The sequence below is a fragment of the Pseudocercospora fijiensis genome, assembly GCF_000340215.1.
Source record: "Pseudocercospora fijiensis CIRAD86 unplaced genomic scaffold MYCFIscaffold_5, whole genome shotgun sequence".
Lineage (NCBI taxonomy): Eukaryota > Fungi > Ascomycota > Dothideomycetes > Mycosphaerellales > Mycosphaerellaceae > Pseudocercospora > Pseudocercospora fijiensis.
Window position 1 is genome coordinate 2626761 of NW_006921536.1, and position 70454 is coordinate 2697214.

The window sequence follows — 70454 nt, forward strand, 5'->3', positions numbered from 1 at the left end:
TTCTTAACGGTCCCTAGGAGGGGCATCTACGGCTTCAAGTCCGAGAAGGCCTAAAGAAGACCTTAGAGAAGTTAAGGGGATAGCCCTCCGGTTGCCTAGATAAGCTACTAGGGGACTTCTCGAGTACCGCCCTCCTAGGTAGTGCCTCCTTAAGCCGCTTCTCTATTTTCTATACTAGTATCCTTATCGCTTCCCGAGGCCGTAGTCCTCTCGGTATCCGAGTTAGTGTCGAGGTAGTTGCGAATAAAGTTTAGAGGTAGGTCTCGGTAGGTACCGGTATTAGAGGGGGCCTATAAAGGCGGCTCCGCTAAGGTAGGGTTGTTATTGTTTTCTTAGGAGCTTATCTCGTCGATAGAATAAACAATTTATAGAAGACGATAAACGATTAGAATAAATAGGAAGGATACAGTATCGATAAAATTAGATAGGTTACTAGGTATACTTAGGGTAAGGAGGGAGCGTAGACGGGCTATAGCGTACTTTGTAGTACGTGTCGCGTCTATGTCCTCGAAGCAAGGGGAGAGTAGGCGGTAGTCCGTATATATATAGAATAAAGGGGGCGGCGAATGTTACCTAGCTAGCTAGCTAGCATACCCGCTATACCCGTTCTAGGCCCCCTTTATTCCTCTCTATTAATTTCTATTAACTCGCAGTATACCGATTACGGCACCGCGGAAGGGTCGTAATAGCCCGGAAGGGAGTTTTAAGTTAGGCTCGCGCCGATTAGCGGAAGGGATAGGGGGCTATCGACTTTTCGGGGTTCTTCGTATCCCTATCTCTAGTTTCTTATAGCGGGCTCTTAGGTTTCTTTCTATATAGGTCGTTTCTTATAAGGTCCCGCCTGCTATAGATAGGTAGGGAGTCGTAACATTCGTAAACAGTATTTCCTTTTGCTTTAAGTCGGTAACGGTATTCCTTTTGCTTTAAGTCGGTAACGGTTTATTAGTAGTAGGACGTCTCGATACTACTAAGGTCTTTTTAGCGGTAGTATTATATTAGTAGTATAGTCCTCGCTCTAGGCGAAGGCTATAAACGTTTCTTCTTAACTATATATATACCTGTACCTTTAAATGAATAAAGATAGCCCTACCTTCGGCTCTAGAAAATATAGGCGGGACGAGTAGGTCGTAGGTAGAGGTATATATATAGGGAACTGTATACTATAGGCCTAGTACTTAGTAAACTGCGAGAGGTCGGCGTAGCATTATATACTTCGAAGAGAAGGCGTTGTGAATATTAAAGAGAAGAGAATAGCCGTAGGGAGGGCTACATTGTAGCTAGATTAGGTACATTTCCTATATCCTTCTTACTATATATTGTCGTAGCTGTGTCTCCTTATATAGTATATATGTGTGTTCCGATTATAAAGGTAGTTATATATTCCGGAATATAAAAACAAGGAGAGGGGGTACAAGTATATACACAAGTGCTAAGCCGGGTTTCCCTACTATAATAGCTAGTATCTAGTATCGCCTACTTAACTCTCGCACTATAGTAGATACTAGCATTATCTATAACAAATATTATCGGCGGACTATCCTCGAGGCAAGGCAGGACTTGCTTAGTCAGCTAGAGATAGAAACGATTAGAATTGATCGATCCTTAGTATACGTAAGTATACGGAAGATAGCTATATAGCGTAAACGTAGGCAATACTAACTATCTAACTTCTCGCCTTATATAGGCAACATTAACGCAAGTTAGACCTCTTACCGACTATCTATACTTCCGCTAACTAGTCTTCTAATTAGATATAGTCTTATCGATAAATACGAGTCGATCTACCGGCTATTTAGCGTACCTAATCGTCTATAAAGCCCTTAAGAACGGATTACGCTCCTTCGCTTTACGTTTAACCTGCTTACGAGTTATGCCTATCTCCTACTTTAGGACCTTCGATAGCATAGGCGCCTTTACCTAAACACCCTCTCCGCTATTACTTATCGGTCGTAGCCGTAGAAACTCGTCCTTAAGAGCTTAGATTATCTCTATAAAATAGGCGTTAGACCGGTCTTTAAGGAAGCCGCGTAAGAAGTTACGTTCTTACTAAAGAAGGATAGCCTTATTGCTACGCTTTAGTCCGCTAGTATGCTTAGTATATAACGCTCCGAAGATGCGGTATTTCTCTTAATATCTATATACCGATCTAATAGTTATTAGCAACTTTATAAAGGTATAAACCTGCTTAGTAGTCTAACCCTTTGCAAACAGGTTTATTAGCTAGCCTTGCTAGTCGAGGTTTATGCGAGCAGACTTAACTATTGCGGCGTAGCGGTAGTAATAATAATAATACCTCGGAAGGGTCTATACTACTAAAATACCGACGATACGATATCTACGATATACTAGAGGATTCTATACATTAGAAGGAGGAGAAATAATTGAAAAACTACTAAAATAGCGGTATAGTTCCTCTCTCGGAGGTATAGGGTTCTCCCCGCACCGGCACTAATAGGTTTTAGGCAAACGATAGTAACGGCAGTCGTGCCTAGAAAGAGACTCGGATAGCGCAATCACGACCGAGAACTTGATAAAGGATCACTGCACTAGTGAGTTCTGAGTAAAGAGAGACCTCACTCTACCAAGATTATTCTATACGGAGTGTTGTACGACAAAGTTATATAAGCTACTTCTAACTTAGGGTTAGAAGCGGCGTCGCTTTTACAACACGGATGCATCAACCTTGAGTCTCCTCTCCAAAGCTTTTTGAATAGTCTCCTAACCGAAGGTATTGTCTTCCTTCTTGCAGACTTTGCGTGGCCTTGGTAAGATGAGCTATTCAGCAAAGTCTTCGTCTCAGCTTTGATACTGCTCAGACTCTTCTCTTCGACTGCTCTCGGCTGCACCTTTGCGAGCGTGAGTTGTAGTCATAGTAGCGTGCTTTGTTTCTGGCTTGATTGCTGACTTTTAAAGGACTGTACTGGAAGTGGTGAGGGATGCTGGGTATGCTCACCAAGCACAAGCGGCACTTGTGTCTCTGGATTTGAATGCAATCACCCGGTTGCTCCCTATAGATGCGTTTTAGCAACTTCGTCTCGGGCGTAGGTCTTCCTATCTTTCGTCTTAAAGATATTTGTCTTATCTCATTCCAGCGAAGCGGAAGGCACCTAGAACGACTCGAGGAGCGACAGAAATTACGGCGGCGACAATCTACGACGGCGACAATTCACGGCGGCTCGAGAGCGGCATACTTAGTAACAACGTAATAGCTCAGAGCTATGCGACATTTCGCACTCTTCGCTAGACCCTATGAGCAAGCTTGCTGACTCTAAGAATATCCTCGTTCCCAGCTCTAGTCCCGCAACGAAGCTAAAGGGTATTGCTCCTGTTGAGCGGAAATGCGTGCAAATTCTCAGTGAATTCGTTGACTGCAGTTATGGAAAAGCTAGGCACTGCTGGAGTGGGCATAGGAATGTGTATTCAGGTCACTGCACCTCTCAAAGGCCAAGCATGAATTAGCATTGATTTCACAGAACACCGGAATTCCGATCGAGTGCTTACCAATGTCTTCAGTGTTGTCGAAGCCACAGTTCCACAGCATGTTCGCTTCGATGCTTGCCCCAACATGGGTCATGCGCAAGTCCTCTTGGTATTTTCGCCACCCTTGACTGCAGCCCTAGTGTCGTCTCCTGGTTTGGTACGATTAATCATCTTCTTGATTAGATTCCGCGATAATTCCACATCCAAATTCAGACGAATCGAGGCATGTATCTGGAACTTTAGGTGCAATACTCTCTCAGCAGCATGTAGTGTGCTTGTAGTCAGTGGCGATTGGAGCTGCATCGACCAGGCAGTACGCCATGTGAAGCAGACGTGACGTGCAATCGAGATGCAGACGAAGGGCCGGATGTACAATTGGCATATGTGACCGAGTATATAAGAGTATGACTGATCAAAGCAAAGCAATAGAGTTTTGCGAATGACACCAAAGAATGCCGACAATGGAGACTCAATATCTGTCCAGCATTAGTGGCAATATAGCACCAGATGTCCATAACAGACAGGTACAAACACCTCGCGAGCGTTACGAGACAGTCTGCCACCGAAATCAGCTAGTTCGCCAGGCTTACATCCAGTCGTCAATGACTGCCACAATGCTCGCCAATGCACAGCTGTCGAATCATGAAATCGACAATGTTTACCTAACAGTCCTGCAGGACTTTCAGCCACACAGCGGCGTGAGGATCTTCTGCGGAGATCGGGTACCTGGACCGGCATATAATGCAGATTATTCGACCGCTGCACTATGCATCCGCGGCCTACTTCCGCTAGCGCAACAAAGCGGGAGGGCATTCGATCTGGCTCTCTGCAGCGTTTTAACGCTGTACTTAGGAATGCTCCGTTCAGATGCTGGTCTTATTCAAGTAGCCAAATTTTCATACGCAGATGCGTTGGGATTGTTCCATGTAGCCCTAGGCAATGCTTGCATTGATCAGGTTGGGGCCCGTAGCGCTCCGAATCGCGTCAAAATACTCGCATGTGTAGCTTTTGCACTACAGCTGTACGAGGTAAATGACATTGTACTGCCGATGAAAGCTGGTCGCTAACGAGTTGTAGCTGATTGATCAGGTGGACATCTCGAGTGTCGCCTTCGAAACCCATATTGAAGGGGCAATAGAGCTCATCCGAGAATGCGGGCCTTCTGCTTTCACATCATCGGCGTTTCAGAATACTTTCAGCAGCTTTCGCAACATTCTAGTAAGTCCCGGGCTCAAATCCCATCGTCACTACGGCCGAGCTGAGCTTCAGGTCGGACACAGCATAACTCGCAGGCGTCCGTCTTTCCTGCATCAGCCAGATTGGCTACTCATGCCATTCATAGGACGAAGAAAGAGCGTGAGAGACCGTCTTGCGGACATTGCAGTCCTTATTCCTGAGCGTCTTCGTGAGACAGATGCACTGGTCCATGAGACAGGTTCTCGAGGCGAGAACTTTCAGAGTGAAGTCGAACAGCTGCTGCAAGACATTGATGAATTGTTGCGTCAACTGAAGACGTGGTTCGGACATGCCAGTCTCGAATACGGCGGCACTGCTGTACGTCCCGGCGGTACCGGCTCGAGCACGTTGCAAAGCACTCTGTCGAATACTCCGAGCTCTTTCATGTCTTTTGAACGTGGAGACCTGAAGGTCCAGTTCCCAAATGGGCCGGCGGCTGGGCTCTTCATGCACTACTGGGTAAGTCTGTTGGACCCTCAAGAAGTGCACCATGTCTGAGACACCTGCTAAGTTCGCACCATTCGGTTTCTGTAGTGTCATACCCTGGAGCTGCATATGTGCAATATATCTCTGCGACAGCTTCTAACCGACATAGATCTCGATCTTGCTGGAGAAGATTATAAGATAGCCTCAATGAAGTTGCTATCATCCAGAGCAGCTGCGCGGGAAGCGGCACTACTGGCTCTCGAAGCATCGACGTGGCCTTCGTCAACGCTTGAAGGTATCGTGGCGCTGCAGTTTCCACTCAAGACGCTGGAAAGGTACTTCAGCTAATGCGAGGTCGACATTTAAAGAAGAAAGTCTTCACGCAAACACAGTCTCTCCGACGTGGCAAAGGCCGACGCCTGGTTTCGATAGATCAATTGAAGACCCGTCACCCTCAATACCTCCACCATTCCAGATACCTTCTTTTTCTGCAGCTTCTCGCCATCTCCTCGGAGGATCGGTGACGGGCTCGTATGCAGCGCTCAATCCGCCGCGAACTGTTCCGTAATGCATACCCACGCTCAGGCGTGACTTGATGGCCTTGTGTATTTTTAGGGACTGCTCCGGGTGGACATGAACGGAAGCCGCGATGTAAGTGGGACTGTATAAGCCGATTGGAATCATGGCCAGGTCAAAAGGACCAATGTGTTCACCAATCTGAGCAAACACCGGACAAGGACTCGGAGTATCTTTGGCTTGATATGCAGTATCTCCAGCAAAATAAAGTTTTTTTCCGGTGCTTTCTAGAGCCCATGAGCACCAAAGTGTAGACCCTCCGTTGAAAGGCGTGCGGCCAGAGAAGTGCTGAGTCGGACAACATGTCAGACGAGCCTGCCCGACATCGAGCACGGCTAGCTCACAGTTTTGCCACCAATCCATTTCAGTCACGTCGTCATCAGTGCAGCCGACATGCTGTAAGAACCACTTCTTAATGTTCAATCCTACGAAGAAATGCAGCCGCCCTTTGAGCTTGTTGTACAGTTTCGAAACGACATCAAAATCTAGATGGTCGTAGTGATCATGGGATATGCAGATTACGTCCGGATCTGGAATCTCTTGCAAACTACATGGTGTTGGCGTATAGCGTTTAGGCCCAAGCCACGTAAATGGAGACGTTCTTTCACTGAATACCGGGTCAAACAAAACTCGAATCCCGCGATCCTGGCCGGGCGGCGCCGGCGTCTCGACGAGGAAAGAAGCGTGACCGATCCAAGTCGCTCGCAGCCTCTCCCGTTGCGTTTCTCCCCAATGTGGTTTCAAAACTTTGACGAGCTGCTCTGACCGGGCCCCATTTGGTCCTTCCGGCACGGGAACGAAGTTCTTCTCGGGGTGGCTACCGAAGCGGAGTTTGAAAAGTTCTGCCTTGCTAGCGTTTTCCTTGAAAGATGGCCAGGGATTACGAAAGGCGGTGGGCGGTTCTCCAACATGGTGAGCTTTGGCGTTGCCGGGCTCTGGATTGCGATCCGGTAAGCGTTTGACGGTGATAGTGTTTCGCGCCGACATTTTTCTGGTTCGTACGGAGGAAAGTAGAATGACCTTGCTCGCTGTAGCCCGTAGGTCTCGTCTTTAAGGCACAAAACAAAGCATATTTCGATGACTGCCCACACACACCTTGAAATGGATCTCTTCGCGAAGTAATAGCGAGGCCAAATTTTCTTAGTGGCCAGGTGATTGAGATGCAGCCCGAGCCAGGAGCTGAAGTGATGATGTCGGAGCGCCAAGAATTCGTACAAACTCTATTGGGTGGAAGTATGCTTAGTAAGCATATCCCGGGTTGTCAATCTGAGTTCGCAACATGAACGCAAGAGTATGTGCTATGTACAGCGACTTTCCCCTCAATCTATGCTCAGGGCTTTGATCAAGATGCGGTATCTTACCAGCCTCCAGCCGGTCCTCCATCTTCACCAGCACCAGCTGCAGCATTGCCCGAGCCTCCAGCCTGGCCTCCCTCTTCGCCAGCAACAGCAGCATTGTCCCAGCCTCCAGCCTGGCCTCCCGCTTCGCCAGCAACAGTAGCATTGTCCCAGCCTCCAGCCTGGCCTCCCGCTTCGCCAGCAACAGTAGCATCGTCCCAGCCTCCAGCCAGGCCTCCCTCTTCGCCGGCAACAGCAGCATTGTCCCAGCCTCCAGCCTGTCCTCCAGCCTGTCCCCGCTCCGCCAGCACCAGCAGCGTTCCCCCAGCCTTCAAAGCCGTCATCAGTCTTTGTAGTAGAGGATGAGTCGACTGGATCAGCGTCTTGACGAAGGTCAACATCGATCTCGTCTCGGGGAATACCAGGAGCGAGACGGGCAGGGACTCCATGGAAACAGTCTCCCTTGGCCAGCAACTCCTTGTAGCGCTTCAGGTCATCCTTTCTCTTGTTTGCAGAAGTGAAGTCGTCAACGTTCTTGAAGTCGGCATCCTTCTTCGCACCGACGTTGCTAGGAGGGTTGAAAGCCATGCTACCTGAGATGATCCAGAGCTTGCTCTTAGCACGAGAAAGTCCAACAGTCTGAAGGCCCGAGTCGAGGGGATGACCACTCTCGCCGAGCTCGCTAATGACAGTGTCAAAGATCTGGTGATTCATCTCCTTACCTTGGGATGCGTTGACTGTGAGATTGAATCGCGGCAATTCCTCATCAGTCCAGCCCTCGTTGGCTTTCATACGATTTGATCAGCCGATGTATAGCTGAAGTTGGCGCTTATACGGGGCGACTATACCAAATTTCTCGCTCATGGTCTTGCCGTAGAATCCACGGAGGGTGCGGATGAGATAGATGCCGTATAAAAAGAACTTGAGGTTGGCACGGCACGGCTACGGGTTGTCGTGTTCACCGTGTTCATGCAAGAGGCGGAGTCGGCAACGTACAGCCAAGCTAAGCGCATATGCTTCTCCTGGAGTTCGGCTTCGTCCGGGAGACCAAAAGTCTTCTTAACCATCGCTTTGAACCTATCTTCCAATAGCGGATGCGATGACTTGTCCTTGAGCAAACGACCGTAGCAGACGCGGTTAAGTGGAGCGAAAATACCTGGGTGTATACGATGCTGCTCGTCCAAGAGATGCTGGTTGAACCCACGAGCCACCATAGAGTCATAGAGCGGCTGACCCAACTGCCTCGAGAAAGGATTGAAAGTCCCACCAGTGACGAGCGGATAGAGCTGAGCCGGATCGCCAAACTGCAGGAACATTTCCACGCTATCTGACCAGTGAGGAACAAGTAGGGCGATGAGGGCCGATGCCTCTTGTAGAGTCAGAGCCTCATCGAGTATGTATGTCTACCCGGACAGCTTACGCCCAAACTCGCGGGAGTCGCGAGCAGCAGCAGCATATACAGCCCCGCAAATCATTCGCTGTCAGCCCATGACTTCATCTGCAAGGTGGCGGTATGCCTGACGAACCTGGTTCTTGCCCTCGTCTGACCAGAGGTAGTCGCCGGTAGCAGGATCTCGAGGCATCAGAGGGGTGTTCTTGAGCTTCGAAACGTACCCTGGGAAGACTGCTCTCATATCCTGTGCCTCGCCACCTGCACTGCCATCCTGATTAATGAACTCGGCCATGAGAGGTGCTTCGTCCGAATCATCGAGATATTCTTGAACAAACTTCTCCAAAGTCATATCAGAAAGCTTGCAGCCCCTCCCAGTGAGCTTGTTGTTGTGATTAACAAACGCCTGGTACATGACCACGACCATACCGTCTTGTGGCATCTCGTACTGAGGAATATCCTTGGGTTGGTCCTTGGGATCCTTGGCCAGCCTAGTCGCATCGATATCGGCTTTCTTCTTTCCCAAGTACTGCTCTTGATTCGTGAAGTTGGAGATGGCAGACAGTGAGACAGCAGAGATGCGCATCACCTTGAGATTAGGATGGCGCTGGAGCAGTGGTAAGGGCTGTCGTCGCAAGTTCGTCAAACTGTGCCTTTCATCAAACACGGCTTCTTTCGTCAAGGTTTGGTATCCACTTACATGTATACTAAGAGGGCGATCTTTTCGTATCTTATTAAATCAGCCCTCTTTTAGCAAACATACGTAGGTCAGGTATAGGTAGCTATACTTACAGCACTTGGCAGCAGGCTCTTGAAGGACAGGTCTTCTTCATATACTGCTGATTCGAAGCGATGTTCTGGACAGTATATCCTAGATTTATTAATAAAAGAGGCTGTATTTTGTAAAAGCTCAAATCTTGATAGAAGAGGCCTTATTTAGTCAAAGTTTGCTAACGAACTCGTGCTCTTTGACAAAACAAGGCCCTGTTTGGTGCAATATCAACGGACGGCGACAGGGCGATGTGGTCGAGCACGGCATTGTTTTGTGAACCGATGAAGACTCCGCGATCGGTGTTTTCGACAATGAAGTTGGTCACCTCCACCATAACATGCGTGTTGCCAGTACCTCCCGGACCACGAATCAACTGAGAGCCAGCCGTGAGCTTCCGCAAGCCCTTTAAGGAGTGCGTCTGACCAGTATTGAAGTTTTCGGAGCGATAAAGAGACTTCCAAGCTTTCTCGAAGTCAGCCTTGGCTTGTGGATCCATGTCCTTGATAAGAGGATCATTGACAGACAAGTTGTCAGACGGAAGACCACGAGACATCAAGAGAGGCAGCCAACGGCGGTCACCACCGCCCTCTTGCTCTGGGTCGCATGCTCGAGAAATAGCCTGGTCCATCTGCTTCAACGATGGGGAGAACATCTCAAATTCTCCTGACTCTGGGTACTGTCATGGCAATGTGCATTTTGTGCTGTCGTCCCTGCTCACGACCATGTATAATAGCAGAGGAGGGACCGATTGAAAGAAGATGTTCACTGATGAAGGTGGTGTTGCTGGCGGTGCTGCGCTTTTGGTTTGGCTTTGCGGTATTTCCTTGTTATGAGTGAAGGACGATGAGACTTGCTGTGAGCTCGGGCCGAGGAGTGTAGGCGAAGAAGAATGAAGCAAAACATTCTCCTGCGTCAACCTTGCAGCAACAAATCGATCCACTGCTGATCTGCCCACCACTGTAAATCGCAACCACGTTTCTCGCGCTCATCGATGGTGACTCCGTTTTGCCAAACAATTGATGATTGATGCCTTCTCTGTCTGTCGTGTTACACCTGCATCGTCTCCCAAGGTGCTGGAGACTCACGAAGGAAGCCACTTTCCGTTGATCGCATTTCATGCAAGCCAGAATACTCTTACGGCTGCCTTGCCTTGGTCTTGAGCTGGATGATCCTGCTACAAAGGTCAGCGCGACTGCTTTTGTGGGATATGTACCTGCCTCGGAACCCATAGGTCTTGCGTCTCAGCAATGTAAACAATGGCTGCGCCTCGTTGCCAGAGGACAGCTCATATGACACTCTTGATTCTTCCAAGTCTCTTTCATCTTCGTTTTGTATTTCAACTCAGCCTCCCCATCTTGCACAATCCTCTTCTATGCTTTGGCTCCTCAGCTTCTTGGACCCGGCCTCTGCTTCAATCGACTGCATCATGGCCACCCTGCTTCCTCTCAATTCAGCCTTGAGCTTCCGAACTTCTAAAGCTGCTCTGGTACGCAGGCTCATCGACATCGAGTTCCATCCCGCGAGGTCTCAGCACAATTGAGGCAGGGCGCCGGCACCAGTTTCCCGACACCGACAAACCCAATACCCCTGATCTCATCATTGACCTGCATGGATGCCCTCTCAGCTTAGCCTCTTCAGGCAGGGCAGGTTTCCCAGCGATCCATCGACGGCCTCGGAGCTTCAGTTGCAGCCGCGAGACGACCGACACCAGTCTCCCGATATCGATCGGCCTCCGACGCACGCTTCATCATCGACCGGCTTCAGCGACCATCTGCTTCCAGCTTTTGATCTTCCCTCGACAAGTCTAGCATTGATTGACCCAGGAGAATTTTCAGAAGGCAGGGTCCTGGCGAATGATGGATTCCGGCTGCGCGCCTGTCTGAGCTTCATGAAATGATGCTAATGCCGCCCCCTGAGCCTGTCGTGGACCTGTACCAGTCTTCATGGCTGATGTCCTGCTTCTTAGATTCTCCTGGCGACAATCTGCGGATCGACAATCTGTACGGCTTGAACGAGCACAACCAGAATCGGCTGTATCCCGCTCCAACGTCCTCAACAGGCACAACCAGGATCGGCTGTATCCCATCATTGCCTGGCCAGAAGGGAGGTGAAGTCGTGTTGATGACTGCCCAACTTATTGCTATCCTCTTGAGTTCCTCAATGATGTTCCCAACTATTTCTGAGCGACACCCCGCCTCCACAGCTTCGGCTGACGTGCGGGTTCATACAGATTCGCATCGAGCGACTCGGAACTGCGTATGCTCTGCGGCTTCAGTCCAGTCCCTCCGCACAACCAGGATCGGTTGTGTCCCATCATGACCAGGCCATAAGGGAGGTGAAGTCGTGTTGATGATTTCCCAATGCTATCCTCTTGAGTTTCTCAATGATATCAACCCCATTTATATCTCAGCGACACCCCGCCTCCACAGCTTCGGCTGACGTGCGGGTTCATACAGATTCGCATCGATCGACTCCGAATTTCACATGCTCTGCAGCTTCAGCCCATTCCCTCCGCAAACCCAGGATCGGCTATCCCATCATTACCAGGCCAGAAGGGAGGTGAAGTCGTGTTGATGATTGCACCAATGCTATCCTCTTGAGTTTCTCAATGATATCAACCCATTTATATCTGAGCGACACCCCGCCTCCACAGCTTCGGCTGACGTGCGGGTTCATACAGATTCGCTTCGATCGACCCCGAACTCCGAATTGCGCATGCTCTGCAGCTTCAGCCCAATCCCTCCGCAAAACCAGGATCGGCTATGTCGGTGGGATGGGATTTAGCGGTCGAGCTGGCGTCGGGGAGGTGTCTTGGGTTGCTGTGGCTTCGCTGTCGTAATTGTGGTAGACAGATGAGAATGAATGAGAATAATTTTGAGAGCAGGACCTGACTAGCTTCGTGCCAAGCCTTACCTTGCATGTGCAACGATTGGTTGTATGAAGGGTAGCTACTAGCTTTGCAGCGCAAGTACCTGACTTCGATGATCACAATTGAAAAAGTATTGGTACCAGTATACGTGGCCAAAATTCAAGCAGAGAGTGTATCCAGATGTCCAAGCGGTGCATTTTTCCATCGTCCCCTCGAGGGTTGACGACGATATCTGGAACGCTGCGACGCTGACTAAGAAGTCGTGCCACCTTGTCTCAAAACAAGGCAAGTCACCAGTTTCGTATATCGTATCACACATCTGCTGTTCATTTCTATCGCCTTTGGTTGGCTTTCTTTGGATCATCCGAGGAATGCTCACAGGCCAACGCAAGCGGCTCTTGGGTCAGCAAACCAGCCTAGATATTGTTAGAAAAGTGCAATAGTAGACTTGATTATCACTTGAAAGAAAGGTGATATGGTGGAAAAGAGGCTTGGCAATCATTCACCTGAGGTCGAAAAGCAGGAGACTGCCAAGGCGGCAATCTCCACTGGCCTGCCTGCAGGAGATCGCCAAGGCGGCGGGGGTCCGACAACCAGGATAGTGACGCTATCATACCGCCCCAAGAACTTGAATTGAGTTGGGGCCCGTTACGTTGCCCGATTTTCGTCGCGTTTATCGTGCCTAATAATAGTCTAACTCTTAAGCTAACTAAGTATATTATATCTACTGTTTATCGTCGCTTACAGGTACGACAATCGCTACGATAATCGCGTCTATTAAGTCGACTAGTTTTCGTAAACCTAGTATATACTAGTAGCTTACTAAGAGGCCTAATTTAGCATAGAATAGTTGTTAGACCTCGCGTCTTCTTAGCGCGTAGAATCGCTGTAGTAGATTAAAGCTATTACATATTACTATTTAGCTATAGATCTATCTAGTCTATTATCCGGCGAGGAGCTATTAACTAATACTTAGTAGTAGTAGGAAATAGCCGCTCTCGAGTAGTAGAATACTGCTACTACTAATAGTACGCCTCTTCTATAGAACTAGATACTAGGACTTTATTCTTTGTCGCCTTTTTTATAGTATAATAGCTTTTATAGTAATTTATATAGCAGCGTCGTTACGCTAGGCTCGCAGACGCTAGGCCCTTATAATTAGTCGTATTCGCCGTCGGTTGCGCCTTCGGAGGATACTTAAGCGTCTACGCCGCTATAGAGTATACTAGAGGTAGATTTAAACTAGAGTAGATATAGGAGCGGTAGATCGCTAAGTACTAAAGATAGTAGAAAGTAGCTTAATTAGACTCGCGAGATAGTCGTAGTACTAGATAAGTCGTTACTATAGTCCTATTTAAATAGTTAGCGAGATAGAATAAGTAGATTTAAGCCTATTAGCTAGAAGCGCGCTATAGAAGAGATAAGGAAGGCGATATCTAAAGACTATATTAAGAAGGTTAATCTCGAGACTATCTATCGCAAAGGCAACGCGCGCTATTAAGACACTAGGCGCTATCTCGCTATAATTAAGATATCCGGTTAGAAGGAAGATAAGACTACTAAATTGCCTATCGCGTAGTTAGGAGTAATAGACGCCTTCCCTAAGAAGTACGTAAAGACCTATAGCAAGTTTAGGTACGAGGGTTTAAAGGACAAGAAGATATTATACGAGATATAGTCCGAGACTTTAGCGACTAGTAAATACGCTACTAGTAGTCTCGTTGCTATAGAAGGAGATAACGATAATAGTAGTATTCCTATCGGTAATAATACTAACTCGATCGCTATAAGAAAGCGTACTACCTATAACGCGTATACTAAAGAGAAAAATAAGCGGCGCAAAATAGCTACTAAGAAGATAGTTAGTACGGTTAATAGATTACGAGGGTTATTATCCGAGTCTAATATTCTACTTAGCTAAGAGCTACCGGACAACTAAGAGCGCTTCGCTCGTCTTTTGGTAATACCTACGTACGCTTACTAGCCTTCGAAATAGCAGCGCGTAGCGATAAGGAAGGTAGTAAGAACTTAGAAGAGAAGAAGTTAGTTTATTTCTTAGTATAAAGGAGGAAGAATAGATTAAGTAGATCTAGGAGATAATAGAAGATATATTTAGCGTAAAGGATAAGGGTAGTCGTAGTAGAGTTCTAGATAGTACTAGTAGAGACGATTAGGGCGATAAAGGTCTGTTTTTTATAGTATACTATATAAATTTGTTAGTAGCGCGATATTGCCTCGATTCTACTTCTCTAGCGAAGCCGCTACTACCTTTATAGACCTCGTCGTCGTCCTTATTAGAATACTAAGAAGTAAATATCGATTACTTTTAGAAATCTCGATAGAACTTTATAACGACGACGATAGGGCTACCTAGTATATAGAAATGCTAGAATATAATAAAAACATACGATTCGCTAATAAATTTACTAAGGACGACTATTATAGAATATACCGATCTACTATATCGACCTAATAACGCGACCCTCTAAGTTCGAAACGATTAATCGCTCTTATACTCGGCATTACCGTAAACCTCGTAGCAGGCTTAATAATTCAACTATGTTACTATCGCTAATTCGTCTCTAAACGCGTCTGTTTATAACTTCTCGCGCTCGATATCAAGGATATCGATACTCGGTCTATAGCCTTCGAAATAGGTATCTTTATCGCGTACGATAGTACCTCGCTTTTAATATAGCGATCTACGGTCGGTAAGGAAGTTATAGAGCGCTATTGTTATATATGCAAGACGTGCCTACGTTAGTATATTAAACTTAGGCGCGGTTTTCTAGATCTTAAACTTGCGTTTAAAGATACTAAAGGTCCGCTCGACGATATTACGTAGCGACGAGTAGTAGAGATTAAACAACTTATCCTTATTCTTCGGCTTATCTCGAGACTCGTATTACTTACGTAGATAATAGCGTACGCCGTAGAAAGGCACTATCGTTATATTAGTAGACGCGTATCTAGCGTTAGCGAGATAATATTTGCTAGTAGGTACGTCGAATCTATAGTTCTTAATAGTATCCTCGATTATATAACTATCGTAAGCTAATCCTTCCTATCTAGGTAATATAAAGGTAAAGCGGCGATACTAATCGATAACCGCTAATATATTCTACGTAACTTTACTATCTCTTCTACGATAACGATATTACTCTAGTATAGGTATATAAGCCGGCAAATACGACCTATCGAGCGCGCCTATATAGTCCTTAAAGTAAGGCTAATACTTGCCGCTACGGCTTCTTAGTACTATCGAGTCGTCTGCTTTTGCTAGCCTTACGAGCTTCCTATATAGCGGTATTAACGCTATTAATACCTCGTAGAAGATACGAGATATCGCGCTAGGTCTATAGTAGAAGTCTTCCGCTAAATCGCGATATAGACGCGCCTTTATTACGGTATTAAGAAATAGTAATAACTTCTATATACTACTAATATAGGTACCTTTCTTAATATCGCTATAACTTATATTATAGAGCTTATTAAACTAACTTAGCGTAAACCGATAGTATCGATATATCCGTACCTCGTTACTACCTTATAGGTCGTATAGTAGCCGCTCGCTTAGAGTGCTCTTCTCGCTATCTAGATATATCGTCCTTATATCCTTCGGTATCGACTATTTATATTTTTCTAGTATAGATACTAGCATTACTAATATAATAGTAAAGTTGCGCCTTATAACCTTTATTCGTCGCTTCCGCGCCTACCGTACTACTAATTGCAACTCTATAGCGCGATATAGGGCTAAATAGCCTTAGTTTTTAAAGATAAGAGTAGATCCTATTTACGAGGTATTAAGAGTTCGAATTTTCGTAGTTTATACTATATATAGCTATATAAGCGAGGAACGCTAATAGCTAGAAAATTGGGATGAAAATTGGGTACGAAAACCACGGTCGAGTTAACACACCCGATTATCGTATACTTCTAGAAAACTGACCTACGAAAACAGGGCAACGTAACGGGCCCTTGATATCATACGCTTGCTTTGTTCCAGGCCGACATCAATGATGAGCACTGCCGCTGCGTTGTAGTGCATTTCTTCATGACTACGACGATGCTTCCGCGACGAAGGTAGGTATTGAGCCTACTACTACTATTGTCTTCTATTCCATCCATCTACAGCCTTCACTCATCGTCCATCGCGCAAGACCCGCCTCGCGACGATATGGCGATCGAGAACACCTCCGATCTGGAGCCGCACCAGAAGCCTTCGATACAGGTCACGAAACGCAGCGACCGGAGCGCCTTGATGCTCATACTACACACCATTCTCAAGCCCCTTGGTCCAAAGCTCATCAAGCCGCCTAAACACCCTTTCCCAGCTGGATCGCCTCAACTAGATCCGCATAAGAAGGCGAAGAAGCGATGCGATGTTTCGGAGCGCAAAGTCGAAGACATATACCTATATGACGTGCGGCCGAAGGGAAGCGTATCAGAGAAGAAACCAGTCAAGAGAATATACTACTTTTCAGGCGGAGGATGGCAGTCTCCTGCTGCATCGGAGCACTGGTCATTCGTTGCCGAAATGGCGCATAGGCTTCCAGATACTGCTGTGACGCTCGTTAGCTATCCGTTGGCACCCAAGAGCTCGGCACCAACTGCTTTCCCGATGCTCATGCGATTGTACCGTACGCTCATGCTTCAAGCAGAGGACTCAGGCGAGAAAGTCATCTTGGCTGGCGACTCCGCGGGCGGCAATATCGTCCTCAGCTTGGTTGTCAATGCTCTGCAAGAAGATCCAGATAGCCCTTGTCCTGCTGCGATCCTCGCGATATCTCCCTCTACCGATCTTCGACGAGCAAACCCCGACATGGAAACTATCGAGAAGAAAGACCCGATACTTCGAATGGCGTTTGTCAACCAGACTGCAAACGCTTGGAGAGGAGACTTTGAACCCTGCGATGTACGAGTCTCGCCCTTTTATGGAGATGTGACTCTATTGGCGAAGAGGGGTGTCAAGGTGCATGGCGTCACTGGACGTCATGACATTCTATCACCCGACGGAGTGCTTTTCAGAGAAAAGCTGAATAAGGCTCGGGTGCATGGTGAATGGCTCGATTGGGACAAGCAGATGCACGTCTTTCCTTTGGCTTTCTCGTACAAACTGGCAGAAAGTGTACAGGCTGTGAACTGGATGATGGATGTGCTAAAGAATGTCTAAAGAGCAATAGACATAGATCGGAAACGGGGAAAGCGCTGGCGCTCTGATTCGAGAGAAGAATACACTATACACTATGATATCTTGGAGCTTGTTATGAAGAGAAAGATACCCAGAATTGAATTGCAATAAAAGCAGGTTTAGGCGATGGAGAGTTCAAGCACATTGGAAAAGGACAGCACAAGAAAATGTCGCGAATCATGGCAGACACAGGCAGTCATGATTGAAGGGCAAATTCAGCTATAATACTGAGAGCACGCCAAAATAGAGACGCGAGACACCACCGCCATTTATGACCTCGCAAGCGCTTCCGCGTTCCGATAGGCAGAGTCTTGACTGTCGACGTGCGACTCCATATCACGAACGGCTTTCTCTTCTTCGCACCCGAGGCACTCTCTGCTCGAATTCTCGACTACCTCGACAGTGACCATCTTTTTTCGACATGGCTCGCACCTGCTGCAGTTGGGAGTCAAAGTCGTGTTCGTCCTGAAAATTGAGTCAAGCAGCAAAGAATACGAAAGACGCGATCGCAATGATGGTTTCCCAGTGATTCCGCTCCGACAAACGTCGCCAACGATGATCGCAAGCTCGGAACGGATCTGGATACGAAGTCAAGATGAAGAGAATGTTGCAATCGTGATTGACAAGGGATCTTACATCGACCACCTCTTCCTCTAGTCGAGCATACCCAACTCTTCCCAGCATCAGTCTGGGAGCCTTGGTGCGGGCCTGAACATGGAGATCAATAGCAGAGACCGCTCCAAGTGTGGTCGCGCAAAGTATCTCAGAACAATCCTCACTCTATCACCTGCTATCTTCAGCTCTTGCCGACGTCGATCTGAAGGCCTCAGGGCAGGCCTGAGAGCAAAGTCAAGATGGAGAGAAGGCTCCAATCGTGATCCCACAAGCCATCTCACATTGATACTCCTTCCAGGACTTTTATCTCCAGCTCCTGCCGGCATCGACCTGCGCAGTATAGACTATGCTTTCGTTCGGAGCCGAAGAGGGAAAGAACACTACAAACGCTCTATTGGTGATCGCACGAGCCATGTCACATTATCGCTCCTTCCGAGATCATCATCTTCAAGTCCTGCCGGCATCGACCCAAATAGTACAGACTCTGAAGACAGAAGATATGTCATAAACATCCCAATTATAATCGCACATAGTAACTTACATCGACTCTGCTTCCAAAAAGATTACTCCTAAGTCTGACTGGCTTCGACTTAGAGACCACAGGCTAACTATTCGCACGGAGTTGAGAAGGAGAACACCTCAGAAAGCCAATCAGGGGCATTCAACTCCAAAGACCCGAAGACACTGAAAGTACAGAACGTAGAAGCGGTAAGCAAAGTAGCAAATTTACCCTCGAGACAAGACTTCCATACACAGGGTACAAGCAACTTAATAGCTTACTTCCTTTCACGGCTTAGAAATTTCTCCTCTTAGAGGTATCTAACTCTAAAAACGAAGTAAAATAAGAACAACGAACGTAGAATAGTAAGTTCAGTTCTAACTTTATTCTCGAAACAAGACTACTAGACTAGTTTACGTAGAACGTAAGGCATCTAGTAGCTTTAAGTTACTCCCGCTTATAACTCTAAAAAACGAGGATATAAGAGTATAGGGCAACGAAATAGGAAGTAGTAGAGTAACTTCCCTAAAGTAAGACTTTTTTTCTAAGAAGTAAGATACCTCTCTAACTAATAGCTATATTATATACCTAGAACAATTCTTCGTCTACTAGGATTATATCGAGGCAACGCTCGAAATAAGCCTCTATTTCGTAGATAGGAAGCCGTTAGTATAATCGCGCTAGGTACGTAGGAAGCTTCCTAAGTAATCTTTCCCTCCTTTCGCCTAACGCTTATTATAATATAATAGTTCGAACTAAAAACATCTCGCCGGAGACTTAATTACTTCCTATCGCTCGACGAGGGCCGTAAAGTAGAGAAAGTCTTCGGCGGTGTCCTCCTCTATATCCTAGCGTATATATTCGTCTATGTTACTATTCTTAGCTATAGATTAAAGGCATACGAAAGCATTATTACTAGAAACAGTTTAAGCAAGATTTTAATATTACTAGAGGTAAGTATTCTAGCCGCTTATAATTCTATCCTCGTACGTAGTAGCCCTATACTAGATACCTAATAGGCTTCGTATATATATATATATATATATTCTATTCTTCTAAAAACGAAAAAAACTAAAGCTCGAAACGTTCTTCTATAGGAGGCAAGCTAACCGGCGGTTTACTGTCTAGTGTCTTAGGAATTATACTCTTATATAGTCTTACGCTAGATACCCGATAGGCTTCCTATATACGTATTTTCCCGATATAGAAAAAGCCCGAAACGAGACTATTCTTCTATAGGAGGTAAGCTATCCTATAGCTTACTATCTAGTCTCGTAGTAATTATTCTCTTTAAGTTATATAGTCTTATACTAGATACCTAGACTACTCCGTCTATATATACTCTCTAGAAGTATAGCTTAAAATAGGACTTTTGTTTTATAGGAAGTAAGCTATTCTACGGCTTACTATCTAGTATCGCTCCTTAATTATTGTTAGGGCTAAAGAGGCTATATGTAATTAGTATGTAACTAGGCCGAGTAAAGCTAGGGTCTCGATGCCTTAGGTAGGGCTTAGCGCTTAGCGTTAGGCTAACTTGCCTACCCTCCTCCCTCTTCTTCTAGATCCTTATCGAATACTACTTATATCTACTACTACCCTATCTACCTACTAATATACCCTTCTTATATAGTATTCGATCTATCCCTTAAGGGCAGTAGCTAGATAGTCCTTATTTTAAGCTTTTAGCGGTATAGCTACGAAAACTATCGATTTAACTATATTACGCCTAAAGAACGGGACCTATACGTACTATTCTACTAAAACAACCGTACTAATTATTAAGTAAGACCTTCTATACGGCCTATTATACTAAGTTTATCGTACTAGGCCGATACCTACTAATTCCGCTATATCCGCACTATAAGGGGCTATAATATATTATTAGTACTACCCCTTATTATAATAGCCGGCTTATTACGAAGTAATAACAACCGCGGCGCCGCTAGCAGCGCTAGCAATAATAACACTAGTAGTATAGAGCCTATTAATAAAGAGCCTATAGTTCTAGGTAATAATCTAGAATTGCCTATTAACGACATTCTTAATAATATTATTAATCGACGATATAGCTAACTAGCCTTTAGCCCCTAGCTAGTAGCGAGACTTTAAGAAGCTACTTAAAACAGGCTTACTACCGCAGTAGCTAAAGGATAACCTCCTCGAGCTTCGCCGCCTTTAGGAAGCCCCGATAACTACTACTAAACTAATAGTAGGACCTTCCTTACTATCTGTTTAGAAGAAGAAGGATGCTAAGCTTAAGGACTGCACCGTATTCGAGGGCTCTAGTCGCAAGCAATATAACGAGTATATACGTAATTGTAAGCTTAACTAACGAAATATACTAAGGGCCCTTCTAGACGACTACTCGTTAGTCGTCTATACTATATAGTATATTAATAGCGACCTAAAACGTACCTAGGATAACTATTTTAACTCCCTTAGTAATTAGGCCGCTATTTAGTAGCAAACCTACAAAACTATTATACTAGACACCCTTAGAAACCCTATACTAAGGCAATAATATGCTTAGGACTAGTACCTTCGAGCTAAGCAGAAGACTAATTAATCGGCCCGCTTATTCGAGGCCTATTTAAAGACCCTTAAAGACGACCTTCTAGTTAAGACTAATTCTATATAGATCTCGGAAATACGCCTAAAGCTTAGATAGGAGCTTATCCTTAAATTAGACCGCCGCCGTATGTTTAAACAGGCTAATCTAATATATATTTAATTTATAGTCGAAGTAGAAACAGCTAAACGAGCTATTTAGCTTTAGTAACGACTAGAATCGAGGATCCGACTAGCTAGTACTAACTGCGGCAACCGTAGCCGCGGAGGAAACTAAGGTTCCTGCTGGAGCGATAATGCTGATAATAGGAATAGTAACAATAACCGTAGAAGAAGCGGTAGCCGACGGCTATATAGAGGAGGCCGTAATAGGGGCCGTAGAAGGGGCTCGTATCCCTATAGTACTAACCGCTCGGCTAACAATAGTAGCAATAGCTATAGTAATCCCCTAACCGGACTAAAGTGCTTTAACTGTAATAGCACTAGCTATCTACTAGGCTAATGCGACAAACCTAAGGATTAGGCCCGAATTAATCGTGCTTCCGCTAAGTATAGGAGGCACCTCTTAGCCGCTAACGCTACCCCTATAGGCTAACCTTCGAAAAAAGAATAAGCGCTATACTAACTATTAGCCTTATACGGCGTAAGACTATCGACATTATACTGGCTATTATACGCACCTATCTCGTATAGGATACGTATAGCACTAACTATAAGACTAAGGCTATACTAGATCTAGGCAATTTAGTTAGTGCCCTTATTAACTATTGCCTAGCTAAGTAATTAGACCTCCGATAACTGAAGAAAACTAACATACTAATCCTTGCTTAGTTTAATAACGCTCGGCATTTAACCTATAGAGCCTACTATGTTCCTATAGTTCTAAGAGACGACCTCGGCAATAAGCGCCTACTAGACTTTACTACCTATATAGTAGATATAGACAACCTCCTATCCGATATTGTTATTAGTAACCCTATCCTTAAGTAACACGCCGTAACTATAGACCTAGGCAGCTAATAGTAGCGATTTAGGATTGCTAGGAAAGAGGACATCGAGTATACTAACATTAACGAGTGCCCTAACGATATTAGGGTCCTATTTATTAGCAACCTAATACTAGCCTCTACCTTAGCTAATCCGACTGCTAACCTACTTAGTAGTAATAACGATAAACCTATGCCCCCTAATAGTATAGACCCTAATTAGCTTGCTCGTATACTATAGCCTATTCGAGAGACCTATATTAATATATTTAAATACTACCTAGCATCGACATTGCCTATATTTAAAGAGACGGATTATAAGATTAATATTATAGAGGGCAAAGAGGTCCCTTTTAGGCTACTCTACAATCTTAGTAAACGAGAGCTTGCTATATTACGTAAATACCTAGATAAGAACCTAGCTAATAGTCGAATTTAGTATAGCAATAGCCCTGCTAGTACGCTAATCCCATTTGTTCTAAAGAAGGATAGTAGCCTTCGCCTATATATTAATTACCGTAGACTTAACGCTGTTACTATTAAGGACCGTTGTCTACTTCCGCTTATTAACGAGACCCTCGATCGCCTTTCTAGCGCCTATTTCTACACTATATTAGACATTAAGGATGCGTACTATCGTATTTGCATTCGTAAGGGCGATAAATAGAAAATAGCCTTCCGTACTCGCTATAGCTATTTTAAGTATTTAGTTATGCTATTTAGGCTAGCTAATGCCCCTATAACATTCTAGTCCTATATTAATAGGGCCTTATTAGGCCTATTACACTACCTCTATATAGTTTACCTAGACGATATCCTAGTCTATATATACTTACCTAATATTATAGAGTACTAGGCTATAGTCCGTAAGGTACTCGATCGCCTAACAACCTATAGCTTATATTATAAGCCTTCTAAATGTACCTTTACTGCTAAAGAGGTAGCCTTCCTTAGCTTCCTCGTATTAACTAAGGGTATTAAGGCTAACCCTAATCGTATCTAGACTATTACTAAATAGCCTATTCCTACGTTAATTAAGGAGCTGTAGTCGTTTATTAGCTTCGCTAACTTCTATCGCCGCTTTATTAAAGGCTATTTACGGCATATAATGCCCCTAACTAAGCTTACTAAAACTAAGGCTAATCTATCTAGAGAGTTTAAATAGACTAATAAAGCACAAGCCGCTTTTAATAGTTTAAAGCAACGCTTTACTAAAGTCCCCTTATTGCACTATTTCGTACTAAGCAGGCAGATCCGTATTAAGACTAACGCTTTACAGTTCGCTATATCGGCTATTATATTATAGCAATTAGATAATAATAATTACTAGCACTCGATTGCCTTCTTTTTATAAAAGATAATCGATATAGAGCGTCGATACGAGACCTACGAGTAAGAGCTCTTAGCAATCGTAGAAGCCTTTAAGTATTAGCGCTACTATCTCGATAGTGCTTAGCACTCTATTTAGGTCTATACGGACTATAACAACCTACGTAGTATTACTAAGGTTATAAGGGTTATAGGTCGATAGGCTAGATAGGCCGTCTACCTCGCCGGGTTCGATTTAATATATTATACTAGCTAGGCGTAAGTAACCCTACCGATAGCCTATTAAGGCGACCTAATTACGATAGCGAGACTTAGCATATTAATTTATTATTTCTAACCCTATAGCATAAGATTGCTATAGCCTATATTATTAATAAATAAGCGTAGGATAAGCGGACTTCCGGACCCCGCGGCGGTAACAAATACTATAGCGGAGTTGTCGTTCTTCTATTATACGCTAAAAGAAAGGACGTAGATCGCTTAAGCTATAATAACTCGATTAAGGACATTGCTATCTATAGCAATAGTCTATATAGCGATAGTACTATAGAAGAGGTTGTAGTAGTTCCGGCTGCTAGTACTATTAGATATATATAATACGTACCTCGTTCGATAGCGAGGGTACTATTAAATAACCTTACGAATAGGGATAGTTAATCGTTTATAGATAAGCTGTTACGGGCTTAGCAGAGGGACGCCTTTGCTACTAAACGTATTAATAAGCTTATAAGTAGGCGAAAGACTCGATCTAGTAAGAGTAATAATTAGTCGATCGACGACAAAGGTTACTTAAAGTTTAAGGGCAGATACTATATCCCCGCTAAACAATCGATTAGACAAGAGCTTTTAAAGAGGCACTATAATAGTAAGCTCGCTAGTTACTATAGTATAGAGAGGTCGTATAAGCTACTATCGCGTATATACTACTAGCTAAATAGTAAACGGTATATAAAAGAATATATATAGACCTATATAGTATGCTAGCGTATTAAAGCACTAAAGCACTTACTATTTAGCGAGTTGTCTTTACTTCCTATTCCTAGGAAGCTATTTACAGAGCTTATAATAGACTTTATTATAGGCCTTCCGCCTACTAAGCGTAGAGGTAGTAAGGACGTCTTTAATGCTATCCTTATTATAGTAGATCGATTTACTAAAGGCGCTCGATATATCTCGGCGCGGAAAGATTAGACTACTATTAATATAGTAGAAGCGCTATAGAATAATATCTTCTATACCTATTAGGGAACCCCTAAGGGGATAGTGTCTAATCGTAGATCGATACTAACGTCGCACTATTAGAGCGAAATATGCCTATAGCTAAGACTAAAGCATCGGCTATTAACAGCCTTCTATCTATAGACTAACGGTTAAATAGAGAGGCAGAATACTACCCTATAGTAGTACCTACGCAGCTATATTAATAAGAACCCCGAGGATTAGGTTAACCTCCTATAACCTATAGAATTCGTATATAATAACAGCGTATACTTATTAACTAAGGTTTTACCCTATATAGCTATAATAGGCTAAAACGCCGCTTTGCTATAATAACTATTTGCCTCGCTCGAGGCCGAGCGTAAGGAAAGGGAAGCGCGTTAAGTACTAGAGACACTAGCGGTAATAGAACGTGTCTAGAAGATGCGGGAAATCTATGCTAAGATAGCTAAGAAGCTAATAAAGGCTTAAGAGTACTAAAAGATCTACTACGATAAGCGCTATATACTAGTAACCTTTAAGCAAGGCGATATAGTTATACTTAGTATAAAGAACCTCCGTATCCGTAAACACCTATTACCTAATAGCAAAACAAGGCCTAAGCTCGCACTAAGATATATTAGCCTATTCTGTATTCGAGAAGTTAAGGGCTCCTCCGTATAGGCCTATTAGTTATAGCTTCCTCCTTATTATACTATCTATAACACCTTCTACGTATTACTCCTTAAGCTATATTACTAGCGCGAAGGCGATAAAGCGCCTACTAAGTTAGAAGAAGTCTTAGCTAATAGTAAAGAGCTATAGTCGGTCGAACGAATATTAAAGTATCGGACTAGACAAGGCAAGAAGGAGTACCTACTAAGATAGCAAGGCTATTCGCCTAAATAGGACTTATAGGAAGCTAAAGGCTCCTTCGAGGACATAACTAAGTTATTAGATAAGTATTAGACTAGTATAAAGAACAAGAAGAAGGCTAAGAGCATATAATGTCGCTAGAGAGACCTAGGATTAATGCTACCCCTAGGGTACTATTAGCTAACTAATTAGAGGCGAGTAATTGTTAGTAAAGGTAAGACTATACTACTATAGTAAATGCGTACCGAGTATTAATAAGCGCACTATAACGCATTAACTACTCGCTTACTCTTTTAAGGAATCTACCTCTTTACTAATATATCCTATAAGGCCCCTCTTCTAGTATTTAGGTCCCCCTCCTACTCCTTTATTCTAATAAGGCCTCGAAGCCTGAGCGATCGGCGAGGACGGCGCGCTAATAATAATAATAATAATAATAATAATAATAATAATAATAATAATAATAATAATAATAATAATAATAATAATAATAATAATAATAATAATAATAATAATAATAATAATAATAATAATAATAATAATAATAATAATAATAATAATAATAATAATAATAATAATAATAATAATAATAATAATAATAATAATAATAATAATAATAATAATAATAATAATAATAATAATAATAATAATAATAATAATAATAATAATAATAATAATAATAATAATAATAATAATAATAATAATAATAATAATAATAATAATAATAATAATAATAATAATAATAATAATAATAATAATAATAATAATAATGATGATAGTGGTGATAATAATAATAATAATAATAATAATAATAGCGCCGCGCTACGAGCTAGCGATACGCCGGAAGACGGCGCGGCGTATTAGTAATAGTATTACTAGGTATATTACTAGTCGAAAAAGGAAACGAGGAACAAGGTAAAGTTAGCGCTAAGACAGCTAGCGCCGCTATTATTAACATTACTTACTATTATTACTTTACCTACGAGGACAACCTTACCTATACTATAGCCTAACTTAAAGGCTAGAACGCACTACGCTAACTAGGTTAAAAGATTAAGCCGTTCGAAAGGCTTTGGGCTTAGAAGATTAGGCGACTAGTGGACTGGCTAAAGGCAAAAATATAGAGCTAAGCTAGCTAGGGTCGATCTTACGGACAATAGGTTACTCCTCGATCTTTCCGACCCTTTAAGCGAGGCGAACCTTAACTATTACACTTATAATAGCCTTTACCTATAGAAACTAGACGAACTGTGTTTTTAAAAAGATAAGATTAATTAACACTTAAAGGCTGCTAAACCTAACTAATTAGGGCTAGCGAAACTACGAACAATAATAGCCCTCGTGATAACAAGAATAATCCCTTAGAAGCGGTATTACTAGGTCTCCCAGAGCAGACGCAAAGAACTCGAAACGATATTACTTAGAACAGAGGCAGTGCTATAATACCTCGTACGCCTACCTATTGTAGTAGGGAAGACGCGCTCGTATTATAATTAGTCGGGGGTCCTTAATTCTTATAGATATATATTACTTTATTACACATAAGGATAGCGCAGTTAGAGTTAAACATAGCGTTAGAAGGTAAGGTTTAATATAGTTATATAATTAGGTAGTTAAGTGTTTAATTTAGCGTAGCTAAACAGCTTATTAGATTTGCTAAGTTAGTAGCAATAGAGGTTAAGAATAGAATATAAACCGGCTACGAGGGCGCGGCCTTTAGTAGGGAAGCGTATATTAGGGCTAAAGAGGCTATACGTAATTAGTATATAACTAGGCCGAGTAAAGCTAGGGTCTCGATACCTTAGGTAGGGCTTAGCGCTTAGCGTTAGGCTAACTTGCCTGCCCTCCTCCCTCTCCTTCTAGATCCTTATCGAATACTACTTATACCTACTACTACCCTATCTACCTACTAATACACCCTTCTTATAATTATATTATTAAATAGCCTTCTACTAAATACCTAGACTATTCCGTCTATAGGCACTCTCTAGAGTCTACTATCTAGAAGCAAAGCTCGAAATAGGACTTTCGTTTTATAGAACGTAGCTATCGGATAGCCTAACCCTTCTAGAGCTCGAGAATCTTATCTCTCTCTCTCTCTCTCTCTATATATATATATATACTAAATACCTAGACTGCTCTGTCCGTAGGCTACTCTCGAAGCAAAGCTCGAAATGAGTACTTCTGTTCGTAGACTCGTAGTAGGTAAGCTATTCTATAGCTTACTTTAAGACAGCTTAGGACTTATATCTCTTATCGATTCTTATACTAAATACCTAGACTACTCCGTCCGTAGGTATACTCTAAAGCAAAGCTTAAGATAAGTACTTCTACCCAAGTTCGTAGTAGGTGAACTATTCTGTAGCTTACTTTAAGATAGCTTAAGACTTGCATCTCTTTTTAATTCTTATACTATATACCTAGGAAGCTTCTACTTAGGCATTTCCTTAGGATAAAGTAAGAAATAGACAGAAATAAGGCTTTTATCTATAGAAAGTAAGCTGTATCGTAGCTTGCTTTAAGATAGCTTACGAGTTATAGCTTTAATATAGTATTATAGTAGATACCTAGTAGGCTTAGTATAGAGCGATCTATTAGAGATCAATAAGTAAATTTATATTAAAACAAGATTTTTATTACTAAAAGGAAAGCTCCTAGTATATATATAATATTATATATATACCCTTTCTAAATTAATAAGGAGGGCTAAATTGTTTTATAAAATAGAACTTTCGTATAGTATAACTTAGATAGATAGCTTACTTATCTAGTCGCTTATAATTCTATCCTCGATTCCTACTTATACTTAATACCCTAACTGCTTCGTACTTATATATCCTTCCGAAATAAACAGGCTTTATTAGCATTTTGTAAGTTGTCTGCTAGCTTACTTGTACAGTCGCTTAAAATTCTATACTCGATTCCTGCCTACCCCCTAATACCCTAACTGCTTCGTACTTACATATCCCCTCGAAATAAATAGAGGGTTTTCGTATTTTGTAAGTTGTCTGCTAGCTCGCTTATATGCTCGCTTAGAGATTCTATCCCTAATATATGCCTATACTAGACACCCTAACCGCTTCGCACTTATATATCCCCTCGAAATAAATAGGGGGTTTTCGTATTTTGTAAGTTGTCTGCTAGCTCGCTTGTGTGCTCGCTTAGAGATTCTATCCCTAATATATGCCTATACTAGACACCCTAACCGCTTCGCACCTATATATCCTTTCGAAATAAATAGGCAGAGTCGATTAGAATAAGTAAGTTGTCTACTATCTCGCCTGTCCGCTTACTTAGAAATTCTATCCTTAATACACACTTATACGGGATACCCTAACTGCTTCGTACTTATACATCCTTTCGAAATGAATAGGCAGAGTCGATTAGAACAAGTGAGTTATCTACTATCTCGCCTGTCCGCTTACTCAGAAATTCCATTCTTAATATACACTTATACGGGATACCCTAACTGCTTCGTACTTATACATCCTTTCGAAATGAATAGGCAGAGTCGATCAAAACAAGTGAGTTGTCTACCAGCTCGCTTGTCTAGTCGCTCAGAATTCTACCCTCAACATATACTTGCGCTGCACACCCTAGCTGCTTCGTGCATTACATCCGTTCGAAATCAACAGGCAGAGTCGATCAAAACAAGTGAGTTTTCCCCATCCTACTTGTTTGGTCGCTCCGAGATTCCATCCCGAACACATACTCGTGTTGAATACCCTAACTCCTCCGTGCATTGCATCCTTTCGAAATCGATAGGAAGAAGTGTGTTTAAACGGGACTTTTGTTTGTATTTTGTGAGTTCTCTCTATCTCACTTGTCTACTCGCTCTGAAATTCCATCCTTAATATACACTAATGCTCGACCCCCCGACTGCTTCGTCTATTGCATCCTTTCGAAATCAATGGGAAGAAGTGTATCAAAACGAGACTTTTCTTCGCATTTTGTGAATTCTCTCTATCTTACTTGTCTACTCGCTCTGAAATTCCATCCTCAATACGCACTTATGCTAGAAACCTTGACTGCTTCGTGCATTACATCCTGTCGAGATCAACGGGAAGAAGTGCATCAAAACAAGACTTTCATTCGTATTTCGTAAGTTGTCTCTCTCTCACTTGTCTGCTCGCTCAGAAATCCCATCCTCAATACATGCTTATACCGGAAACCTTGACTGCTTCGTACATTACATCCTGTCGAGATGAATGGGAAGAAGTGTATTAGATCAAGACTTTTATTGGTATGTTGTGAGCTGTCTACAAGCTCACTCGTCTAGTCGCTCAGGATTTCCATCCTGAATTCATGCTTATGCTGGAAACCCGATATGCTTTGTGCATAGGCATCCTCTGGAAACAAATCGCTTTTGATCCTCCACTCTCCATCCTCTACTCCTGAATTTCTCCGAGTTACTCCTCCATCGCATTTTCCCTGTCCTCCGCATCCTTGATAGCCTTCCGCAATTCCTCATTTCCCGGCTCCGACAGATCCTGCATAAAAGCCTCGAATTCCTCCTCGGAGTCAGGTTCCTCGTACCCCTCGAGCTCCTTCGGGTAGGCATCGTTCTCCATTTGAAGGAAGCTAGTCCACATCTCGAGCTTCTTCTGGTTTTGTCGCCCGTTCTCGATCTCGTCGCCGTAGTCCTCCTCGAGTTTAGCCTCGGCAGCATTCATATTGGATAGGTCTTGCTGAGCCTATACAGTGTTAGCTTTACTCAAAGTCGAGGGAAAAAACGGGGGATTATCTTACCTCTGCCAGCTCAGCCCTAAGCTCCGGGATTCGAGTAGCGAGACGAGTACGCTCGAGGTCCCAAACTCCCTTCTGAGCCTGCTGATGTGCGTACCACATGCGGCTCCTCTCAGTTTCCTTCGCGAAAGTGTCGATCAGAAAGCCGAAACGATTCCAGCGTACACCGCGCTCCTTCTCGCGAAGGTGGGCAGTAGCCGGGTCCGCAGCTCGAGAGCGCTGATCGCGACGACAGCTTCGAGGATTCGGCATATTGAATACCGATTGCACGATTGGGAGACCGACCTTCTTGCGATCGTACTTACGAACCTCGACCTCGGACTCGGGCTCTGGAGATGCGGGACGTGCAGTTGGGATAGGGCGGTAGCCAGCACCGTGGGCTACAGTATGGAACTGTAGTCGGTGATGGTCTGAGGCAGTACCTCCGGTACTACCCTCGATCCCAGAATGAGCAGAGAAGGCAAATGGGTTACCGTCGAAGTCCTCCTGCTCGAGGGCGTTCTCCTCATCTTCGCGGCCGTAGTGCTCTAACTCGACATCGGCCTTGTGACGACCATCAGACACGAACAAAGCGTCGGGATCTGGAGTGTAGCTGTCGCGCATAGTCGGGTCGAGGTTGTAGGAAGACATCTTATGTGTATGTGTCTCTACAATGGTGTTGCTGTAGTGCTACCCTTGTGTAGAGGGTGTGGTGGTGTGGTGGTGGTGTATGTTTGTGGAAGAAGAAAGCAAAGCTGGAGAGCTCAAGAAATAGGTCCAGAATTAGACTTTAGGCAGCGACATGTAAGTGAGTGCGCCAAATCGAGTCACCGGTTTGAGTTGAGCTCAGTTTCAGACTAGCTTGTGACACTGGCTTGTGACATTGGCTTCTGACATTGGCTTGTGAAGGCTTGGCAGACTGCGACAGCGATCCAGGGTCTACGCGCTGCCGAGACTCGACAGCATCGGCGGCGACAATATCGGAATATTGTGGTGGTGGCGGCGTGCGGCATGCGGCAATAAGGATTATGGAGATCGGTCAGCAACGGCAGTATGGACGGCAGCGGTGGTGATGGCGACGACATTCCATGGAAGGGTGGACTACTTACACAACAAGCTGCGCGAACAACAAAAGGCTCCAGGCGCCGCCAACAGGCGAACGACTGATGCCCTCCTCTTTCTGACACTGGAGCCGGTGCCCTTTTATTTTTTTTTTCTGGAGTTCCTGCCGACCCTGTCGGACTCACGACCTCGTTTCTCTGCGCTGCATGTTTTTCTGTGCCTCTTTCTGACGACGATCTGGTTTTGTGGGTTCTTGCCTCCGCGCTTTTTCAGGCTGCTGTTTGCCTTTGCTCTTGTGGCTTCTTGCACCGTTCGTTGGGGCGGTCTTGTACCCGGTCTTCGGTACTGTTTTTGTGGCTTCTTCGGTTGGTGACCACGCCGCCAAAGACAGGTTGAGCTGCATGGCTAGGGGGAGCGTGGTGTAGTGTGGTCGGGGGTTGTGGGCTTACGGCCATCGGTGTCATTGTGAGATGGCGGCTGTCGTCGACACAGCACTCGAGAGTGAACAGCGATATGCCTAGTCTAAGGGCGCGGTTTCGGGTCGGCGTCAGGCAATCGAGGAAAGCCGTCAGCGTCGCCTCACTCTAGACACCGTCACCTTCTGGCGTGGGTGCCGTCATTAGGATCAGATGCCTCCCGCTCGGTCAGTCTTGCCACATTGCACTGTGCCAGGTGTAGAGGTAACAGCGGTGAAGCTTGTTGAGAAGCTGCGAACGAAGGAGAAGCTCGAGTGCTGAAAGAGCAGCTGAAAGTTGGTGGAAAGTCGAAGTTTGGAGGGCGGGCGGAAAACTGTTTTATAGGCAAGCAACCGGGAGCGACCGCTCTCTAATCACAAACCAATTTTTTCGACTTCGTTGCCGTGTGTGACGAAGCGGACGTCATCGTTGTGATGCCAGGCAACAGACTGGTCCGGGCTTGAAGGCGAACACGATTGCTATGCCATGGCTACGCTCGTAAGAGTCCTCAGCATGGATCGTATCAGCCCAGCCCAGCTATTGTAATCACTGCATGGAGATGGCACACAGACGATGGCAGTAGCAGCGCGACGGCAGGTATTGAGTTTTCCCATCTGCTCCACCGGAAGTGCTCGAGCCTCAGGAGTCAGAGAGAAGCACGCAAGATGTGCACGAAGAAAGCCGCGACTTCTGTAGGGCTCTTCCACCGACACAGCGGCGACTCGATATGCTACGATGGCAGGCGATCGGTCTGGAATGGTCGATGACCAGGACAATGCCGTGAGATGTCGACTGTCATTACGGCCAGCACTGGCGAGCACGGCCAGGCGCCAGCATCGAGGGTATGGCCAGAGTCAGGCACTGCTTTCCAACGCTGGTGCGAAGACGAGTCTGATATTCTCCCAGCTCGCAGCTCCATAAGTCTTATATGCCCGGCAACTGAGCCGATCTCTCGGAAGCAAAGATATGTGTCTCACACGCACATACGGGTGTCTTCTTCGCCAGCAACGCACAGCTCTTCTCTAGGTCTCTCGATTCTACCATTCTCTTGCTGGTCTTTCTCGTCGACTGTCTACTGCACCCTCATCGCTCAGCACCCAAGTCTCAATGCCGCTCGTAAAGACAATCGTGCTTGCCGTCGTGCTCTGGTCTTGACTGCGATGAGCTTCCCATGGCTGGCCGCAAATCCCTTATTCTGTTGAGTCGTCTGCGACTCGTGAATCTTTCGTCCATGGACGGAGAGCAGGCGCTACCATTATCAATCAATTCGAGCGCTCAAGTGCTCGCAAACATCGAGGCTCCGGCGCTGTAAGATGCTCGCAGACCAATATGAAAGTACTCGTGCTTTGCCAGCCACGTAGAACATCCGCGGCCGACTTTCTACGACGCGAGAAGTACCAGCTGGATCTCACAGTATAATGCGACCTCAATGCTGTCTTCCTACAACCTGCGGCGTCGGCGTGAAGTGCTTGGAGCAGGAAGGCGCGCTCGACATGAAGTGAAGTCGGCGCCGCCCACGCCAAGCAATCACACCCAGCCTCCGACCACACTTCCTCCTCTTTTCAGGCACCGGGACACTTCTCATGCACGACATGCAGCTCTTGCGCGCAGGACTGTCTGCGCCGCCTTTCTCATGCACTGCGCTGCTCCACTCGCGCAACCGAGGCAAGCGAAGCGGGCTCCTCTATTAGTTCTAGACGCAAGCCAACATGGCTAGTCTACATGAACAGTCATCAGGTGTCACAAGGTGTCTTTATCTTCTGCTTTCCTCTTACCCTGTTCATTGAACCTCCGCATCCCGCTTCTGGCCATGCTCAGTAAGGTCGCCTGGTCGTGCCATCGACTAACACGCCATGTGGCTCCTTGATGTCAAGAATCGAGACTTAGTAGAGTTCGAGGATGAGCCAAAGATCTATGGACGCTATGCGATACTCAGCCATGTGTGGGAAGACGAAGAGGTCACATTCCAAGACATCCGCAATGGATCTGCTCTCTCGAAGCGCGGTTACGCCAAGATAGATTCGGCTTGCAAGCAGGCTCTCGCGGAGAAGCTGGACTACTGCTGGATCGACACATGCTGTATTGACAAGACCAGCAGTGCTGAATTGAGTCAGGCAATTAACAGTATGTACCGATGGTACTACGAGGCTAAAGTCTGCTATGCCTACCTATCCGACGTACCCAAGGTGGACTTTGCGAAGTCGAAGTGGTTTACTCGCGGGTGGACATTGCAAGAACTTATCGCTCCCGGCTATCTGGAGTTCTACGATGATACTTGGAGCAGGATTGGCACAAAGTTCGAGAAGCTTCCTGAGCTGGGTGCGATCACACGAATCGATGTTGAGGTTCTAAAAGACCGCACGAAGCTCCAGACCAAAAGCGTTGCGTCTCGAATGGCATGGGCCTCGGGTCGACAAACAGCTAGGATCGAAGATGTCGCCTATTCACTCATGGGTATCTTCGACGTCAACATGCCAATGATTTATGGGGAAGGCCCGAAAGCTTTCGCACGTCTGCAAGAAGAGATCATCAAGACCTACGAAGACCCTTCGATATTTGCTTGGCAAGCGTGGGAGCAATCTCAAGCTTCTATGCTTCTCTCACCATCACCATTCGGCTTTCGAAATGCTCACGATATTTTGTCATGGTCCTTCGATTGGCTCGATGATTCATTCTCGTTACACAATAAAGGCCTTCGCATCCGTCTCCCGGCAATTGAGAATGAGGAGGATCCTATGCTCCTCACCGCCATCCTGAACTGTCGCTTCTCGAGCAGTACCATGCGGCAGATCGCCATTCTACTCCGTCGCCATCCGCCAGGCATGATTGTGCCTCGTCGGGAAATGACAAATGTGGTATGCGAGATGGCTCCAGTTCGAAATTCCGAGGGAACATTCACAGCTTTCAAGAATCTGGACCGAAAGTTCTTGCCAGGCGCCAAATGGCTGGATCTCATGATCCTTAAGTTTCCGAGTAACCCCGACAACTCTGCTCCCGCAGACCTCTGGACACAAAAGATCAAAGTCCAAAATTCCGTCAATCAACTCCATCTTTTGCACGACGAGGCCTTTCCTAGCGAGGCGTGGGACCCAAACGACTGTTGCATGACACTCATGATCACCGGAAGCCACGAGAACGATCGAGGCTATATCGTCCTCGCCGACCCGGACAGCGGCAAGAAGCGATTCATTTTGATTTTTGGGCAGGAGATACATCGTTCCGGCAGAGCGGAGCCGAGAGTCTGGCTCTCAAAGTACTCTGCTCTGCCAGATTCTTCACGAGCGATATACTCTGCGCTCGGCCAAGTGAGACCGCAGCAAAGTGCTCGGATCAAGTTTGACAAGGGCGTTTTGGAGCTGGTCGCAAAGGTTGATCGAGTCTTGGCGCTTGATGGAGATGCTGAATGGCGAGTGCACCTACAGCTGGAGCATTATTCGATGAATGGTCTCATCGGCAAGGCTAAAAGTTTCGGGCATGCGGGTACCAAGGGTGGAGCTGAAAGAGAGAAAGAGAAGATTTTCAGGAGCTCGACTTGGAAGTCTGTCTTCTGAGAAAATCTTGAAGCATGTGCGACGTTCTACCACCTTTTCGTGGTTGACCACGGCTTGGTTTAGGTCAATCCTCATTTTTCGGCGAATAAGTTCGCAGCAATCAGCCCCAACACATTCTTGTACATAAGCTTGCAATGAAGTGCATCTCTAATTGCATATGCCCACTCATGGCATGTGAATCTTGACGACTAAGCATTTGTGACATTTATCTCAGTCACAAGCTGGTCGAAATGCATTCATTCTCGGTTACAGGCACTTTGTCGAAGCCCATATATATGTCAGGGGGGGACTAGAGACAAGCTGCCAGACACTGCTCCTCCCCCTCTCATACTAGCAGATGGAGAAGTAGGCACAGGAGGCACTGTCATCGGAAGCACACGTCCGAGTCTGGAGGATATGGATTCCAGAAAACTCAATTGGAATCATGAGGTTGAACCACGAAGATCTGGGTCTCAGCAGATGAAGTACGAGCGAAAATCACGCTTAAAAGTCCTGGATGTGCGCGGAGACCGTTGGACAGCTCGTCGCAATGGAAGGAGATCAGAGGGCAAGGCACAGCGCACGGTGATTCGGGCGCGGCGCGCCCTATGAGATAGACGTCGTCATGTACTGCTCTACCGGTATCAAGTTCAGATTTGATCTCGGAACAGTCGGCAAGACTCAGGGCATGCTTCTACCGTTTGATCGGCAGCATCATGACCCGGGCAAGCTCCCGACAACGTTACCGATCACGACGCTCCATCAACGCCGTTGCAAGAACTCGCCAAGGAACGGACAAACAGACGATCACCCCAAGTAAAGGCCAAGATGCTTTACATATCTCAAATGCATCTCCTTAAGCTCAAGCTGCAGAAGTTGCTCAAGGGGCATATTGAAAAGTTGTCGTTTTGCTTCTCTTCTTCCATTCACGCACCAGAAGGAAGAATATGTATGCGCGCTGATTCTGCGCCTGCATGCTTGAATAGGATTTTTCAGTTTGGGTATCATACATACTGCCTTCGCAATGCTCCAGTGCTGCCGGAGTAACCTCGTGGCGTTTTCGGCGAGTGAGATGCTTCTCAGTGCTGATGTGTGCCCACGAATTCGTCCAAACGTCCTTCACAAACTCTTTAGGCCATCAACGTTCGAAGTCCAAGCGGCTTGGCTGGAGCACTTCCTTCGCCAAGTTCCTGCCTGATCTTCCTGTGTTCGTCTTATGTATAGTGGAGATTCCCGTATCCCAGAAGTGCTGCGCCTGATCTCATCGTCCGGAGATGTATTGCAGCATGGCGACCAATCCTCGATCTGTGGCAGCAATCTGTGATGCCCATTTTCCACAAACTCGTCCGTCACACGTTGTGCCCAATGATCTTGCACAGCGAAACCATCATATCCTCAGAATGATCTCAAATCCTTCATCTCCTCATATAATCGGATCCGCCGCAACATCATTACTCTCCATCCTCATATACGCATCAATCGCCGCACTGAAAGCCGCAAAACCCGCACACCCGACCGCCATAGCCTGAGGACCAGCATTCTTCGCCAGAAACGCCCCCGTCAAGCATCCCGCCGCAACACCATTCCCCATATCATTCTTCGCCCGAAAACCCTCAATACAACACTCCGTGCCCGCGAAGATCGCTCCAATGTATCCGAAATTCTTGGCCGAAGACCATGAACTCTTTCCCATATCTTTGAAGCCGATCTTGAGTTGTTCGCGCATGGGGATTGAGGGGATGGCGCCTGTGCCTACGCCGCCGGGTTGGCCTGCGGAGAGGGGCGTGTCGTAGCGCATCGAGGCCATGAAGAGGCCGAAGAGACCGCCGAAGCCGAAACCCATGCCGCCTGATAGAACGGTTTTCGCGGGGCAGGATTCCATTGCTGATTGCATCTAGAGGTTAAGAAGCGGTGGTTAGTATGGACGGGCTAGGTCTGGTGGCTTCAGTATTGGGGAGGTGCGCGCATACCAGTTTGATCATTTGTTGTTGCTGCATCATTTCTGGATCCATGTTACCGGCACCTGCGCCTGGTGGACCGAATGGTGAGCCCATGATGAGTGTGTTTGTCGAGGATGGCGAGGTAGTCAGAGGTGAAGTTTTGTGAGTGCTGCGATCGACGTCGATGTTTGAAAGTCCAGATGGAGAAGAGCCCGCAAACTCCGTACCTACCTCCGGAAATCCTTAGGGTAAACTTCACGACAACGTTGCCCTGACATGCTACCGATTTGATGCAACTGTGCTCGGATCTAGGTGGATCGATTGGCGGGTGCGGTTTGAGAATGAGCGCTGGTCGTGGAGTCCCGGAAGAGACCGAACATGTTTCGAGTTTCCGAGTGAGCTGGGATTTGTGACAGAGCAAATGCCGTCCCAACACTCATTCATTTGTGGACGCTATCTCCATACCACGTAGGGTTTCATTTCCATCGCAACGAGCACAGCGAAGACAATCTAAATGGTCCTCATTCATGGCCCTCACGTCTCAATCGCCTGCCCATAACTATATTGAAAGCTAGAATCACGGCCCAAGATCAAATACATTCATTCCACATGAGTCCCATATCCAATATCTACACGCCAGAAATCAAAGCCCAGTATCCCAGCCATCTACATTCTTCCAGCTCCATAAGCCTCAGCTTCAGCAGAAACGCCCAAATAGTCCGCCTGGCTGTTCCTCTTATCATTAGGACTCGGCGTCGGTTTGAGAGAGTTTTCCCATTCTTGCATCAGATTGCTGGCCGTTCTTCTCAGACTCCCCAAGCCGGACTTCCTCAACACTGGCCAAGGAATGGGATCTCGCTTCTCCTTCTCTGCAGAACTCGAACCAGTGACACTGATACTCGTCCTCGGACTGCCGCTAACAGTACTCGGTAAAGTACCTGCATCGCTAGTCACGCTGCTCTCGCTTCGGCTCTGCTCTGGACTGTCGTCCCAGGTGTCCCAAGGATCATTACTGACGACAGACATGCGCTTCGCGATTGATGGCGACTTGGCGTGCTTTGAAGTGGTCGCTTTCTTGGTGACAGCTTGAGAGGTCTGAGTTGGAACAGTCACACCATGTTCGGCCCAGAATGAGGGATCGGCGAGATCAGGTAACGCTGAAGGCGTAGATTGCTTCCGGTTCCTGTTCGGGGAAGGCTGCTTGACTGTTTGGTCTGAGCTCTTACTCACAGTCGAAGAGCCTCGAGAGGAAGGACGCAGACTATTGCGACTGCCCTGTTTGCGAGCAGTTCGAGGCGTCTGTGTCGAGCTCTTGCGCCTGGGAGGCGGTATAGGAACTGAATCATCACCAACTGTAGCTTGTCGCAGATCCTCCCAAAACGTCCACAGTCCGTCCTTAAAGTCTGTAGCCATCTTCTTTCCAGTTTTCAGCAGCGCTTCTTGGTCGATGGTCGCTCTCTGCGTAAGGTCGATATTTGCAATTACGCTCTTGTTGACCTCACTGGTAAGACCTGCTGTTTCCGTAATGGGCTCGATCAAAGGAGGCGGGTCAGACGCTGCACCCTCAACGCTCGGTCGGTTCTTCAGACTATCCTTCCTAGGCGGAGGTGGCCTTTGCGGTGCAGGAGCAGTAAGATCCCTGCCATTATTGTCTCTTGCAAGCGACAATAATGACAAAGCTCGTGCATGTCTCTGACCAGGCAGGACCGTTCGTCCGCCAGTAGTGTTACTCCTCGAGAGCAAAGCTTTCCTCCTCTCCATCTCTTGCTGCATCCACGCGCTTGAGCCGTCCACATCCTCCTCCGAGTCATTGACAGGTAGTGCAGTTTGTAGCGGCTGCAGCTTCGTCAAGCGCTTGACATGCTCACGCTGCTTCTGCACTTCATGCCGAGCCCACTGACGCTTCAGCTTGTCCAGATCTGCCTCCGCTCGAAGCAACTCCTCCTTGAGCTCCAGCACTCTTCGCTCCTGGCTCGCGATGAGGCCCAGAAAGGAATTAGTGTCAGGCGCTCCATTCTGAAGCAGAGCCAGTGCTTCGGCTACAGGCACTTCCGCTGCGAGTTCCCTTACCGGAGACGCGGTTCGTGCGGGTGTGTTTGATCCCGAAGCGATGGGGAACTGCACAGAGAAGCGGTTCGATCTGGCAGGATGTGAAGATGTCGAAGCCATCGATAGCGATTTGCCATGGCTCTGGAAGTTTATTCGTCCAGATGAGGCAGCAGAGAGCGCTGGACTCGTGGGTGAGGCAGCGTACTCTGCTGGACTGGTTACGACCCCATTCCGTGCATCAATAGAACTTGGCCCGGCGCGGCTCCGTTCACTAGACATTAACACATAGGCGCGTTAGGATAGCAAGCTAGTAATGCGACTGAAGTGATGGTATGGAATGATGTCAGGAGCGACGTGAAAGGGACAACAAACAATGAATACCAGGGTTGCGTAAGGCGTAATAACTAACGCGTAAGTGAGGGAGCAGTTCAGTTTGAAGTTGGTTGACTCGCGGGCTCTGCCGAGACATGCAGCCGCGCAACGGTCTGGGATAAGTGAACCATTTTTAGCTTGAACGTTCCTGGGTTGCTGTATAGCACAATAGGCACCTTGCGCAGTAGGTTTAGAAGGGCAGTTGCGCTCCGTGCACGCGGCAGTGGCACCCCTTAGCGCCTCAACATGTGAATAAGCTCCGTATAGTTATCTGTGCGTAAAGGATTAAGTAAATAAAAGTACGGGTAACTATACGAGCTCGTATAGTTAACCGTATACCCTTATATAAAGGAAAATACGCTAATTAGACCCTACGCTAGGCCGTTAGTAGTTAAGTAAAGGAGTGTACTAAATCCTTAGCTAAATAGCTTAAACCCTGTCTCTGCCTTCTATTAAATTTAGTTTTCTAGTATAGTAGCTATTACCTACTAGCTACTATATACTCCTTATATATATATATATATATATAAAGACGGTAAGTCTAGCAAGAGGTAGGTAAAGGTCGCTAGGCGGCTGCTAAGGGTTATATAGGTCTAGTGGCCTATATGTAGTTACTCTAAGAGCCGTTATAGGAATAGCTATAGAGACCTCGGTAGAGAGCGATTATAATTAGAACTAGTCCGTACCCCGAGAGAGGCATATATTAGGCTTCTAAGAGCACTATAGATGCCTAGACTACCGTGTTTGTTAGCAAACTAGCCCTTCTAAGCATTATAGCGGCTCTAGTAACCCTAATATATACCCTACCTAGTATTACCGCCTTTCTTAATCTAGGTTTCGACTTCTCGCGGAGCGATCTATACCCTCGCTTAGGTCTATATATACTACTCACTACCTTCCGTAACTATTATAGTTAACTAGTACTATATAGTCTAACCTATTACTTAGTAGCTAGTCTAGTTAATAGGCCTGTTTCTATACTAATTAAGTCTGTTTCTACGCTATCTTAAGGGCCTATTTTAACGCTAATCTAGCTAGTTTCTACGCTAGTTACAGCGTCTGTTTCTACGCCAATTCTAGCGCTAGTTGCTATACTAATTAGCGCTCTATCTAATAGTTAAACTAATAGCTAAACCTTAGTTAACTCTAGACCTTCTTAAGACGAGATTATTGCCGCTTCTATTACTAAGGAGTATAGCAATATCCGAGTTAATAGTAATAGCTATATCTCTTCGGACGGCGAGCTTACCCTTGCTAAGGTTAGTGCTATAATAGCCTATAAACGAGTAACTAGCAAGGTGCGTAAGTAGAATAATAGCTTTAAGGCTATTATTCTTACTAGTTAGCCGATAGGTAAGCTAATACTCGGTAATCTAGTAAGGGCTTATCGGGCTATAATTAAGCGCCGAGTTGTTACTAGAAGACCGTTAGAAGCGGCTTCCGGTATAGTTATTATAGAGACTCTTTAAGACTAGCTTCTTAACTAGGCTATAGAGACACTGTTTCGACTAGATAAGGTATAGCGTAAGAAGGTATTAAATACTAAGGAATTAAGGGCATTTAACTACCCTACTAAGAACATACGTAACGCTATGCTATCGACGCTGTCTTAGCGTAATAACTAGACTCTAGCGGCGGCTCTAGCGGCGGCTCTAGCGGCGGCTCTAGTAGTAGCTCTAATAACGCCTATCTAGAGAGTAGAAGTTATTAACTTATCTACGCTAAGTATAGCCGATAGCAATACTGCTTAGCTTACTAAGCGTCGTCGCTTAGACTTCGAGTCTAAACAGCTTTAGAGAGAGTCGTAGGCTTAAGGAGCTATACTTAAAGAGGTACTATCGCCTATATTTAATATACTAAGGATACTAGCTAAAGGCCGTAGCTTAAGACATAGGATTAGGTCGCTATTCGAGTCTTTAAGTGTCTCTATTATTAGCGCTACTAGCGAGGCGCCGAATATACTAAGTCCTACTAGATTTGTAAGCGCTAGAGGCGTGTAAGAAGGGTATGTTAGCAGGTAGATAGGGTAGTAGTAGGTACGAGTAGTATTCGATAAGGATCTAGGAGGAGAGGGAGGAAGGTAGGAGAGTTAGCCTAACGCTAAGCGCCAAGCCCTGCCTGAGGCACTAAGACCCTAGCTTTACTCGGCCTAATTATATGCCAATCACGTATAGCCTTTTTAGCTCTAATACACGCTTCCCTTCTAAAGGCCGCGCCCTCGTAGCCTGTCTACGTTCTACGACCTCTATTGCCGCTAACTTAGCAAGTCTAATAAGCTACTTAGCCTGCACTGAATTAAACACTTAACTACCTAATTATGTAACTATATCAAACCTTACCTCTAAACAACACAATATACAACTCTAACTGCGCTATCTCTATATATAATAAACTATAAAGTAATATATATCTATAAGAATTGAGGGCCTTCGACTAATTACAATACGAGCGCGTCTTCCCTACTATAACAGGTAGACGTACGAGGTATTGCAGCCCTGCCTCCGCTCTAAGTAATGTCGTACCGAGTTCTCTGCGTCTACTCTAAAAGACCTAGAAATGTCCGCTCCGAGGGTTTGTCCGTTCCGAGGATTGTTCTTATTGTTCGTAGTTTCGCTAGCCCCAATTAGCTAGGTTTAGCAGCCTTCAAGTGTCAATCTTATCTTATCTTTTTAAAAAACACAGCTCGTCTAGTTTCTATAGGTAAAGGCTATTATAAGTGCAGTAGTAGAGGTTCGCCTCGCTTGAAGGGTTAGATAGATCGAGGAGTAACCTATTGTCCGCAAGATCGACCCCGGCTAGCTTAGCTCTATAGTTTTGCCCTTAGTTAGTCTATTAGTCGCTCAATCTTTTAACTTAGTCAAAGTTTTGACTTAGCCTTAAGGTTTTGATCAAACCTTTAATAGGCTTAAAGCTTTAATCAAAGTTTTGATTAAAGGTGCCTTAGGCTCGTAGTGTAGGTAAGGTTGTATCTATAGGCGCAGCGACAATAGTAAGTAATGTTAACAATAGCAGCGCTAGTCGTCTTAGCGCCAACTTTACCTTCTTTAACTAATAACAACTCGGTAACACCGTTACTAATATAGCGGTGTCCTTCCTTTCTTAAATAGTAGTATACTCCGCAACACTATTACTAATATAGCCGCGCCGGCCGCGCCGTCGTTATTATTACTATCGCCATTTACGCGCGCGCCGTCCTCGTAGATCGCCTAGGCCTTAAAGCCTCGACAGAATAAAGGAATAAGAGGGGGACCTATAGGGCGCGTTAGTAGAGAGGTAGTTTCCTAGAAGAGCAGCGAATAGTTGACGCGTTATAGCGCGCTTATTAACACTTAGTACGCGTTCACCCTAGTAGTGTAGTCTTATTGTCCTTTATTGCTAACAATTGCTTGCCTCTAATTAGTTAGCTAATAGTACCCCGGGGATAGCATTGTTCCTAGGCTTAGTAGTAACATTATAGGCATTATAAGCTCTTAGCCTTCTTTGTATTCTTTACGCTAGTCCAATACTCATTCAACAACTTAGTTATATCTTTAAACGAGTCTTTAGCCTCCTATAAGTCCTATTTAGGTGAATAGCCTTGCTATCTCAATAGGTACTCCTTCTTGCCCTGCCTAGTCCGATGCTTTAGGATACGTTCTATAGACTACAGCTCTTCGCTATTAGCTAGTATGTCCTCGGATTTAGCAGGTGCTTTATCGCCTTCGCGCTAGTAGTATAGTTTGAGGAGGGAGATATAGAAGGTATTATAGATAGTATAATAAGGTGGAAGCTATAACTAGTAGGCCTAGCTATTGCCCTTCGGTTCTCGGATGCGAAATAGGCTAATGTATCTTAGTGCGAGCTTGGGCCTTGTTTTACTATTAGGCGATAGGTGTTTGCGGATACGGAGGTTCTTAGTGCTAAGCATAACCATGTCGCCTTGTTTGAAGGTTATTAGTGTATAACGCTTATCGTAGTAGGCCTTTTAGTATTCTTAAGCCTTTGTTAACTTCTCAGCTATCTTAGCATGGATTTCTCGCATCTTCTAGACACGTTCTATTGCCGCTAGTGTCTCTAGTACTTAACGCGCTTCCCTTTCCTTACGCTCGGCCTCGAGCGAGGTAAATAGATCTTATAGCAACGCGGCGTTTTGACCCATTATAGCTATGTATAGTGAAACCTTAGTTAATGAGTATACACTATTATTATATACGAATTCTGTAGGCTATAGGAGATTAACCCAATCCTTAGGATTCTCGTTAATATAACTACGCAGGTACTACTACAGGGTAGCATTCTGTCTCTCTATTTAACCGTCAGTCTGTAGATAGAAGGCTGTTAATAGCCGATGCTTTAGTCTTAGCTATAGGTATATTTCGCTCTAATAGTGCGATATAAATATCGAGCCCCTATCGGAGACTATCCCCTTAGGTGTTCCCTAATAGGTATAGAAGATGTTAGTCTATAGCGCCTCTACTATATTAATAGCAGTCTAATCCTTACGAGTAGGAATGTAGCGAGCACCCTTAGTAAATCGGTCTATAATAACTAGTATAGCGTTAAAGACGTCTTTGCTTCCTCTTCGCTTAGTAGGGGGAAGACCTATAATAAAGTCTATTATAAGCTCTACAAAAGGCTTCTTTAGAACAGGGAGTAAAGACAACTCGCCAAATAGCAAGTACTTAGGTGCTTTAACTCGTTAACATACGGCACACGTGTTTACGTAGTCCTTTATGTCCCGCTTACTATTTAGCTAGTAGTATATACGCGATAGTAGCTCGTACGACCTCTCTATACTATAGTAACCGGCAAGCTCACTATTATAGTGTCGCTTAAGAAGTTCTTGTCTAATCGATTGTTTAGCGGGGACATAGTATCTACCCTTGAACCTTAAGTAACCTTTATCGTCGATCGACTAATTACTCTTACTAGATCGAGTCTTTCGCCTACTTACAAGCTTATCTATACGTTTAGCAGCAAAGGCGTCCCTCTGCTAAGCCCGTAACAGCTTATCTATAAACGATTGACTATCCCTATTTGTAAGGTTATTTAATAGCACCCTCGCTATTAAACGAGGTACGCATTATATGCATCTAATAGTACTAGTAGCCGGATCAACTGCATTAGTGCTTTAATCGCTATTACTATATATAGCGATATCGACTAGGGAGTTATTATAACTTCTCCTGTCTGTGTCCTTAGCTCTTGCCTTAATACGTACTATTAATATAGTAAGAGCATTAACATACTTCAAGCCGTCGCGGAGTCCGGTAAGCCGCTTATCCTGCGCGTGCTTATTAATAATACGGGCTATAGCAATCTTATACTGTAGGGTTGGAAACAATGAATTAATAGATTGCTAAGTCCCGCTGTCGTAATTAGGTCGCCTCGATAGGCTATTAGTAGGGTTGCTTACGCCTAGCCGATATAACATATCAAAATTAAACCTAGCGAGGTAGACGGCCTATCTAGCCTGTCGACCTATAACTCTAGTAACCTTGGTAATACTACGGAGGTTGTTATAGTCTGTATAGACCTGTATCGTATGTTAGGCCCTATCGAGGTAATGCCTCTAGTGCTTAAAGGCCTCGACAATAGCTAAGAGCTCTTGCTCGTAGGTCTCGTAGCGACGCTTAGCATCGATTATCTTCCTCGAGAAGAAGGCAATCGGGTGCTAGTAATAGTTATCATCCGATTGCTAGGACATAATAGCCGATATAGCGAACTATAAAGCGTTAGTCTCAATTCGGATCTACTTGTTTAGCACGAAATAGTATAACAAGGGGACTTTAGTAAAGCGCTGCTTTAGACCGTTAAAAGCGGCTTGTGCTCTGTTAGTCCATTTGAACTCTCTAGTCGGGTTAGCCTTAGTTTTGGTAAGCTCAGTCAGGGGCATTACGTGTCGTAAATAGCCCTTAATAAAGCGACGATAGAAGTTAGCAAAACCTAGGAATAATTGAAGCTCCTTAATACTAGTAGGCGTTAGCTACTTAGTAATAGTCTTAATCCGATTAGGATTAGCCTTAACACCCTCGGTTAATACGAGGAAGCTAAGGAAGGATACCTCTTTAGCAGTAAAGGTGCATTTAGAAGGCTTGCAATACAAGCTATAGGCCCTTAGGCGATCGAGTACCTTGCGGACTGCAGCCTAGTGTTCCGCAATGTTAGGAGAGTGTATATAAACTAGGATGTCATCTAGGTAAACTATACAGAGGTAATCTAATAGGCCTAATAGGGCCCGATTAATATAGGACTAGAATGTAGCGGGGGCATTAGCTAGCCTAAATAGCATAACCAAGTACTCAAAATAGCTATAGCGAGTACGAAAGGCTGTCTTCCATTTATCGCCCTTGCGAATACGAATGCGATAGTATATATCCTTAATGTCTAGTATAGTATAGTAGTAGGTACTAGAAAGGCGGTCGAGGGTCTTATTCGTGAGCGGAAGTAGATAGCGGTCTTTAATAGTAACAGCATTAAGCCTACGATAGTCGATATATAGGCGCAGGCTACTATCCTTCTTTGGTACGAACAGGATAGGTGCACTAGCAGGGCTGTTACTGTACCGAATACGACTGTTAGCTAGGTTTTCTTCTAGGTACTTGCGCAATATAGTAAGCTCGCGCTCACTAAGGTTGTAGAGTAGTCTAAAAGGAACCTCCTTACCCTCTATAATATTAATCTTATAATCCGTCTCTTTAAACATAGGCAATGTCGATACTAGGTAGTGTTTAAACACATTAATGTAGGTCTCTCGAATAGGTTCTAGTGTGCGCCTAAGTTGTTTAGGATCTATACTATTAGGGGGCACTAGTTTATCGTTATTGCTACCGAGCAGGTCGGCCGTCGGATTAGCTAGGGTTAGGTTGCTAATAAATAGGACCCTAATATTATTAGGGTACTCGCTAATATTAATGTGTTTAATGTCCTCTTTCCTAGCGATTCTAAATCGCTATTATTAACTGCCTAAGTCTATAACTATAGCATAGTACTTGAGAATAGGGTTACTAATAACAATGTTAGATAGGAGGCTGTCTATATCTACTGCGTAGGCAGTAAAGTTCAGTAGGCGCTCATTGCCGAGGTCGTCCTTTAGGGCTATATAGATATAGTAGGCCCTATAGGTCAAGTGCCGAGCGTTATTAAACTAAGCAAGGGTTGGCAGGTTAGTCCTAGGCAGTTGTCGAAGGTCTAATTGCTTAGCTAGGCGATAGCTAATAAGGGCGCTAACTGAATTTCCTAGATCTAGTATAACCTTAGTCTTATAGTTAGTGTCGGGCCCGGATATAAGACAGGTACGAGTAATAGCTAGCACAATGTCGATAGTCTTACGCCGCACGAGGCTAACAGTTAGTGCGGCGCTTACTCTTTTTTCGGAGGTTGGCTTATAGGGGTAGCGTTAGCTACTAAGAGGTGCTTTCGGTGCTTAGCGGTAGCACGGTCGATTCGGGCCTAGTCCTTAGGTTTGTCGCATTAGCCTAGTAGATAGCTAGTACTATTACAATTAAAGCACTTCAACCCGGTTAGTAGACTACCGTAGCTGTTATTACTACTATTATTAGTCGAGCGGTTAGCATTATAGGGATACGAGCCCCTTCTACGGCCCCTATTACAGCCTCCTCTATATAGCCGTCGGCTACGGCTTCTCCTACGGTCGTTGCTACTGTTCCTATTGTTAGCACTATTGTTCTAGTAGGAACCTTAGTTTCCTCCGCGGCTACGATAGGTAGCTAGGCGTATCTTAGATTCTAACCGTTATTAGAGCTATACTGTACGCTCTATAGTCTCGACTTCAACTATAAATTAAATACGTATAAGATTAGTCTATTCAAACACACGGCGGCGGTCCAATTCAAGGACCAATTCCTATCGTAATTTAGGGCGTATTTCGGAAATCCAGATAGAGTCGGTCTTAGCTAGCAAATCGTCCTCGAGGGTCTTTAAATAGGCCTTAAATAAGCGAGCCGATTAATTAGTCTTTTGTTTAGCTCGAAGGTATTAGTCCTAAGCGTGTTGTTGCCTTAGTATAGGGTTTCTAAGGGTATCTAGCATAATAGTCTTGTAGTCTTGCTACTAAATAGCGGTCTAGTCGTAAAGGGAATTAAAATGGTTATCCTATATACGCTTTAGGTCGCTATTAATGTACTGTATAGCGTATACGACCAAGGAATAGTCGTCTAGTAGCGCTCTTAGTACGTTGCGCTAGTTGAGCTTACAGTTACGGATATAGTCGTTATACTACTTTCGGCTAGAGCTATTAAACACGGTGCAGTCCTTGAGTTTAGCATCCTTCTTTTAGACTAGAACTGATAGCGAGGAAGGCCCTACTGTCGGCTTAGTGTTGGTTGTTAGGGCCTCCTAAAGGCGGCGAATCTCGAGGAGATTATCCTTTAGCTATTATTCTTAACGTAGGGCAGTAAGCCTGTTTTAGGTAGCTTCTTGAAGTCTCGCTACTAGCTAGGGCCTAAAGGCTAGTTAGCTATATCGACGGTTGATAATATTGTTAAGAATATCGTCGATAGGCAATTCTAGGTCGTTACCTAGAATTACAGGTTCTTCTTTAATAGGCTCTCCGGTAGGCCCTTTAGTAGGAGGCACTTTAGTAGGCACTTTAGCGGGAACTGTGCTACTAGCGTTGTTATTGCTAGCGCTGCTAGCGGCAGCACGGTTGTTGTTGCTTCGTAATAAGCCCGCTATTGTAAGGGGTAACACTAATAATGTATTATAGGCCCCTAAGATACGGATATAGCGGAATTAGTAGATATCGGCTTAGTACGATTAACTCGGTATAATAGGCCGTATAGAAGGCCTTGCTTGATGATTAGTACGGTTGTTTCGATAGAATAGTACGTGTAGGTCCCGTTCTTCGGGCGCAATATAGTTAGATTAGTTATTATAGCTATACCGCTAAAAGCTTGAAATAAGGACTATCTAGCTACTGCCCTTAAAGGGTAGATCGAATACTGTATAAGAAGGGTATATTAGCAGGTAGATAGGGTAGTAGTAGGTACGAGTAGTATTCGATAAGGATCTAGGAGGAGAGGGAGGAAGGCAGGAGAGTTAGCCCAACGCTAAGCGCCAAGCCCTGCCTAAGGCACTAAGACCCTAGCTTTACTCGGCCTAATTACATGCTAATCACGTATAGCCTTTTTGGCTCTAACAAGGCGACTTAAGCGCCGCAATAGGCGCAGCGGTAAAAGAGGTTAAATTAAAGATAGTACGTTAACTTAATGCTATCTAATCTAGTATTTAAGCCCTATAGGCGACGATAACTGCTTCGTTACTATTAAGGCCGTTACTATTGTCTTAAATAGAGCTTCCTTCTAATAATATTGTTATAGGTAGTTAAACGGACTCGATAGATAACGACGACGATAGCGACGGCTTTATAGACCTTAATGCCCTTAACGATAAGATATTCTTATAGATAATTTAATATATTAGGTCGGTATTAGTATTAGGGTAAAGCAACTATAGTCTATCTTGTTATCGTATATTATAATTACTTAGTTAGTATCCTTCTTTTATAGCTACCTCTTCGAAATCGTAGTCTCGTTTAGTATAAGAGTACTAAGACCGTTATTTTCTATACAAATCGCGGGGTTTAAACTCGGTCGTAGAACGCGCTTTCGATCGCTAAGAGGGCGGCGTAACAATATAGTATATGTCGTAGTATATAGCTCGAAGTAAGGCGGAAAGCCGACCTTTACTCGCTTAGTAAGCGGGCTTCAATCTTCTACGATTTACTACGCGATAACGTATAGGTCGTTTTCGTTCTTTTTTAGATTATTTAACGCACCGTATACTAAAGATTATAGGGCTAGTAATAGGTTAGAAAAATAGTAATATTATTATTATATTTAAGGTCGCAAAGCATTATCCGTAGTATACTACGCGCTAGTACGGGTATACCCGTTTTTAACAGTTCTACTATCTTCTATTATTATTTAATCTATATCTATTATATTAACAACCTTAATCTTATTAGTCTTATACTCTAGTACGACCGTACGACTATATCTAAACGAAATACCGCTATCGAGCGCCTCTTTACCTATATCGAAACCCGCTCTAAAATCCCTACTATAGCGTAGAAGGTTACCGTCGGCTAGTTAAGCTACTAGAGGTAGTAGTAGCGGCGGTAGATTAGCGAGGTACTTATATACACTCGGCGGCCTAGTTTTATATAGGCGGCTAATCTTGTTTCTACTAAAGGACGGAAACTAATACTACTACTACTACTTGTAGCAATAGTATAGGCTACCGAGGGTAATATGACCTATAGCAATATAGGCAGCTATGTTTAGCAAGACAGGATAACGAGACTGCCGCTTAGGCTAATAACCAGAGCCCTGCAATATAGGCATTATAGAAGTATGACATGAACAATGTGCTGTACGAGGTTAATAATTTGTCTACTCTATAGAAGGAGGCCTCTTATATAGGCTTAAAACTAGCCTACAGGTGTAGGGCCGGTTACTAGCTAATATCCCTCCCTTTCTTCGTGTCTAACTAGACACGTTTTACATTATGCGCGCTTAAAATAAACATATATACATCCTTAGCGCTCTTAGCTAAGGCTATTCTTAGAACTCCGCAATAACACCCCCGGGGTAGCATTAATCCTAGATACTATAATTATATAAAAACAACTTCCTAAGCAATACTATATAGACTTACTATTGCTTTAACGCGCCGTAATCCTTACTAGCAATAACCTTATCTACTAGTCGGTTCTCGAAATCTCCTCCGTATACGTTGAAGCTATTAGTACCGAAGTACTATCCCTCGTAGAAAGCTTAATTAACGAGGAGGTTAGTAGCCTTTTCCGTCGCAGCTTTCTCCTAATCGTATAGATATTTCTTAAGTCCCTCGTTATTAAGCTAGAGGATCTGTTTAACTTCGTTCTAAATAACGTAACTTAACTAAGGAATCCTACTAACTAGGGCGTCGGAGATGTAACTAAGGCCTTCGACTAAGATAGCGGTAGGGAAGGGGAACGGTACGAAGGTATTCGAACCTAGAAGGGCGGTTAGATTGCGGTACGCCTTAGTAACCTTAGCGACGGTTAAGTTGTCGTAACCCTTAATCTTAGTGCCGTCGATAACGCGAGAGTAGCCTAGGTTAATTAATATACGGTTGCTCTTAGTCTTTAGATTGCTATATAGCAGATATAGCATCTAAATAGAGACCTCGTACTCCTTTAGAGGGTTAAGGATCTGCTCCGCTTTACGCCCCTTACTATTAGGCTAACTATCGAATATATAGTCGAGGTCGTCGTCGGTAAGATACTTATTAGTAAGCTTGCCGATCTTGCTTAGCGGGACTAGGCTACGAGCCTTAAGCTTCTTAACCTAGTTCGCAAAGACCTCGGGCTAATATATACCTTCGATAATAGTAGAGTAGCTAGTCTTATCCTTAGATATAAGACAGACCTTAATACGTAGGTAACTAGCACCCTCGCTAGCTGCGAGCTTAACTATATCTTGTCCGAGACGAGCAGACTCCTTAGAAGGACAGTTATTATAAGTACCGCTAACCTTAAAGAACTTAGTAGGCTTAGGGACAGAGATAAGCTCGTATACGTAATTAGGTCGAAGGGCGATAGCTAAGAGCTATAGGGCAGGGTGCTAGCGGACGATTTAGTTGCTTATACTATAAGTTTGAAGGGCATTACGGCCTTCCTACTTAGACTTAGGCATCGTACGTATATACTAAAGGTATATTTCAAACTCCTTCTATATTAGGTCGATAAGGAAAGGAAGATACACTCTACGAGGCTCTTGCAACTAGCTAAAGACTTAAGGGAAGATAGTATTGCTAGTCTAGCGAAAGCGGTCGAAGGAAGTGCCTTAGCTAAGGATGCCGGTAACGAACTTGCTCTAGCGATCCGTTAGCGTAAGGGCGCGAGTAACAGTACTAGTAGGGTTAAACGCGTAGAGTCCTAGAGATGTCGGGGCGGCAATAGGGCGTCTAGGAAACTAGTCCGTATAGGCCTAATTAGCCTTAAGGATAGCGAAGGCGTCTTAATTAGGAACCTCGCGACTAATCTTTAATAGGCGGCCGACGAGGACAATCGCCTTAGCACTAGCATAGAGACTATAGACCTTAGCGGCCTTCTTAACATAGTTAGTATATATAGAGAACGGCTCTTCTCCTAGCTTACTAAGGTCGTCGAGCTGTTAATAGATAGATAGGGCGGTAGGAGCTTCGCCTATATCGGCTTTAGGAACTATATCGATCTTAGTAATAAGGTACGTAATAGAGTCGCCCTTATAAGAACTACAGATGTTCTTAGTTAATAGGATCGGCGAGAGCCCTCTATCTCTACGCTCGCTAAAGGAGCCTTCGGAGGAGACATCTTCTAGTAGTGTATCTAGTATATCAATATCCGAGTTACTATAGTTAGTACTATAGTTAGCCCTAGAAGGGGCGCTATACTTCTTAGTAGCCTTGCGGAGGGCCTAGCGAGTATGCAATGCCTTCTTACGCGCTGCTTCGGCCTTAGCGCGCTCGTCCTTAACTTCCTAAGGGACCTTACGGTTACGGGTCGAGCGACGGTCTTAAGCCTATATCTCCGTAGCGAGCGCGAGACTAGTAGCCGTATCGGCCTCTATTTCTAGGCGAAGAGCCTTACGTTTAAGGACATTAACGATAGGAGCCTCTTAACCTTTAATAATAAAACCTGTACTATTAATGCGACAGCCCTTCTCTTTTAGTAGATCCTTAGTTATCTATACATTAAGATCGATCTAGACAATTGCATCGTAGTACCGCTTCTAGTAGGATATCGTAAAGTCGTTAAGCGTAAAGGACAAGTTAAGTAACTGCTTGCCTACCTTCTTACTAGCGGTAGATACACAATAGATTATAGTATAGGAAAGGTACTTAGCGCCTTAACGACGGACCTTATACTTATTAACGAACGAAGAGACCTACTTTATACGCTCTTGTCTACCGTAGGCGAAGTTAACAAGGCTCTTAGGAAGACTACTTAGTCCTCCCTAATGTTCGAAGGCCTAGTCGAGGGTCTTAAAGCGTAAGCGAATCTAGGTACCGGCCGTCTCGAGGCTATAGACGATAGGAAAGGCTTGTTCGATATCTATATCGTTAAGGACCTCGCGCTTAAAGACACGCTTACCGATAGACTAACGTAAGTTGTTTATACCGTATGTAACTAAGATAGCAGCCTTCTTAATATTCCTATTAATAACGCGTAGTAGGGTGCGAGCGTTCTAGATCTTCTCTTAAGGGTCTTTAAGGGTGGTAACGATCTAGAAGTAGTACTCGAGGCTAGTTACAGCAGCTAAGGCGCTATCGGAGGGGGCTTCGATCGGGACTAGTACGCCTAGGTTTAGGGCTCGTAGGTTGCTACTACTACTAGTACCTAGCGGATTTAGGGCGCCGGAAGACATCTTAGTCGACCGGAGCGGAAAGGAGTTAGTAACGAGCTTATAAAAACGTTCGTAGCTTATTAATAATAATTAAAGGGCTTAGATAGAAGGAGGGGGAGGGGGAGGGGTAGGCGGTAGTAAGTTAGTTAGTGTTCGAGTAGAAGAAAGAGCTTAGAAGGCTCGCCTTAAATAGGGTACGAAGGTAGCGTAGTCCGTATATTCCGGTAAAGCAAACGGATAACGATTATATATAGACTCTAAAAAGTAAAGCTATATACGAGACTCCTTTATTAGTAGGGCGGCTAAAGTTTAACAATCGATCTAGCTAATTGCTAGTAGCGACTACGCGCCTTTATTAACCTCTAGCTTTCGTAGATTCCCGCGTACTCGAAATGTAACTAGTTAGTTCGAGTACCTAGTAGTAATCTATAGTAGTAAGGCTAGCGGGACTAATAACACCCCCGGGGTAGCATTAGCTTTTCTCTAGAGATGCTCGGCAACTAGGAGCAAATCGCCTAGGCCTAGCGTAGCTTATATTAGCCTATAGCACTATCGTTATAGATACAGCATTACCTTTTATAGTAGCAGGCATATAAACGTAGCCCGTGCGTTCTTCTTTCTTCTAGACACTAAGCTTAGTAGCCTAAGGTCCCTATTCTTAGAGGCTATAGGCCTAGGTTACTATATCTATCTAAGAGCTAGGAAGGGAGAGGGATCCTCCCTTTCTTAGTGTCCTATATAGCTAGTGCTAATTAGGGCAGGAACATCCTCTAGTAGAGTATCTTATTATCGTTGTTACTTAAGGAAGGTTGCTAGAGTCTAGGAATCTAGAGGGAAGTAGTCCTAGAAGGGTAGAGGGGTTAGGTTCGGCTATCTTCCTAATGCTACCCCCGGGGTATTATTAGGAAAACACGCCTTATACAGTTCTATCTAAGGAAACAAGAGCGAAGGAATAAAGTTATAGCAATATCAATCGAAGGTAAAGGCAAAAGCAAAAGACAATAATAGGATAAACTAAAAGCAATAAACGAGAGTATAAACATTAGTAGGAACAGATAACAGGTAAGGACTAAAGGTATAGGGCGGCACTACATTAATAGCGCGGAGAACGATCGACAAGAGTAAGGAAGCAACGTAGTAGAGGTAGGTAGAGGTAAGGAAGAGTAAGCAATTATTTAGTCTCGGGATCTAGCTATAATTCTAGGCGGTCTTCGTCGCTAGACTAGTTAGGTTCCTCGGAGTTAGAGTTAGATAGCTAGAAGTCTAGTTTACTATTAGAATCGGAATCAATATCGGAAACGCTCTATATATAGTTAATCCGTATATAACCCTCCCTCTATTCTTAAGTTATTCCTAACAGCTTACTAAGACGAACCTAGGGATAGGCATAGTTCTTAGGCAGAATAGGATCTATAATAGCGGTAGGATCCTCCTCCCGATAGGCATCTAAGGACGGTAGAGGGTCTATAGAGGCACTAACTTCCTCCTCGGTCGGCGGAGGGCGGGCAGGTTCGCGTAACTTAACGATCTTCTTTAGATTAGCCCGAGGGTAAGAGTGCTTTAAGGCAGCACTATCCAGCTCCTAAAGAAGGTATACGGAACCCGAGTAAAGGACCTCCTTTACTCTGTAAGGACCCTTCTACTTAAAGGCCAGCTTACAGGAGTAACTATACCCTAGTTCGGACCGGTATAGAAGGACTATATCGCTAACCTTTAGAGGTTCCTAATTAACAGCATTATAGTTATTAAAATACTGCTTCGCCTCTTCCCGAAGCCGACGTTATCGAGCAAGACCCTCTTAAGAAGTCGTAGTTATATCCTTAAGAGCCTTAGCCTATAGGGCAAGAAGGTCTGCCCTAGTACGAACAGACCCCTAATCGTAAACGCCGTACGTGCGGTAGGACAATTTAATAGGAAGAACGGCGTCCCTCCTAATTATAAGTTCCGCTAGTGTAAGTCTAGTCGTATCGACAATAGTAGTTCGGTCTGCCTAGAGAAGGGCCGGGACGCGGGTAGAAATAGGAACTAATCTGTCGCTACTATTAGTTATCTTAGATAGGGCATTAATTAACGACCGATAGCCGCGCTTAATAATAGCATTCGATTAGGGATAGTATAGGGAGATGCGAACGTTTTTCGCCCCGTACGAAACAAGTAGCGCTTAAACCTCCTTAGCTATATTGTTCGTAGCGTTATCTAAGATAACCTCGTAAGGTATTCCCTAGCGGCAAAATAGATCCTTAAATAGGAAGGTAGCTATATTACGGGCATTAATAGCACTATAACCCTTATAGAAATAATAGGCCTCCGGCTATCGAGAAAGACCCTCTCGAATAATATATAGGCTATTATTGCGGCTAAGATAGACCCTATCGCTATACTACCGCTCCCTAACTGACTAGGTAGTAGGGATACGAAGCTCTCCTAGACGCCGGTAGCTGTTCCTAAAGTTGCACTTAGGACAGCTCTTGCAGTAGCGGGAGACATTAGCCTATACGCCGTCCTACTAGTAGCGTCGACGAAGGACATCGAAGGTGCCCTCCGCCGCCCGGTAGCCGAGCTTATCGTAAACGGAGCGAAGGATTTCTTATCGGGCTACTAGATCGTTAATAATACGCTAGAGCGGTGCATTAATTATAGCCTATCGCTAAAGGATGCGATCTTTAATAAGGAACCTCCGAGAATAGCGAATAATACGACGGTATTAACTCCTTAATAGACTAGGAGCTCTCTTCGCATAGGTAAGGAAGTAGGCGATATTATAGGAGTCGTCGGAGTAGACCCTATTAAGGATATTATCCCTGCCTAGTTCGCCCGCCTTAGTATCGTCCTAGTCCTCGCCGTTAGTAGTAGGGTCGTCGTTAGGCTAGTTACTAGGTTAGTCGTCGGCAGTAGACCTAGTAATTACTAGTATAGCATTAATACAGAAGGCAGTAAAGAAGGTACGGTTAATAACCGCGTCGACATCCTCTTCTTCTATTATCTCGGCGATGTCTTCCTCTATAGTAGGCCTTCTAGAAAGGCTATCCGGTCTAGTATGCTTCTTGCTAGGAATATAGAAGACATCGAAATCAAACAAATAGATCTAGGCAACCTACCGAGCTATCGTAGAGTTAGGCAAGTCGGAGGCTATACGGTTAAGTTAATAGACTAGCGTCTAAGCGTCGACTTCTAGGCGAAAGAATACTCTAAAGAGCTAAGGTCGGAACTTCTTAAGAGCCTTGTAGACACTAAGGCACTCTCGCTTGCTAGTATCGTATCGGGCCTCGATAGGTTTCTATAGACCGGACTCGTACCAGATAGGGTAACGTAAGGAGGGCTCCTTACGATTACACTATATTAGTATCTCGCCGTAGCCTTCCCCGCTCGAGTCGATAGCAACAATTAGTAGACCTACGCCTTCCGAGTAGTTAATAGAGGTAAGCGCAGGCGCGCTAACAAGTGCCTTAGTAACCTTATCCTTAGCGGCTTAGTAAACGGAGGTCTATTTAAACTCTGCATCCTTCTTAAGCAAGGCGTATAGAGGCTTATATACTAACGCAAAGTTTTCGACCTAGATACGGAAGTAGGAGACTACTCTAAGCTAGATCCGGACATCTTTCTAATAGGTAGGGTCTAGCTAGGACACAATCTTTAGGACCCGTATATTGTTAGGATAGCGGCTGTTCTTATTAGTTACAAACCCGACAATATTTATTCGTTTATATAGGAGCTAAAGCTTCTCCCTATATACCGTTAGGTTAGCTCGCTCTAGGTCGTAGAGGACACTATCGAGGTTCTAAATATATTCGAGAAAGAACCTGCGGATGCTAGGCTCCACTTCTTTATTATCGTACCTAGTTTTAGGGCCCTTAATGCCGATATCGTTAAGGAAAGGCATCGCTATATAGGAGATATAGGCCGCGAGGACTTGGTTTATAATGCGAACGAACTAGGCTACGGAGTTGGTTGCCCCTTATAGAAGGGTAGTTTGTCTATATAGCCTAAGAGGTATCTCGAAACTAGTAAGGTCGCGGCTATTAGGATAGAGAGGGATCTAGTCGTAGCCCGAGAAAACATTAACTAGTAAGGCTACAACACAGTTAGCAAAGGCTTCTAAGAACCTATTAGTCTCCGGAGGAAGATTAGTATCTCTAATCGTAACTGTATTAAACTTTTATATAGCGTTAATTAGCCGATACTTCTTTAGCTCCCTAGGAGCTATCTTCTTCTAAACTAGGAAGTATAGATTGCGATACGAGGCATAGGAAGGCTCTAAGGTGCTAGCCTTTACACGCTACCGTATTATGTCCTTAACTATACCTCTTAGGCTTAGGTTTAACTTAAACCCTAAGTAAGCCTAAGGCTTATACTCGATCGTTCGGATCCTCTATAGAGGGGCAACCTCCGGGTTGATCCTGCCTAGATACGTAAAGTTATATACTAATACGGCTTCGCGGTTGTATAGAAGCTCGTATAGCAAATCCAGTTCGAGATCCGAAAGCTCGATGCTAGGTTTAATATTCGCTAGTCTCTCCGGCGTTAGCCTCGATCCCCTAGGAATAGCGGAGAACTTTTTAGTAATGTACCTCTAGTCGTATAGACTATCCCTAGGTGTTAATATCGCTTCGCGGTTAAGGTACTTTTGTCGCTAGTTAGGATTTCCGCTAGGATTGGACCTATCGGTTATGTGTACGCTGCCCTTTACGGGCTTAATCTTGTTAGCTACCCTCTTATATAGGGTATATATACTAACCGCTCGTAATACCCGAGCCCTCTCTCTTTAACGTTAGGCCCGGAGATTAGCGTAGCAGAACAGCGCGTAAACTTTATTAGAAGTCTCCTTAAGTCGGTAGGTATACAGCTAGTAATCCTAATTTATAATTCCGGCGAAACGTTAGATCCTAATAACACGGGATCCTCTAGAGTGACCTCAGCATCAGCTGCCTGCCGTCTCTCTTTTCTTTCTCTCGAGACCACAATTAGTCAGTTCGGATTCGGGCTCGGGTAGATCCGCTTCCGGCGGCGATGCCTACGATAGCATTATTACCGAGATTCGTATACTAGGTAGTCGTTATACTATTATACTCGCTATCGCTTCGAGTATTCGTCTTCTTAGTATAGAGCCTAGGAACTAGCCTTATCGTACGGAGCGGCGCACCTCTAGATATAACCTATTCAAGCTATATTAACTTATAGCGCAGATTGCCGGTCTTATAACCGCGCTATAGCGTTTCCCGAAGAGCGTTTAGAAGCAGCAAGGATATCCTCGTAGGATTTGCAGCTAGTGTTTCCGATATAACTAGTAAATACGACTCGGTTGCCCTTCTAGTTAGCGATAGTTCCTTCCTAGGAGCTATCGTCGTAGTTGCGCTAGATACCCCGGGTTATGCGAGACTATAGTCGACCTAGAATAATTGGCGTGTTCGGGTTAGCGGCAATCTAGAAGGTAAAGGAAAAGCATATACCGAAAGCGTCTACTATAACATTGTAGCAGGCACCTACTAGCGCAACCTCCCTATTTACTCCCTATATACTAAGGGAAATATCTCTATTTATTAGCAGTCGGAGCTGTTTAGCCTAGCGCTTACTTATAATAAGTAACTCTAAACTATTATTAAGCATTACTAGCAACTACTAACTATAGCTTCCGATAGTAACTTAAATGTAGATAGCGGGAACGATAGTAAAGGAACGGGTAACTGCGGAAAGGTCTATATTATTAGGGATAGAGTAAAGTTCCTTAGGTCGAGGAGGTCCTACTCGACCGATTTGTTAGCTAGTAAATCGGACAGCCTTAATAGAAACTGAAACCAAAGCAGAGTCGGTATTATTATTATCCCCTCGGCCTATCTCCTTAATCCCCTCTTCGTTAGCATTATCGATAGTCTCCTAACTCTCGTAGGTTACTAATTCGCCTTCTACTAACTCCTAGGCCCCTAAAAACTTAGGAAGGAACTATAGGGAAGAGACGTCGATATAGTCCTCTCGCCCCTATTTACGTCGGAGGGCTATAAGGTCTTTTATAAAGGTTGTATCGTTAGGAATCCGGCTCTAGAACAGGTTAGTAGGCAAACCGTATGCTAGAAGCTCCCCTATAGACACGTTAGACTTAAGGTCTAGGAACTATAAAGCCTAGAAGAGAGCATTTGCCTTTGTGTCGTAAGAGTTAGTAGGCCCGGCACTATACTTCTTTATATACCTATTAAAGCGAAAGCTCTTTAGGTCGGCTAACTTTCGTTTATAGGCCGGCGGGTTAGCTAGGCCTAGGGTACTACTAAGGTCGGTAGTAGCATCCTCTATATCGATATCCGGAGTCTCTAGGACCTCCGGAGAGGCTATACTAGCTCGGGTTGCACGGTCTTTAGCTATCTAGAGTGTTTTAGTCTTAGCGACTAATTCTCGCTGTTTCTTAGCCTTGTTAGCTGCCTACTTCTTAAGTATCCTAGTAGGGGCTGCCGCACTAGGGCGGGTAGGGTTCTACGGGCTCTTACCCTTACCCTAGGACTAGGTTTAGGACCTTGTAGCAGCGTAGACATCTACACTGTTCTTAGTAACCGCGTAAACATTAGTAACTGCGTCCGGGTCCTAAGACACAAAGTTGACTTTAATAGGTTTAGTAGTACTATTACTGCTCCGCTCCTTAACCTGTTTTGCCCTAACCTTCTAAGTTTCTCGTTTAGCAATAGCGGCGAGGGTACTATTCCTAGTATCCTTAAACTCGATCTTGCTACTATACTTCTTCTCTAGAAGACTCCTAAGTTGAGGCAGTTTCGGGGCTCTACGATCCTACTCGAAGTCAATCTTGTCGCCGGTATCGGTATAGTAGAACCGACTGTTTACTTATATAACGAGCTTCCTCTTAAGAAGCTCCTTCTAGATAGGGTAGTCTAATTAAACATGTTTGAAACCGCCGCATATCTAGCACTTACTATCTAAGTTAGAATAGATCTTCCGTATAGCGTAGACGTTAACTAAAGGGGCCTTAGGGTAGTTAGGATCGGAGACCTAGTAGACTAGTAGTATATCCTTTAGTATACTAGTATTAAGGACCTCCCTAACTCGCTATAGTGCTTTCGCATTAAGGTTAAGCTAGGCTAGGGATTTAGCTAAGTCCGCAACGTCCTAAGAATGCTTAGTAACGGTAGGAGTCACGGTACTAGGACTACTTTGCGATTTAGGAAGAAACTTAGGCCCTCTAGTTCCCGAGGCATCGTTCCTTACCTAGGCTAGGTTATTCCGGTCCTCGCCGTAAATAAACTTCTTTATATCGGCGGAGCTGTTAATATCGTCCTTAATAGCCTCTAGGACCTCTTTGTACTTCCTAAAGGTCTTAGGATTAGCTTCGCTAAGCTTGTAGCGACGGAAGACACGCTTAGCCGTAGACTATAGTAACCCTTTAAGGAGTAGCCTTGTTCTCTAAGAATTCTCGAGGTCCTGCTAGTCGATGCCGTCCGCTAACTTAACAAACTCGCGGACGTACTCCTTTAGGTCGTTATCTTCGGTGCGCCTCTCTATATAGAGGTTCTTAAGCTACGTACGACTGCCTTTAATGCGACGGCTGTCGCGATCCTAATACTCCCTTATAAAGGCCTGCTTAAAGACCTCCTAGTCGGTATTAGACTTGTCGTCCTTTTCTAGGCAGCTAACTAGGGTTCTAAGGGTTCGGTAAAGCTTAGTAATAGTAGTCCTCGTAAGGGACCGGACCTTGTACTAGTCCGACTCCTCTTCGAGTCCGTACTTAGCTAAGTTGTCCTTAAAGCGTTCTACGTGCGCCGTAGCGTTCTACCCTTCGAACAAAGGGTTCCTACTGCTTCCTAGCTCTAGCGGGCGACGCCTGTTCTAACGGAGAAGGTTAGTTTGCCCTTAAATCATCTTTATAACGACATTATAGAGAGCCTCGGGCGTAGAAGGCTCGATAGCCCCTAGGTCGACGGCGCTTATAACAACTAGTCGTCGCCTAATTTCTTCGTTAATAGGGTCCGGCAGGTTGTTAGATTCCGAAGATTCCGCTAATTCGTAATGCTCGCTTTCGCTAGAGCTTATTCGATTATTATAAAGTAGTTAAAATAAAATGCTATAGGAAAGTGTTTTTAGTATATATTGTAGGTTTGGTTTGTTTCGATGTTGCTATGCGAGAAAATAGTATACTAGGCTGTTTTCTTCTAATATTACCCCCGGGGTAGCATTAGAATTTAGCCTCCTAGGGGTCGCCTAGACACCCCTAGGAGCTTCAATTTAGTAAATTTAGATAAAAGCCGCTCGGAGGAAGGAACTGCAATCTCTATTTACACCTAGATCCTAGAAACTAGCTACTTTACTAACTATTGTTATTTCCTTTAGCTAGGCAGGGGGGGCGGGGACCTTCTTTTTCTAGTAGAAGGCTAAGCACTATCCGAACGAGGTAGCGAATCCCGAAGCAATCTACCCGGTCGATAGGGGAACTGTCTAGGCATCCGACCTATAATCTAGAAATTGCTATCGTATAGATAGTCTTAGTAAACCAAGCAAGGCCGATAGGTAATTAGTCTATCTCCTCCTTAGGCGGGTAGTAGCTTATCTCGAGCAAGCGGTGCTAAATAGGTCTTCGACCCGGAGCCGAGTCCTTAGAAGCTAGCTATAGTTATAGACTAGGCCCTAAGCTATAACAGTCCTAAGGGTTTGTAGCTTTTCGGGGTTAAAGCGATGCCCTCGTTAAGAGGTTTCTCTGCTTGTCGTAACGGCCCCTTAAGATACTTCGGTATCGTCCGTATTATAGGCTCTTGTCGTGCCCTCGCTTCGGTTATAGCTATTCGTGCCTAGAGACCACCTTTAATACACCCGAACCTGTTAGATATAAAGAGATAGCCCTACTTTCGGCTCTAATAAAGGACGGAAACCAATACTACTACTACTACTTATAGCAATAGTATAGGCTACCGAGGGTAATATAACCTATAGCAATATAGGCAGCTATGTTTAGCAAGATAGGATAACGAGACTACCGCTTAGGCTAATAACTAGAGCCCTGCAACATAGGCATTATAGAAGTGTAACATAAACAATATGCTATACGAGGTTGATAATTTGTCTACTCTATAGAAGGAGGCCTCTTATATAGGCTTAAAACTAGCCTATAGGTATAGGGCCGGTTACTAGCTAATACTACGATAACAAGTTAGGTAAGTAGTAAGTAGTATTATAACTAAATATATAGCTCCGACCGGCATTAACTCGACTCGTAGGCTATAGAAGTACTTTATTAACTCGAAGTTATTAACTACCTTAGCAAACCCCTATTCTACCGACTACTGTATAGTACTTATTTCCTTAGCCGCCGTAGCCTCGCTAGTATTACGAAACTCGCTATTTACGGTCTTCTAGCTTCCTATAACGCTATCGACTATATTATATACCTAGTTACTATATAAGAATACCCGTTCTTCGAAGGGTCGTTATAGCTGTCTAGGTACCTCGAAATACGACTTCTATACCTTGTTAAATTTGCTCTCTATTATTAACGTTATATTACCGTAGGAGCTAGGTACTAGACTATATAGCAATATTATACTATCCGGAAGGACAATGCCTTAATATTTAAGGCTATAGAAGTGCTTGTGTCTATTATAGAACGGCCGCTAGTTATAAGTCGGCCTATAGCACTTCCGTAAGGTACTATTAATATAACTAAAGACACTCTTTATATTAATTAGTCTAGCTACTATAACGGCTATCCGCTATAAGTATTCTTTACTTAGCCGGTTAAAGTCCTATACTAATCGCTCCTTCTACCTCCTTACTATTTAAGTATAGGCGGCATTAAATATACGACTAATCTAACCCTTACTACGACTAAAGGTCTAGCTTAGGTTCCTTTAATAACCCGGATTGCTAAGCCTTCTATATACAATATATAGTATTATTATAGGGTCGCAACGTATACGGTAAGGCAATATAATAGACCTAATATCTAGCAAATCGGCCAATTCTAATATCTGTTGCTTAGTAAAGCGGAAGTTACCTTAGAAGTTAGCTTTAGGGTATGTTTCTAGTAACTACTCCTTATCCTTTAGATATTCTCGTAGCGCTTTATATAGCCTATTATTACGAGCCTGTCTATGCTAGTATTTACGCTTAGTCTTACTGTCTCGGCGTACCGCTAGATCTAGTAGATTATAGTCTACTTCGGAGGCTAATATAGCCGCGGTTATTGCTAGTATTCTACTATAGATAGCGATAATATCCTCGTTAGTTAAGAAGCCGTCCGAGTCGTATTCTTCTATAGTATAGCGTAGTAATTAATATCTAACTTATAGTACTAATTATAGTAAGGTCTACGACCCTAGCTACTATTAGGGCTAAAGAGGCTATACGTAATTAGCATATAACTAGGCCGAGTGAAGCTAGGGTCTTGATGCCTTAGGCAGGGCTTAGCGCTTAGCGTTAGGCCAACTCTCCTACCTTCCTCCCTCTTCTCTTAGATCCTTATCGAATACTATACTAATTTACTACTACCCTATCTACCTACTAATATAACCCTTCTTATATAGTATTCGATCTACCCTTTAAGGGCAGTAGCTAGATAGTCCTTATTTTAAGCTTTTAGCGGTATAGCTACGAAAACTATCGATTTAACTATATTACGCCCGAAGAACGGGACCTATACGTACTATTCTATCGAAACAACTATACTAATTATCAAGCAAGGCCTTCTATACAGCCTATTATACTAAGTTAAGCATACTAGGCCGATATCTACTAATTCCGCTATATCCGTATCTTAGGGGCTAATAATATATTATTAGTATCGCCCCTTATAATAGCCGGTTTATTACGAAACAACAACCGTGCTGCTGCTAGCAGCGCTAGCAATAATAACACTAGTAGTATAGTACCTACCGAAGTACCTACTAAAGTGCCTACTAAAGCACCTACTAAAGAACCTGCTACTAGTACTAGGCCTACTAAAGAACCTATAGTTCTAGGCGACGACCTAGAATTGCCTGTTAACGATATACTTAATAACATTGTTAATCGACGATATAGCTAGCTAGCCTTTAGCCCCTAGCTAGTAGCGAGACTTTAAGAAGCTACTTAAAACAGGCTTACTGCCTTACGCTAGGAACAATAGCTAAAGGATAATCTCCTCGAAATTCGTCGCCTATAAGAAGCCCTAGCGACTAATACTAAACTAATAGTAGGGCCTTCCTCTCTATCTATTTTAGTCTAAAAGAAGGATGCTAAACTTAAGGACTATACCGTATTTAATAGCTCTAGTCGGAAACAATATAACGACTACATCCGTAACTACGAGCTTAATTAGCGAAACGCGCTAAGGGCCCTTCTAGACAACTACTCGTTAGTCGTCTATACTATATAATATATTAATAGAGACCTAAAGCGCACCTAGGATAACCATTTCGACTCCCTTACTAATTAGACCGCTGTTTAGTAGCAAGACTATAAGACTATTATACTAGACACCCTTAGAAACCCTATACTAAGGCAACAATACGCTTAGGACTAATACCTTCGAGCTAAACAAAAGACTAATTAATCGGCTCGCTTATTTAAGGCCTATTTAAAGACTCTCGAGGACGATTTGCTACCTAAGACCGACTCTATCTAGATATTTAAGATACGACCTAAACTGCGATAGAAATTAGTCCTTAAATTAGACCGCCGCCGTGTATTCGAACAGGCCAACCTAATACGCATTCAATTTATAGTCGAAGTAGAAATAGCCGAACGAGCTATTTAGCTTTAGTAACGGCTAGAATCGAGGATCCGACTAACTAGTACTAACCGTAGCAACCGTAGTAGCCGCGGAGGAAACCAAGGTTCCTACTAGAACAATAATGCTAACAATAATAGTAACAACGACCGTAGGAGAAGCCGTAGCCGACGGCTATATAGAGGAGGCCGTAATAGGGGCCGTAGAAGGGGCTCGTATCCCTATAGTACTAATCGCTCGGCTAATAACAGCGGCAATAGCTATAGCAATCCCCTAACCGGACTAAAGTGCTTTAATTATAACAGCACTAGCTATCTACTAGGCTAATGCGACAAACCTAAGGACTAGGCCCGAATCGACCGTACTACCGCTAAGCACCGAAAGCACCTTTTAGTAGCTAACGCTACCCCTATAGGCTAACCTTCTAATTAGTTAAAAAAAGAATAAGCGCCGCACTAACTATTAGCCTTATGCGGCGTAAGACTATCGACATTGTGCTAGCTATTATACGCACCTATCTCGTAGGGGATATATATAGGAACAATTATAAAACCTAGGTTACGCTAGACCTAGGAAATAGAGTTAGTGCCCTTATTAACTATCGCCTAGCTAAGCAATTAGACCTTCGACAATTGCCTAGGACTAACCTGCTAACCCTTACTTAGTTTAATAACGCTCGGCACTTGACCTATAGGGCCTACTATGTTTATATAGCCCTAAAGGACGACCTCGGCAATAAGCGCCTACTAAACTTTACTGCCTACGTAGTAGATATAGACAGTCTCCTATCCGATATTATTATTAGCAACCCTGTTCTTAAATACTACGCTATAGTTATAGACTTAGGCATCTAGAAGTAGCGATTTAGAATCGCTAGGAAAGAGGATAGTAAATATATCGACGTTAGCGAGTGCCCTAACGATATTAGGGTCCTATTTATTAGCAACCTAACTCTAGCTAATCCGACTACCGACCTACTCGGTAGTAATAACGATAAACCTATGCCTCCTAATAGCATAGACCCTAACTAGCTCGCTCGCATACCCTAGACTATTAGGGAGACCTATATCGAGGTGTTTAAACACTACCTAGTATCGACATTGCCTATGTTTAAAGAGACGGATTATAAGATTAATATTATAGAGGGCAAAGAGGTCCCTTTTAGGCCCCTCTACAACCTTAGTAAACGAGAGCTTACTGTCTTACGTAAGTACTTAGAAGAAAACCTAGCTAATAGCCGGATATAGTATAGTAACAGCCCTGCTAGTATACCTATCCTATTCGTACTAAAGAAGGATAGTAGCCTACGCCTATATGTCGACTATCGTAGGCTTAACGCTATTACTATTAAAGACCGCTGTCTACTTCCGCTTATTAATAAAACCCTCGATCGCCTTTCTAGCGCCTATTACTATACTATATTAGACATTAAGGACGCCTATTACCGCATCCGTATTCGCAAGGGCGATAAATAGAAGATAGCCTTTCGCACTCGCTATAGCTATTTCGAGTACTTAGTTATACTATTTGGTCTAGCTAATACCCCTATAACATTCTAGTCCTATATTAATCGGGCCCTTTCGGGCCTATTAGACTACCTCTATATAGTTTACCTAGATAACATCCTAGTTTATATACACTTACCTAACATTGCGGAGCACTAGGCTATAGTCCGTAAGGTACTCGATCGTTTAAGGGTATATAGACTGTATTATAAGCCTTCTAAATGCACCTTTGCTACTAAAGAGGTATCCTTTCTTAGTTTCCTCGTATCTACCGAGGGTGTTAAGGCTAATCCTAACCGGATTAAGACTATTACTAAGTAGCTAATACCTACTAGTATTAAGGAGCTTCAATCGTTCCTCGGCTTCGCTAATTTCTATCGTCGCTTTATTAAGAGCTATTTACGGTATATAATACCCCTAACTAAGCTTACTAAAACCAAGGCCAATCTATCTAGAGAGTTCAAATAGACTAATAGAGCATAAGCCGCTTTTAACGGTTTAAAGAAGCGCTTTACTAAAGTCCCCTTATTATACTACTTCGTACTAAGCAAACTAATCCGCATTAAGACTAACGCTTTACAGTTCGCTATATCGGCTATTATATTATAGCAATCAGATAATAACTATTACTAGTACCCGATTGCCTTCTTCTCGAGGAAGATAATCGATACTAAGCGTCGCTACGAGACCTATAAACAAGAACTCTTAGCAATCGTAGAAGCCTTTAAGCACTAGCGCTACTATCTCGATAGTGCACAGTATACTATTTAGGTCTATACAGACTATAACAACCTCCGTGGAATTACGAAGGTTACTAGGGTTATAGGTCGATAGGCTAGATAGGCCGTCTACCTCGCTAGGTTTAATTTTAATATATTATATCGGCTAGGCGTAAGCAACCCTACTAATAGCCTATCGAGGCGACCTAATTACGACAGCGGGACTTAGCAATCTATTAATTTATTGTTTCTAACCCTATAGTATAAGATTGCTATAGCCCGTATTATTAATAAGCAAGCGTAGGATAAGCGGCTTACCGGACTCCGCGACGGCTTAAAGCATATTAATGCTCTTGCTATATTAATAGTGCGTATTAAGGCAAGGGCTAAGGATATAGATAGGAGAAGTTATAATAACTCCCTAGTCGACATCGCAATATATAGTAATAGCAATAGCACTACTATAGTTAATCTAGCTACTAGTGCTATTAGATGTATATAATGCGTACCTCGTTTAATAGCGAGGGTGCTATTAAATAACCTTGCAAATAGGGATAGTTAATCGTTTATAGATAAGCTATTACGTGCTTAGCAGAGGGACGCCTTTGCTACTAAACGTATCGATAAGCTTGTAAGTAGGCGAACGACTCGATCTAGTAAGAGTAACTAGTCGGTCGATAATAAAGGTTATTTAAAGTTTAAGGGCAGATACTATGTCCCCGCTAAACATTCGATCCGATAAGAACTTCTTAAGCGATACTATAATAGTAAGCTTGCCGGTTACTATAGTATAGAGAGGTCGTACGAGCTACTATCGCGTATATACTACTAGCTAAATAGTAAGCGGGATATAAAGGAATACGTTAATACGTATGCCGTATACTAACGTATTAAGGCACTAAAGTATTAGCCTTTTAGCGAGTTGTCCTCCTTACCAATCCCTTATAAGCTATTTATAGAGCTTATAATAGACTTTATTATAGGCCTTCCGCCTACTAAATATAGGGGTAGCAAGGACGTATATAATGCTATCCTTGTTATAGTAGATCGATTTACTAAAGGCGCTCGATATATCCCGGCGCGTAAGGATTAGACTGCTATTAATATAGTAGAGGCGCTATAGACTAACATCTTCTATACCTATTAAGGAACCCCTAAGGGGATAGTCTCCGATAGGGGCTCGATATTTATATCGCACTATTAGAGCGAAATATGCCTATAGCTAAGACTAAAGCATCGGCTATTAACAGCCTTCTATCTATAGACTAACGGTTAAACAGAGAGATAGAATGCTACCCTATAGTAGTACCTGCGCAGTTATATTAACGAGAACCCTAAGGATTGGGTCAATCTCCTACAACCTATAGAATTCGTATACAACAATAGTATACACTTATTAACTAAGGTTTTACTATATATAGCTATAATAGGTTAAAACGCCGCGTTGCTATAAGATCTATTTACCTCGCTCGAGGCCGAGCGTAAGGAAAGGGAAGCGCGTTAAGTACTAGAGACACTAGCGGCAATAGAACGTGTCTAGAAGATACGAGAAATCTATACTAAGATAGCTAAGAAGTTAATAAAGGCTTAAGAATACTAAAAGGCCTACTACGATAAGCGTTATATACTAATAACCTTTAAACAAGGCGATATAGTTATGCTTAGCACTAAGAACCTCCGTATCCGCAAACACCTATCGCCTAATAGTAAAACAAGGCCTAAGCTCGCACTAAGATACATTAGCCTATTCCGTATCCGAGAACCGAAGGGTATACAGGCCTACTAGTTATAGCTCCTACCTTATTATACTATCTATAACACCTTCTATATCTCCCTCCTTAAACTATACTACTAGCGCGAAGGCGATAAAGCGCCTGCTAAGTTAGAAGAAGTCTTAGCTAATAGAGAAGAGCTGTAGTCTATAGAACGTATCCTAAAGCATCGGACTAGGTAGGGTAAGAAGGAGTACCTATTAAGATAGCAAGGCTATTTACTAGAATAGGGTTCTACAATCGATTAGAGTATATACCCTATATAAGAGGGTAAAGCGGGAAAAATAGCAGCGAACAATCAGAGACGAAGGGAAGACAGTTAAGAAGGAAGGGAGGACGAATAGAAAGCACTATATACTAGGGCAGAGGAGGTGCTAAAGGCGGAAGATAGAAGAACCCCTAAGAGGGCATATAGGATAATAATCTTAGAACTCCTTAGAGGACTAAAAGCAATCTACAACTAGGCAAGCTACGTAATTACAAAGGTAGCTAATATAGTCGTAGCAAAGATTACGAAGAAACAATAGGAGATAAGCCTAAACTACCGCACCTAAGTAGCAGTAGCTAGTTAGGAGGCGCTAAAACCCCCGAGGATAGTAGTTAGAGTCTATATTACGGACCTATAGGAGCAAAAGGAAATCTAAGGACTTATAGGGAAAGAGATTATAGAAAGAATTGCAGTTAAAGAGGTAATTAGGGCTAGGAACGAAGGTAAAGGGGTAATCAAGCTATTTATAGCATAAGAGCAGGACAAAAAGAAGCTAGAAATATAAAAAGAATAGACAACTAAGATAGGGAAAATAGCAAAGGTCTCCTAATAGCAATTTATAATTATAGCCTATAGTATAATAAGAAGCTTTAAGGAAGAATAGGATATTAAGAGCCTATAGAGACAAAACCAAGCTATATACCTAGGCCTAAAGATTATAAAAGTGGTATAGATTAAAAGGAAAATCGAAGAAACTAAGAAGCAGTCTTCCCTAATTATCTAGGTAGGGAGCGTAGAGCAAGCTAATATAGTACTAGACTAGGGGTTGTTCTAGGACTTTAAAAGATTAGAAATAGAGATATATAGAAGTAACTATAGGATAATGCAGTGCTTCAAATGTTAACACTATAGACACTTAGCAGCTAAGTGTATAAAGACAACTAATACCTACTCCTATTATATAGGGGATTACTAGGTTAAAGAATACAAAGCATATAAGGGAGAAGCAAGATATATATACTATACTAAAAGACACCCCTCTTAGGCGAAGGAATGCCTAGTAAGAATATAGGCAGCTAGGAAGGCAAAGGAAGCTAGAATCAATACACTAAAAAGATATATAACAAGCTAGGGCAGCTAGGTATAGAAGCAATCTAGCTAAGTGCTATAAAAGAGGTCTAGACAAGATAATAGGTTCACATTTAGGGCCTTACTAGTACAAGAGAGTTACTAGCAACTAGGGAGACTAAGATACCTTAATATTATAGGAAAGGAAGTAGGGCAGATAAAGCTTAGTTAAATATTAGTCTAAAGTAAGGGAAGACTAAAAGAAAACTTATAGGGAAATAATATAGATAAAACCTAATAAATATTGCAACATTACTGAACATTATATAGTACAATATTAACAAGAGCAAAGACAAGGTATAGAGGAGCTTCCTTTAAGCACTAAACCTAAAAGAACACTATATTATTGCAATCTAAGAGCCCTAGCTTAACCTATACACAAAGAGACTAGTAATAGTCAAAGACCTAAGATACTACCTAATTATCTACAACTAGGGAGCCCTAAGGACATATATCTACATTAGTAAGGAGATAGATATAGAAACCTAGCAGGCTATACTATAGGAGGATAGGGACCTAACATTAGTTTAAGTAGAGATATCCTAAGGTACACTCTAAGTCTACTATATATACA

The 70454-nt window shown here is 43.9% G+C and overlaps 10 protein-coding genes across 10 annotated transcripts; 4 read left to right on the top strand and 6 right to left on the bottom strand.

Annotated features, from left to right (window-relative positions):
* Positions 1-2513: 2513 nt before the first annotated feature.
* Positions 2514-3227, bottom strand: MYCFIDRAFT_175611 (uncharacterized protein; the record flags this gene model as incomplete). The annotated part of the gene is made up of 6 exons (XM_007929326.1): positions 2514-2541; positions 2578-2592; positions 2671-2817; positions 2847-2888; positions 2917-2977; positions 3203-3227. 6 exons carry the CDS (start codon positions 3225-3227, stop codon positions 2514-2516), a joined length of 318 nt encoding a protein of 105 aa, XP_007927517.1.
* A 22-nt stretch (positions 3228-3249) lies between these two features.
* Positions 3250-5490, top strand: MYCFIDRAFT_175612 (uncharacterized protein; the record flags this gene model as incomplete). Its single annotated transcript, XM_007929327.1, has 15 exons — positions 3250-3295; positions 3334-3342; positions 3375-3400; positions 3444-3512; positions 3539-3723; positions 3751-3764; positions 3791-3864; positions 3910-3969; positions 4005-4406; positions 4437-4520; positions 4558-4836; positions 4865-4885; positions 4912-5199; positions 5228-5273; positions 5312-5490. The coding sequence occupies 15 exons, from the start codon at positions 3250-3252 to the stop codon at positions 5488-5490; spliced, it is 1782 nt and encodes a 593-aa protein (XP_007927518.1).
* A 30-nt stretch (positions 5491-5520) lies between these two features.
* On the bottom strand, positions 5521-6705 carry MYCFIDRAFT_203906 (uncharacterized protein; the record flags this gene model as incomplete). The annotated part of the gene is made up of 2 exons (XM_007929328.1): positions 5521-5561; positions 5622-6705. The coding sequence occupies 2 exons, from the start codon at positions 6703-6705 to the stop codon at positions 5521-5523; spliced, it is 1125 nt and encodes a 374-aa protein (XP_007927519.1).
* A 1831-nt stretch (positions 6706-8536) lies between these two features.
* Positions 8537-16241, bottom strand: MYCFIDRAFT_175614 (uncharacterized protein; the record flags this gene model as incomplete). The annotated part of the gene is made up of 24 exons (XM_007929329.1): positions 8537-9175; positions 9243-9376; positions 9419-9893; positions 9936-10134; positions 10158-10247; positions 10271-10450; positions 10473-10530; positions 10559-10626; positions 10652-10661; positions 10688-10929; positions 10959-11096; positions 11147-11426; positions 11471-11596; positions 11634-11652; positions 11702-11726; positions 11762-11805; positions 11837-11937; positions 11969-12130; positions 12195-12360; positions 12402-12435; positions 12466-12483; positions 12546-12713; positions 16049-16147; positions 16231-16241. 24 exons carry the CDS (start codon positions 16239-16241, stop codon positions 8537-8539), a joined length of 3486 nt encoding a protein of 1161 aa, XP_007927520.1.
* Positions 16242-16266: 25 nt separating this feature from the next.
* Positions 16267-17262, top strand: MYCFIDRAFT_77633 (uncharacterized protein; the record flags this gene model as incomplete). The annotated part of the gene is made up of 1 exon (XM_007928945.1): positions 16267-17262. The coding sequence occupies one exon, from the start codon at positions 16267-16269 to the stop codon at positions 17260-17262; it is 996 nt and encodes a 331-aa protein (XP_007927136.1).
* Positions 17263-29238: 11976 nt separating this feature from the next.
* On the bottom strand, positions 29239-33404 carry MYCFIDRAFT_175616 (uncharacterized protein; the record flags this gene model as incomplete). The annotated part of the gene is made up of 29 exons (XM_007929330.1): positions 29239-29286; positions 29323-29348; positions 29380-29435; positions 29472-29508; positions 29544-29584; positions 29622-29647; positions 29673-29699; positions 29729-29738; positions 29764-30044; positions 30100-30741; positions 30770-30838; positions 30878-31014; positions 31052-31334; positions 31369-31414; positions 31447-31654; positions 31730-31770; positions 31795-31926; positions 31971-32041; positions 32067-32129; positions 32159-32384; positions 32414-32541; positions 32572-32648; positions 32674-32681; positions 32717-32841; positions 32884-32999; positions 33040-33141; positions 33171-33243; positions 33292-33310; positions 33337-33404. 29 exons carry the CDS (start codon positions 33402-33404, stop codon positions 29239-29241), a joined length of 3186 nt encoding a protein of 1061 aa, XP_007927521.1.
* A 41-nt stretch (positions 33405-33445) lies between these two features.
* On the top strand, positions 33446-34522 carry MYCFIDRAFT_165247 (uncharacterized protein; the record flags this gene model as incomplete). Its single annotated transcript, XM_007929331.1, has 1 exon — positions 33446-34522. A coding segment is annotated over one exon (1077 nt), but the record flags the coding sequence as incomplete, so codon positions are not given.
* Positions 34523-34545: 23 nt separating this feature from the next.
* Positions 34546-35276, top strand: MYCFIDRAFT_211539 (uncharacterized protein; the record flags this gene model as incomplete). Its single annotated transcript, XM_007929332.1, has 1 exon — positions 34546-35276. A coding segment is annotated over one exon (598 nt), but the record flags the coding sequence as incomplete, so codon positions are not given.
* Positions 35277-36545: 1269 nt separating this feature from the next.
* MYCFIDRAFT_29645 (uncharacterized protein) lies at positions 36546-37016 on the bottom strand (the record flags this gene model as incomplete). Its single annotated transcript, XM_007928738.1, has 1 exon — positions 36546-37016. The coding sequence occupies one exon, from the start codon at positions 37014-37016 to the stop codon at positions 36546-36548; it is 471 nt and encodes a 156-aa protein (XP_007926929.1).
* A 552-nt stretch (positions 37017-37568) lies between these two features.
* On the bottom strand, positions 37569-39483 carry MYCFIDRAFT_86672 (uncharacterized protein). Its single transcript, XM_007929333.1, has one exon. The coding sequence runs from the start codon at positions 39388-39390 to the stop codon at positions 37729-37731; it is 1662 nt and encodes a 553-aa protein (XP_007927524.1). The 5' UTR covers positions 39391-39483; the 3' UTR covers positions 37569-37728.
* Between the last annotated feature and the right edge of the window lie 30971 nt (positions 39484-70454).

What these genes read in the sequence shown, in the direction of transcription:
- MYCFIDRAFT_86672 (XM_007929333.1), bottom strand. Translation starts at nt 39,390, where the DNA reads ATGTCTAGTGAACGGAGCCGCGCCGGGCCAAGTTCTATTGATGCACGG.